General features: G+C 40.6%; 1 protein-coding gene across 5 annotated transcripts; it reads right to left on the reverse strand.

The window, feature by feature from the left end:
* Positions 1–12,153: 12,153 nt before the first annotated feature.
* Positions 12,154–53,521, reverse strand: MAPK10 (mitogen-activated protein kinase 10; the record flags this gene model as incomplete). 5 transcript variants are annotated; one of them, XM_079534616.1, is made up of 12 exons in its annotated part: positions 12,154–12,296; positions 13,201–13,278; positions 14,008–14,071; positions 15,064–15,188; positions 16,348–16,530; positions 23,063–23,134; positions 30,842–31,007; positions 32,003–32,141; positions 33,272–33,330; positions 34,125–34,254; positions 41,049–41,218; positions 53,456–53,521. In XM_079534616.1, 12 exons carry the CDS (start codon positions 53,519–53,521, stop codon positions 12,154–12,156), a joined length of 1,395 nt encoding a protein of 464 aa, XP_079390742.1. The 5 variants fall into 5 exon arrangements, with proteins under 5 accessions (XP_079390742.1, XP_079390741.1, XP_079390740.1 ...); XM_079534615.1 differs by lacking the exon at positions 23,063–23,134 and adding an exon at positions 28,140–28,211; XM_079534614.1 differs by lacking the exon at positions 23,063–23,134 and adding an exon at positions 28,140–28,211 and having other exon boundaries at positions 41,049–41,266.
* Between the last annotated feature and the right edge of the window lie 18,568 nt (positions 53,522–72,089).

A 72,089-nucleotide genomic window follows, 5' to 3' on the forward strand; every position in this document is an offset into this window, starting at 1 on the left:
ATTCTGCTTTATTAAAAAAAGAAAGAAAAAAAATTGGTTAGGAAATCTATTTAACTTGATAAATGAATTGCAACTGCAAATTAATTGCAATTTTTTGCTTAGTTACACAGATACTCCTCTGACTGCTCTTCCACTTTATTTTATTTTGTGGGGAAAAATAAAAAAAAAGCTCAGGTGCATTTACTGTGTTATGTAGCTGTTGTTTGCATATTAACACTATATCTTCTGCTCCATAAAATCAGTTAAAATACTCATTCCCACATGCCCTTCACCATGAATTATGAAGCCATTACCTCTTCGTAGTGAGTACACAATGCAAATGCAGTACCATTTTACTTCTTGACTTGTAATACACCACTCACAGGCAAAATAACTGGAATTGCGATGTAAACATAATTTTAAGCAGCTTCTCTGACATAGTGAAATGAGGGATGTGTTAATTGCTGAATGCCATTATCTGCAGGAGAGCTCATTTCCTGATCTGACAGAGTTAGTCCCTAATAAATAAATGCACTAAATCTTAAAACCAGATGATGCTAACTCTATCATTGGGCAAGATTGATGTTTTCTGGAATGTTAAGTTCGCTTTGTATGGGATCAAGATTCAACTATATAGATCTGAAGGAAATCTTAGCTGAAATCAGCATTACTCTTGGGAGACAAGTCTAAGTTCTTTGAATTTCAGTCAGCCATTGTGACTGTTTACACTACTAGAAGAAATTTTTACGGAGACAAGGAATGATGAACAGTATGATAGCAGTGACCTCTGTATACTTTGATGGCACTAGGAGCAGTCGGCACACGCTGCTCCTGAATAATGAGACAAATGTTACTATATGACACATTGCGTTGGAACTAATACTAGTTGGTCTCCAAAACCACTAACACAGGGAACGTGGACTCAAAGGCAGATTCCTCTACCATAGCATTTTATTATTATTATTATTTTTAATAAAAATCAAGCAATGATGCTATCTCTTAAGTACAGCTGGAATGGCTGGAGATGGTCCATATGCCACCAGGGCAAAGCTCTCAAAGAAGACTCCTCGAATTCAGCAAACTGAATTTAGCAACATTTCCTGTTTGGGAATTTCACTATGCTAAACACAGTACAATTTATCCGTAAAAGAAGGAATTGGAGGAAGGCGTATTTAAGGTAGCTTCAGAGAATCCCTTTCTGTTAAACTGGTTGGAAAAAGAAGAAAAAAAAAAGCAAACAACAGCACTAAGCCAACAACCAACAAAAAAATGGAGCAGGAACTTGCGTTGGAAGTATCTTAACCCAAAGCCATTCTCTGCATGATGGTGTTTGTCTGATAACTCTGCTGCCTGATGGCTGAGCTAACTGAAGGGAAGAGGCGCTTGCTTGCTTAGCACGTCTATGGAGATGCAGCTCTGTATGTTGTCCTGGAAGAAGTTTTCATCTCTAATCTCAGTTTGAAGAGAGAGCAGGGAGTTTAAAATGCGTAGAAAGTAATTTCCAATTTTTTCTTCTTCTTTCTTTCTTTCTTTCTTTCTTTCTTTCTTTCTTTCTTTCTTTCTTTCTTTCTTTCTTTCTTTCTTTCTTTCTTTCTTTCTTTCTTTCTTTCTTTCTTTCTTTCTTTCTTTCTTTCTTTCTTTCTTTCTTTCTTTCTTTCTTTCTTTCTTTCTTTCTTTCTTTCTTTCTTTCTTTCTTTCTTTCTTTCTTTCTTTCTTTCTTTCTTTCTTTCTTTCTTTCTTTCTTTTTTAATTATATATATATATAATAATTAATTATTATATATTATTATTATTATTATTGTCCTTTCATTTGCAGGACTACCAATTGACCGATGATGGCAAAATCTGCACACAGCCTCACTTGTCTCAGTGTTATAACCATTGGCCACTTGCTCATATGAGGACTTTCTTGTCATCTCCTGCACCATGGGGAGGGACATGAATGTATCCATACACAAATTTTACTGGAAAACAAAACAAGGCAATGAAAACTTACTGAAAATGTCGAATTGCCCAAGAACTGTTCCAGACCACCGAGAACACGATGAACTCCCCAGCGTCAGTCTGGCTGGAGACGAACTGCAACAAGCAGATGGCTGATGCGCTGAAGGGCTCTCTGATTTTGGCTCTCGGTGGAACCGTCAGCACATTTTTTGCCTTTAGGTGGCACTCTCTGCCCATATCAAGCATCTTCCTCCAGCAATGGAACAGCTGTGCCCATACAGCCCTGCAAATACCACATTCAGAGGAGTAAAATGAGTGCAGCATTAAGTTGATATAAAGGATCTCCTCCAATGATGCAGAAGGTGGAATAACTACGGTTGCCATCCTTTGTCAGCTTAGAAAAACCTGTTTGCACTGCACAAACACAAAATTTCTTTCTTTTTTTTTTTCCCCAGCTGTAGGATGTTCCAGTGAACTGATTGCAGCAGAGTGCAAATCTGAAGTGGAGTTACAGTCCCTCCCAATTCAGTGTTGTACAATGATGACAGGGAATTTTTGCAGTAAAGTGAGCACTTAAATTAATCCCTGCCCTAACTGCTCAAAAACCCAGTGCTAATATTGATGGACAAGCTATTCTATCACTCTGTTAATGCCAGTAATTATGTCCAGAAAGAGTGACTGAAACTTATTTTAGTATATATTTAGTGTATAAATACATATTTATGTATTTCAGAAATGGCCCACGACTGTTGACAAATGAACTATTTGACAATACATACTGTAATTTCTACTCTTTCCACTAATAGTGTCTTAATCTTGTGAGCAAAGGAGGTCAGAAAAATAAAATGAATGATTCCAACTCTGCTGAAGCCTGGCCAACATGCTCCCAATCGTCTACCCACAGTCAGCAGTGTGATGCTATGCTGTTTCAAAGATGTTTCTTCCCTCCTTTCTGGCAAAAAAAAAAAAGCTGATGAGACATCTCACATTGCCAAAAATGAATGTTTTTTCTTTTTGTAGAGAACACAGTAATCCTTTAGCCACTATGTACTAACAATGCAGAAATGCATATATTAAAAATCATAAAGGACTCATGCTCAGCAGGCATGGCTTTGTACCATATGTTTAATCTGACATGTGGCATTAGGCTTCTGAAAAAGAATTTGGACAGTGCTGCTTCAAGTGCCTGCTTGAAACATGAACATTCAGTTAAATTCAGCCATGAAGTTTCCTTACTGGACTCTTTATCCTACTGGTCTGGTTACTTGCTGAGCCCTATAGCACTTCTAATTTTACTGATGAGAACTTCTGTGCATATGGTGAATTTTCTATATTCAAACCCTGTTCTGGATTGAGGCTGACATTAAGCAATGCAGAATCTCCAGTTTATCTGGAACACCCATATCCCAAAATTTGCATCTGAAAGGCAGGCCCCTTTCCGAATGCCAGGTGTGAGCCAGCATATTTAGCAGAACCCCGAAGGCAGGTACCACCACACCAGAATTTTTACTTTAGTTATGGAAATACTTAAGATAATTACCTCAAATATTAATAAATATTAAATGAGTTTGCAGGAATCAAGGAGAATTCCCCTTCTTCTCCAGTGTTAGATTGGAATTAGAGGCGTGAGGGATTTACACTTCAGACTTAGCCACCAGAAACATTAAAGGCCCAATCATCAGCTCTGAGCTAATGATACTAGAAAGGCTAAAATCTACATTAAAAAGACCAAAATTACACTTCCTGTAATGAGCCTTTCTTAACAAAAGCCTCAGTCTGTCCATTAAGCAGATACATTAAGAAAGCCAGCTGTTTTCTGCTGCACCTAATTACTATTCCACGTATGTGCTCCTGGAAGGTGGAAAGGACATCACAGAGAAGCATCAGGAGACAAACAACACTTCTTCCTACCCAGTAGTTCATTTTAAACTGAGATAGATACTTTCTTAAATCAGTATTAATTTAAACAGCTGTACTTCCTTGCCGTGTGATATGCATGGTGATGTTTTCTTGGAGGCACAGTGGATTGACAATTTAGGCTCCACACTGTGCAATGGTGGGCACTTGGGAGAGCATACTGGAAAGTGAGATAAGCTTGGGCTTCATTTGTATGTGCTCAGGGAGAGCCTCAGCCACAGGGCAGCAAGTGGAACCAGTGATAATGCTACTTGCTAAACATTAGCGCATAGATAGAAACAAAGCCAACACCAAGCTGTCCCAGCAAAGGGTATCACAGGAGAAGTAAAACTCCAGCTCTACCACTGACTTAGAAAGCGACTCCAGTGCACAGCTCCCAGCAGCCGTACTGTGAGGGGACTGAGAATAGTTCCATGTGTTTAAATGGACATCACAACACCATAGTTAATATTCACCAGTTTAAATGTAAAGTTTGTTCACTCACCTTCATCCCGTTCATCTGTCCCATGCAGAGGAAGTGGCAGGCTTGTAGAGATTGTCCCATCTCCATCCTTCAGCTCTGATTCATTGATCCCTTGCGGCTCACCGGCACATAACATACCCTAACCCTCACCAACCAGAGGGTGTTTGGGCCAGCACACCAGCTGATAAAAGTAGAACAATCCCAAAGCTGGTCTGCCTCTATAAAGGTACTGCTAAGTAATAGCAAGGAGTATTCTATCAGATTGTCATATTCAAATACAACTTCAGATTTTGTAGAATTTTGGGCTCGGGATTTATTTGAAGAGAAATCACACTCACAGCTTCAGATAGGGATTCAATGACGTGTAAATCACTGAAACCAGAAAAGTTCTAAAAGTCCTAGAAAGGGCAAAACTTCTCAAGAAAAGATGGATCTTCAAGATTCTCCAATGTTGGCCAGTGGCTCCCCACCCCTCCCATTTGGCAGCAAGAATCACAAATCCAAATTTCCTTTGCCAAATGAAGTCAGAGGTTTGTGCTGCATTTTAGCATAGGCAATCTCTGCATACACAAAGTGCGAGAAAAATAAGCTTTGAAAGTTCTCCTGTTCTAGCAAGTCAGAGCAAAAGCACCATTTCTGTCTTTTAATTTGAAAGATCTCTTAATTATGGACCTATAAGAATTTCCCCCTTGGTATTACTTACAAGGTACTTAAACCCATTTTTGTTCCATAGCCCTTCCTCAACCCCTTTGTTGTGGTTGTTTTTTAAATCTCGTGATAAATCCAAACATAAAAATGTGCATTGCGTATGATGGTTAGACTCAGTTGGACGAAGCAGAGATACTTGTGCAAGAAGGGAGGAAAAGCCTTTTCCTAAAAGTCAGCACTTCTCTCATCTTTCTGCTTTTTTTTTTTTACTTGAAACAGAGTGAAATGCCTACACCTGTGTGAAAATTCAGCCACAAGCAGTGACTGCAAATGGTGCTTGTTTCTTTTCATTCTTTGCTTGGTTTAGTTTTATACATATGTTTATAATGGGGGATAGAGATGGGAGAAGGAATAACTGTTAGATGGCAGCTTTCCTTCCTTCTGTCCCGTCACCTTACAAATTTTTCAGTATTTTTAGTCTGTGAACCAGAGCAATAAACTTAAGCTATGTAAAACGAGAGAGTCTGACTGATGCTGAGGTGCCCTTACACACCCTTAGCCTTCTAAATGCCTTTTAAAATGAATGGTTGCTGGCAGAGTTAATCCTATGGAATGCATCAACCAGAGAACTAACTGGATTTTGCAAACTTGGCAGTTGCCACGTGTTTACAGCTGAGTCCCCTAGCAAGAACTACAGCAACAGGACAGCAGATGAGCATACTTTGCCTCTTTGTCATTGACACCCCTCATGCCATTCACATAGGACTCCAGAATACACTATTTTAATTAGCAAAGCTTGTTGTAAAGTAAACAACACAAACACTCCTTATAGAACAGCCACGGTCTCCCCTGCTTGACTTACATACAGGCTTTTTGGCAAGGAAACATTCAGACAGCATGAGGTTCACCTCTGTGCATGGCCCCTGGGCAGCCCACACACCGCCTCAGCTACCATGAGCTGCTCTGGGCAGGAGCATGCAGTGTGTGGCATAGGGATTCATACACCTTTGCTCCAGAATAAAACAGTCCGAACCCACATCTGAAAAGACCAGCAGTTTTCCCCCTATAAGGTCATAAAGGTGTAATATAGGCGTCATGCATAGAGTACATACCATGTTTAACCGAGTCCTGTCCCCGCGTGACTTTGAGCCCCAGTGAGTACAGATGCACAGCACATTTAATGAAGCCCTCAATCAATATGGTTTGCTGCATTGTGCTGTTTATTGGGAGTGCTGCAAAGTCATTCAGCCGACAGGAGCCAGGGCAGCAGTAAGAAGTGTCCTCAAGAATAGCTCTGACGGGATTCCTTCCAACACACGAGGAAAATGAAGTTCCCATTGTGGTTTGGTAATTGCCAAATGAATAGAAATCAGAAATAATTGATGCAATATTGACCCATAAAACAGGGATGACAGAGGCAAAGTTCTCCCCTGTACTCTGCACAGGGAACAACAGACAATCAAAAACAACAGGGTAAGAACAGAACAATACAGAAATAAAGTTGGATCTTTACAGGCGTCACTACTGCAGTCCATTGGTGCTGACACTGCTTTCAGCCATCACCATTTAACACAATGTGACACATCTCCACTTCCAGTCTAGGTTCTCAACTGTTGATTTTCTTTTGTTGGATGAGTTCTTTTAGTTAGTTTTTTTTTTTTTTTCTTCTTCTTCTTTTCTTTTTAAAACTATGTTTATCAACACCAATACATTACAGACCGTGTTGGTTATACTCTGAAGTCTGATCATGCAGAACTACAGGCGGGTGCAGCTTAGGTCTTGCTACAGGACGGACATGGCAAGGTGAACAGTTGGTTTGCTCATTAAAATCTGGAGCTCTGTTACTGTTGTGGCTTTAACGCATACTGGCCAGAAGTCCCACTTACTCCATTTACTAACTATACATGTTTCTATATGTACAATGAACCCTCCAGCACCCTCCTTTGCAGCATGTGGCTGACTCAGGAAAAGCTCAGAGGTCAACCGTGTTGAGGCATACAGTGGCCTTATTGTAAAAGGTCAAACAGAAGTCATGTGTTGATTACATATTAGTTACAGAAGAAAAAAAATGTCCATACAGCTATATACATCATAAATACCTTGCTTTCCAGAAGACAGGAATGGCCCCATTCAGTGAAAATTGGTAAAGAGACAGGTGTACCTGTCCAAAATGACAAGCATGGGAGGGATACACTTACTTCCCAAAATGACTGTCCTCCTTCAGTATGTGCTTTTCAGCTTTTCACTCTCAGCTAAGAAGGCACCAATAGCCTCAGGTGGAGTTTTTCAACATTCTTTTGTCGAATCAAACCCTCTTTAGAACTCAAACTTGCTATGGGTCAAAGAGCCTGAACAAAAATGAAGTCAAACCATTCATTTCTTGCAATCAATAGTTAATTTAAAAAATTAAAAAAAAAAAAAATCACAAGGAAGAAAAAAAAATGGCTGCACTGGCAAAGTTGCGAATATGTTCAGCACTCAGTTCCATGGACAACTCTATTTTCCAGCTCATCAGTGAAGGTGACACACTCACTAATTGCCCTGCGCCCCCAAACATCTAAGTGAGACATTACTGACTTGTGGAATATTCAGACCTTGTGCACAATGATTTTCTTTCAGCATGCATGTGTATGTGAACAAGGTCACTGTGAGCTCGCAGTCAGCGAACCTTCATGCCCTTGTGAAGGTGGTGGAAGTTCAATAAGCACAGACCTCAGCCCCTTGAAGATGTGCTGCTATGTCACAACTACAGTCTTTATCCACAATGAGAATTTGGGTCAAATATGAGTACAACACTGGTGTTCTAAAAATCACACCTGCATGCACTTCTCTTTCTTTCACACACATACACAACTTACAGGTCAAGTAAAACCCGCCCTACCTGCCTTTTTTTTTTTTTTTTTTTCAGATTACTAAAAGGAAAGGCTGATTCTCCCCTGCAGGTTTCCTTCCAAAGTGCTCTCCCTGGAAGCACACGGAGTTTGCTGGGAAATGCATTGTTTCCATCTCACAAACTTTAGGGGAAAGAGATTTTCATTATTCTGTACGCTTGAATTCACACAAAAATTTGAAACGATGGTAAGCATAAAAAGAAACACATCTGAAATTAGAATTGTTCATTTTGATAACATAAAATCCTGCAACATTCATCATATAAGTGGCTTTTAAAGGTTATTTCAAATTAAAATATTTCTATTCTGTAGCGATGAAATGTGCTCAGCCTGACTCCCTTTGGCAGTTCTAACATGGACTACTGGCATATTTCCGTGAGCCAATAAGTTGGGGGGAAAGAAGAACACAATCCATATCAGTGTCGTGGCAGCGTTTTGAAAAAATTCCTAAAGGCACACTGACAGATTTAATCTCTTCAGGATTATTAGCCCAAATCTTAAAAGTAAAACTATGCAAATGAATGCAAATACCTATGATCAGTTTCTGTTATAAAAGTACAAGAATGGTGTAGTGACATTACCACTTGGCTCGCATGACCTCCTGAGGTCAGCCAGCATCAGGCAGGAACTGATCATTGCCAGAGGATAAACAGTAGTGCTGTAGGGAAGCACTCACCAGGCTTTATGTTTCTTTCTTTCTTTTTCTTTTTTTTTTTTTTTTCTTTTTCTTCTTCTTTTTTTTTTTTTTTTACAAGTTATAATGCTTGCACTCCAATCTGAGCTCTGTGCTACAAAAGCCTGTATGTATCCATGCCATGGAAATCTGAATAGTGTGGGTGGGTTCCCAGCATTAGCATCATTCAAATATTTCAGTCTGTAACCAATCCAAATAAACACCTGAAATCACTGAAGACACGTTATATACTGATGGAATATGTATACACTATTCTGGCTGACGAGTGAGCATCTGAAGAATGATGTCAAAATTTACCGCTGGACTGAAAACACATGCAACCTTCCATCAACTCAAAGTAAATCAATGCTCAGTTAAACTCATCAGTAAAAAGAAAAGGGAAGGAAGGACGTCTTTCAGGAGCAACTCTTACTGAAAAACAAGTGCTGCCATTGCTGCACTTCTGCCAAGAGTCTGATGGCCGTTTCAGTCCCTCAATGCTTTGAAAAAACTGCCATTACACCTCTGTGTTACCAATTCTTTACATCTCTTTACCTACAGCTGCAAACTTGAGAATGAGATGAAAATTGTTCCTGAAGTCATATGTACTGACCATATAATGGAAGAGGTAGCTTTGGAAGGTCACTGTGAAGGAGGAAAAAAATACTTCTGCTATGGTCACATTGCACAGAGCTTTGGGATAGTAAGAAAAGGACCTGAAGAGAAGGGTCTCCAAATTCCAGGATCTGTAAGGAATATCCTGTCTGCACCTTAGGATAGCTACAGATTCCACCAGTGTCATCCATATTGGAGGGTACACACTCTCCTGTAGGATAAAGTTGGCAGCAACAACCTACAGACACAGAGGAAACACCCTATGTGGCAGCCACCACGCAGCGTGGCCAGGTCACATGAGGACCAAGACCGAAAGAGACTATTGCTTTGTGTTATCAATGGCTTTTTTTTCTGGTGTCCAATGTGGACAGCCCTAAGTCTCCTCCTGCAAACAGAGCTTCTTAAAGAGGAGATGAACTCATTTACTGCCAAAACCAAAGGCAGCCATTGTTATGGGCCCATTTCAGCAAGGCACTTCAACATGTGCTTGTGTTGAGCACTACTGAACACAAGACAGAAGCACGTGCTAGTTGTGAAACTTGATAGGCATCCCTATGGTAGCCACCAAACATTTGTGCAGCACTGCTGTTAGAAGAATTGGCTGCTGGGAACACAGCAGTATACATTCTGTGCTATAGGCTCATTCATTGCCCATCTGCAGAATATATTCTGTGCTTCCCAGGTTGCTGCCCAGCAGTCCTGAACCCAAACCAGACCAAATTATGCTATGGGACTCACTGTAAAACATGGGACATCTGCAAGCACCTGTCCACTGTAAGTGGCTCTTCTGCTACCGCATCTGTCACATCTCCATAACATGGCTGGTGATGAACAGCACATTCCTCATGCTAACATTCTGCATCTGTTCAATTTTTGCCCTTTCTCTTACATGCAGCTCTGCCTCTTAGAGATTTCTTTGGGGTGAGGGGTCAAATAACACACTAGAATGGTGCGAACTAAGGAATGGGGAAAAGATACTGGGTTATCTAAGTACTATTTATAGGTATGATGATTAAAAATCTGGAGGTGAGACATTTCATTATTGCTAGGAAGTCACCGTGGTGTTATTGCCTTCACGCTTACAAAGCATTGCTGTTTGCTTTGATTACTTTTACGATCACTGGCACTGAAGTGAGCATCACATCGCCGAACAACAACTTGATGCTTCATGGCTTAAGAAAGAATATTGCTAACTCTTTTAGCAGTGGTAAATTATTGCTTTCACAGTTACTGTTATGAGTTTTTAGAAAATCATAGACCTAATTGTATTTTCTTTTTTTCCCCAAAAAATCAACCAAAAACATCCCTGGAGGAAAAAAAAAAAAAAAACCACATCATGTCCTACTACAGCACAGATCTGCTTCCAGGTCTGAAATGACTTTATATGCATTTATATCTTCCCTCCTCAGCACCCTGGAGAGAAGATTCATTTCTTGTTTTTTTTTCCCTTTGAAGAAAATCTGACCTGCTACTCCAATTGTTTTCTGGTCCTACAGCAGAACAGCAGGTGTGTGAGCCACCCAACAGAGCAGCTATATTCCAGGAGAACGGAAGAGAATTTGGAATACTTTATAACTGGTAAATTTAAAGTATCCAGTAAAATATTCTAAACAGTTTTTCTTGTTGACTTTCGGAAAAACATTTCACTTCTGTGGACCCACTCTGTGTATCTTTTCCATGTAACACAGCTGGTAACACTTCCAAGGAGCTGGATGGTTTGTCACAAGCAAAGGAATGGCCAAAGATACCCAGGGAAGGGTGGTCTTTGCTCAGTGATGGAGATCCCTGCAAAGGAATGACGTAAAGGAGAAACCATCTCTTGGCCACAAACATGCTGAGGAGGGCTGCAGATATCCCAATGCTGAACTCAGTAAAAACAAACAAAAAAAAAAAATACAAAAATAAACATCAAATGTCCTTTTGACTGTGGTCTGTCTGTTCCCCAAACTTATAATGTTCCCTAACACACAAATATATCTGGAACTCACAGTAGTGAGTCCCTCTATAAATAAAGAGAATTCACTGAATATGGACAGAAGAAGTTTGCTTCATGATACAAACCTTTCTGGGCATACACATGCACAAAGAATCTCCATTCTTGCTCCCCATGCCTTGCAAAAACACATGACGTGCTTCCTTCAACCTGCTCTTAGCTGAGCGTATCTTCTCTAAAAATTGGGAACTCTTCCCAGTATTCATAGACATTGTGTGAAGCTCTGCAGCACCATCCTCCAGCACAAACTAACTTTAAGTATACATACAGCTATCAGCAAAAACATTGGTGTTACATCTTCAAGGTTCTGAGGGAGCCACAGCTCAGTGTGGTTATTTTCACTTCCACAAATCACTGCACAAGCTGCGCAGCCTCATCCATGACCAAGGACACGACATAAACATGGGTAACAGCACCCCTGTATGTATGCTGCTCATCTGAAATGGGCCATGTAGTTGCGTGGTGCACTGAGTATGAGTACAGATTGATGTGTGCCTACAGGCACACAGCTGCACACACAGCCAGAACTCTACTGGCGTGTGTGTGTGATCTTCATGCGTGGGGAAAAAATGTGTGTGTATCCCTATCTGCAAATCCCTAACCGTATATCCATACCTGCCCCAGGGAGCAGGAGACAACAGAGCAGAGTGAGGGCAGATCCGCACTGGTGTGTTGTGGAGTGGCACTGCGCACCTTGTCATGCCAGCGTTACAGGACAGCTGTGGGTTGCTGGTTTTGCAGCCATTAATTTTGCATCTTGTAAGGGTGGGAAAAAAAAGGATCCGAAGAATCCTTTTCCTCCCCCACCCCAGAAAGCATCATCAGAAGACCAAAGCAGAGCAACTATGAGTTACATACACACTTGAGCTGAGCTGCATTACATAGCTCTGTAGGAGAAGCAGGCGGAAAAGATTTGTTTGTTTCGTTTCAATGTGTGCATTTTATTTCCCTCCGTCCCTTAGCTCTGTTGCTTTCCCTCTGGACGCCGTCACCCCCTGAAGAAGGCGGGGTTCCGCAGGCAGGCGGCTAGTCACCTGCAGCACCCCAGTGGCCCCGCCGACGCTTCCAGGCTGCTGTCCGTGTCGGACGCCAGCGTCTGATCCGTGGACATGGAGGAGATGTCGTTGGCCGATGAGGATGGGGGGAGGCTCTCGCTGCTGTTCACTGCTGCACCTGTGCTACGAAAATGAACACCACCGTGATTCAACCCGAAACCCCAGAACCTCTCACAGGTCAAAGAGCAGAGAACGCAACCCTGTGGCGATGTTCAGAGCGTTCTGAACAACACAAGCAGAAAATGGGCCCTACAGGCTTCAGACATTGGGTAATATCAGATATCTTACCCAGAAACTCTCCCTCTCTGCAGTCTCTTTGGAAGAGTTACAGTTCATGCCATGTCCTATCCCTCGGTTTCTTACCATGCCATCTTATTTTGCTTTACATACCATCCTTATCACTCCTCATCAGTCTCCTTAGCATTACCAACACCCAATAATCAGATGACAGCTACAGCCATGTGAGCACCAGCATGAGGACTCAATGAGCAAACAAACAACCTGACCAACCAAACACAACAGCTCTCCAATACATGGGCTGGTATGAGATCATCTGGTGGCAGTGCAGACACAGGTGTGGGGAGGCAAAGCCATTTTCTCTCTCAGTTAAGGACTTGGTGCCCAGGCCCAGGATTTTGGTTGTAACAGCATTTTTGTGCATCACAGTTCACTTGTCCTCTGTAAAATGACAGCATTAACCTTCACAATCATTTTGACTCTGCAAAATGAGGAACCTCTATGAAGTTATCAGTAACACAACTAAACATCAATCACATCCATAAATATTATTTACCATTATTACCAGGGCAGCTCAGTCCCAAATTCCAAGCAGACCTCATTTCAGGCATTAATATGGCGCTGCAGTTCCATTAATAAAGCTCAGCCCACTAAAACACCAAGTTGCCCTGAAACCTCTGAAATTAGTCTGTATAACTTCTGGTGCACCCAAATGCTTCAGCTATTTCTGTTTTCTTTCTGTCAGCACAGAAAACACATCCGTGCTATTCACTGGGGCTGAGTACCTGAAGGAGACGGCTGTCCTTTTACTACGCCATTTTTCGTTTTTTCTTCAGAATTCATTACTTCTTTGTAGATGAGTTCTGGAACAGAGAATTGCAACAGTTACAGACAAGAACTGTGCCTGTGATCAGCAACAACAAAATCCTCTGATGAAACAGTGCCCCCCATAGGCCAACACTACGTTGTCCTCATAAGTCTTCGCAGCTCTTCTCATGTAAAACCTATCTCTCTTTCATCCCCTCCTCTACTGCAAGCTCTTCTTGGAGCTGAATTGAGACAAACAGGGCTACAGTAGAACACATTCATTGTTTCACGCTGCTTTACCTAGAAACGGAGCAGTACAACTTTGTCTGCTGTAAGAAAAATGATGGCGAACCCTCCTGTTTTCTAGGAGGAAACTTAACATTTCAATGAAACAATGTAATCCGCACTGATAATGAAAGTACTTAGGGTATTTGTATCTGTGAGGGCTGCTCCAAGAGTAAGGTCATGCAGATTCACAAAAGCTGCATGCAGGCTGACCTCATCACTTGTGAAAATGCAGAAGTAATGGTAGTGATTATGCGGAAAAACAGCATTTTTTTGGCTGAGAATTTGCTCTAGAAAATAGTGTTACTGTGCTCTTTGTATCTGCTGTTGTTTCCAAGGGAAAGGCAAGGAAGCATTACTTTCAGAGTGACCTATACAATATTTTCATTATCAAGCAGGAGTTCGTAGGGCTGGGTTTGGTTCTTGCTGCCAGAGGAGTTACACTGATGCATGTGGGGTGGGACCTCTGACTTCTCCACCTAACTCTGAGCTGTGCGCACCTTTCCACTCCTCAATGGTGTGCTCCCGCTCATCCAGCTGCTTGTCATAGATCTGGGGGGGTGGCTGCAGAAGAGAAACAAAACTACTCAGTACATTTTTCACTATATCATAAATAATTAGCACTACTTAAGTAAAGATAAATTCTCCTCTCCCACTTTGTTCATCATCCCATATGTGCAACAACCCAGAAACATGAATATTAAAAGTGTCATCATCTCTGGAAATCAGCTCTTAAAGCGGACAGTGGTTCTCCCTCATCCTCTTTGGAACATGAGGCACAGCTGTGCTGCAATGGAATTTGGTCAGTGCTACCATCATTCTGCTTGTGCTGAGCCCGGAAATCCCATACACCGAACTTTCACACAGGCAAAGGAAAATCAGAGCACCAAACAGACATCAGACCAAAATAATTTGCACTGACTGTGTATTAAATACCATAGCTGAAAAGTAAGCAATCTTTTGGTTTGCCTGGGCCGCACTGAGTGAAGAGGAATTGTTTTGGGCCACATATAGAACACAGACTATAGTTAACGTATATAAGAAACAAAACATGAAACTAGGGGCATATCTGACCTTGCTTTTGTGAAACTAATACATCTGTATGGTTGTATGGAAGTGGCTGCAGTTCTTAGTTCGCATTTCAGACTGATGAAACTTCATGTTTTTTAAAGAAAAATGAGTCACCATCACTGGATGTGTTTAAAAACCATTTGGATGTGGTGCTCAGAGACATGATTTAATACAGGGTTGTTAGGGTAGTATGATTAGGTTGTGGTTGGACTCGACGATCTTTAAGGTCTTTTCCAACCCAAGTGATTCTATGAAAAGAAGTGCTCTTTCCATAAACCGCTTTCAAACACCTCAGAGTTTATACCCATGTTATACTATGTCCCATAGCCCAGGAACACACTTTAGCCCATCCATCGTTGTAGGAACTTATGTTCCACTACAATTTGCCTAATTCTGGGCTTCAGCATTTTGCTGTAAAGCAGCAGGAACCCAAGCACCATCCCCGCATTTGTCCAGCCTACAGCACAGAGCTGCACCCCACTCACCGCCTCCACCTCGGCGGGGTCATACCAGACATTGATGTATGGGTGCTGCAGGGCCTCGTCCACCGATATGCGCTTGGCTGGATCGATGACCAGCATTTTGGACAGCAGGTCCCGAGCTTGGCTGGCTGCAGCATGGACAGCATGAAAACACTGTGATTGGCAACCACACTTATTGCCCTCACCTGGGTCATAGGAAAATCAGAGCCCTATATGCATGGTGAGCTCTGTGATTTGCCACGATGGATTTTACCTGAAGATAACAGGTGCCTATCAGAACAGGCTCAGCTTTCCATAATCTTTTCTTCACTTTTTTTTTTCCTTCTTTTTTAAAATCATTATTGTTTTCTGGAGTTTTTAATAAAGACTGCCTAAACTCATGTGAAAAACACCAGCAATTCTTACTCCTAGCACCATGTTTCAAGGAATCCCACACTCAGAATTATTTACTCTGTAGCACACTACAGAAAACATGAAAGAAAAAACAAACATAAAGAAGAACATCGTATCAAGTGTAACTTATCAGTTCTCTCATCTGATAGTAAAAGCAGTATCAAAGGGAACTGCCAATATTATTCAGAGAATTACTGAAGCAAGACATGGGTTGATATAGTGATGCAGAAGCAGAATTTTTTTAAGGCACTGTTTCTTGTTCTGACACTGCATCCTGAAAGTGGCACTAACTGGCTCAAATGAATGCACTTCCTGCATCCAAAATATCACAACATGGTTTGACAATCATTTCTTTCATTAGTTCCAAATCCAATTCATTATCCAAATTTGTTGGAGGAGGAGTACAGAATTCTGCATGTCCCAAGGTGTTTTCTCAGACCTTTTTCTTTGCCCTCACAGTAGCCATTGTATGAAGCAGCTGTTAACTGAAGAGTAATAATTCTGGGTAATGTGCTGGCATGCACCTTGCAAGCAGCTGAGAGCCATTAAGGGTCACCCCTGTAAGCACCCAGCAGAACTGAGGAGATGCAAGACAGATGCTCAGCACATGTTTGTTCCAGTTTTGCAATGAGAAGTTCTTTTGATACCAAACATACATTAATCACTCTTTCTAGCTGAAAATCTAAGTCCTGCTGAGCTAAACAGTGGCTTCAATACATGATTGAAGTCATTGCTAAACATGTCACTGTATGTACCATGGAGCAGTATATCCAGTAACATCATCATCAAGTCTTCTTGACTGAACGTATTAAATAGGCATGCAACAACAGAGAAGAAAAAGTGGAAGAAACCTCCCTTGCATAATGGCTGATGACAAGCAAATATGGTACATACCTTTGAGCTTGTTGTGTTCTGAGTCAGCTGGGAAGAGAGAATCAGGAAACAGTTTGGGGAAGGTGAGGCCAGCGTACTTGGGCCGGTTCTCCACGTAGTTTCGTACAGTTGGCTGCAGCTTCTTCATGAACTCTGGGCAGGGCGTTCCCAACTGCTCTATGACTTTATTCCACTGGTCAATATCTGGACATTGGGAGTTAAGGAAAACCCAACACAAGCCCCAGACCCCAGTCTTCCTGTATGACCATTACCTGGAAATCCCCAGAGGTTCCCATTCCCTCCAGCCTCTGCAGATGCACTCTTTTCCATTATTATGCCCCTGGGTCCTCCTGCCCACCAAGGACACAGATCTCTCACATGTCTGTATTATCTATAAGCATTGCACACACCCAAACCCAACCACAGGTGTGGGAGTGACAGGTAGGAAACAGGTTTTTGTGCTTAAAAAGAAATCTTATTACAAGCAATTTGTATTGAACTCTTCGCTTTTCTCCTTCAGATTTTGTTTCCTTGAGCCAATCACTACACATGAGATAGATGACCTGTGGTTCTTGCAGCCATGCTCAGAACAGTATTTACTGTGCCTAAAAAAAAGTTAAGTGTATGACCAGAAAAACAGCACAATTTCTACATCACACTAATTCATAGTGCTAAGAATTTGATGACAGGATAAAAAAGAAAGTGTGGGGGGAGAAGCACATGCAGACGTGGGAACATTTACACTACGAAATGTGGTGATCGGTGCTTTGGAAGCACCTACAGGGAATAAGCTTTTATGAGATAACATCCACAGCTTTTCAGCACAGGAATGGTATTTGTATTGCTCGTGTATGTTACTGTTGTCATAACAGTGGAGGAGTCAGACAAATACAAAACACACTTCCTCACAGTCCAGGAGAAAAAGTGGGCCCACAGAATGAGAGTAACAGAAAACACATACCAGTGGGCAAAAAGCAGACTGCTGGTGCAGCAGCTGTTCAGATCTTCATGGAAATGGAAATGGAAACCAGGAATTCTCATGTAATTTGAAAACTCATCGGAGACTTAGTCGGCCTCCCCTGACATGTCTTTTTTGAGCACTAAATAAATAAATAGATAAATCAATAAAATAACACGTTTAAAATTACAGCCTAATAAAAAATATTTAAAAGAATAAAACATATTTTAAACACCTTTTCCTAAACAAAAATCTGAAGATTTTGGGGCTGTAGCTGATCAAGGAGTACCCTGAGCTTTTCATAAAGAATGTGAATAGAAGATCAAGGGTGACAGTGTGGTTTGTGGATGGAGGTCTTTCTGGGGAACACTCAGCTTTGGCAGACTGAAAAAGACAAGTTTTGGTCACAGTAACTGGTTCTGTGTAACCGAGTGATCTATGGGTACCATTGAGCCTTTTCACCATGGTCTATATATCAGTCACCTCAGATGTCCCCTACCCAAACACAGGACTGAGGAGAACACACCAGCTATGTGCATAGCAACTGTACTGAGGAGGGAGGGTGGTCCAGGTTTATTGGCTGATGGCAACACCAACCAACAAAGTTACTAATGGAAAAAAATAGTATTCTGAATGCACAGTAAAGAATTTGTATTAAAAGAACCCACAACACTCTGTTTTTACAGTGAAGCCAACTATTGAGATGTACAGGCTAAAAGTTCATCACTTCTGCTCCTGTTCCCACTGATGCAATTGTAAATTGCAATTTACAAGAACCATATTTTGTTCCTTCAGCTGCACTGAAGCCTTGAGTTCCATTATATTCCTGCAATTATGCAAAAAATAAGGAAATAGAGCTTGGCTATGAGAGAAAATTTACAGTACTTCACCATAAAAAAAAAATAATAAATTCTACAGAAAGAACTTCTGCAGTTGCACCAAAAAAAAAAGAAAAAAAAAAATTAAAGAAAGAAACGTAGAAATCATTGCCCTTGTGCTTAAGCTAGCTAGGATCAAAATAGAAATATTTTTTTCTCTTCCAATATTTTGACTACATGAATGACAGTTTTTTAGTCAATAATTCTATTTTCTTAAGTTCAACGAGACTGTGCAGGAGATACTGCTTGCAACAGGATGATGATGCTCTATAATACACTAACATTTAGCCCCTCATTCTTCCATGAGAGTGCTCAGCTGTTTAACCGTCAGCAGTTAATTAGCATTTGTTTATTCTCCTGAAAAAGGTGAGAAGAGGGAGGAATAAAAGTCTCCTGCTGCAAATCCAATGGCCAAGCTGTGCCCAGAGACCAAGCACTGCTATTCCACATTACTTCAAAGTGTAACTCTGATAACAGTGTCTCTTTTCCAAATCCTGCTCAAACAGCAGCTGAAGACTGTATGTGTGAACCCTATTATTTGGTTATTTCACCAAAACGCCTGCATTTATCAGGGCTTTGAAGCCATGCTGGATGGCAGAACATCATGTTTTCCTGACCAACAGACTGGAATCTTCACCTATTATGCACACACCCCACTGGTCTCACAGCATCAGAGCAGGATTTGCACCTTCTGTCTTAACACATATCTTCTGGAGTCGGGTAGAACAGGAGAATGTCAAATCTCACTTTTATATTTAAATGTAAGCACCACGAACATGACCTGGTCGTGGCGTTCTTCCCTCATAACAGAAAGAGAGGGTGAATTGATCTTATCATCACCTCAGGACCTTAAAGGATGACCCTTCTGGGAGTTTTCTCCTTAAAAGTGTATTTTCCATCAATGAAAACTGACTGCATTTTTTAATCCCAATTTTTGATGTACCCAACTTGTTGAATTACTGTGAGCAGCTCTGCATTCCTCACCCCAACACCAAACTGTACAAACTGCTACATGGTTGGCCCAAACCAAGTCCAGTTTTGACATTAGATCTCTCTTTCTCTCTCCCCCCCACTCAGAAAAACACCCAACCCACACTGCTGCAGGAGTCATCTGTGCAAGACAAGTTTATTTTTCCTCATGGTACCATAGTTTACATACTGATGTCAGCACAATTTACAATAAACACAGAAGAAATACAAAATGGTAACATTTGACAAGACGAAAATGTAGGATATTTTCTGTGACAAGGGGATTGCTTTGAGAAGAAGGGGGCATTTGGAAAAACTAAACCACAAAAATATTTTGCCACATAAGCAGTGACAATATATGTGGTATTGTAGAATGTGTGAATATAAAAACCACACTTAGCACATACAAAAACAATTTCAAAAAATGACCACTGATCATCTGTTAGAAGACAGTGGTGATGGCTGTGCGGCTGCCACCAACCCTTAAGATGGAGATGTACGACAATGCCTTAATTAAAATTTTCTACTGTACTTTTATTTTTTAGCTAGCAACTTCGTTCAGTTGCAGAGCATCTTTGCTTATGCAGCAGAAAGCTGCAATGCTGAGTGGACAGACCAGATGTTACAGCATAGGACTGAATCTTTCTCTTGGATAAATCTTACCACTTCCCTCATGGACTTCTCATCACTGCAGCATCTACTTGTACTTATCCAGGCCGTGCCCAAGTTCCTATCATGGATGTGACACACTTCTGTTCTTGTGATGGATGCATGGTGATGGTGTCCCTCACTGAGAAGGAGCAGTACGAACACTGTGAAAATCAATATGATGTGCAACAAACAGACTGCAGTTGTAGCATGAGACTCTGTAAGTGACATCTGGCATGGCTACCTCTGGCATTAGTTCATCACATCACATGAATTTTACATCTCTTTACTGAGTGGTTTGTATCTCCCCGTAAACATTCCCAACTATTCAATTTAAAGCACATTCTTCCTTACGTGCCCCATATGCATTCAGCAGCTAAAAAAAAACACACGCACCTCACTGTGCCTCACCAGATACACAGCTCACCAGACACAAAGAACCCAAGACAACTCCTTAACTCCCTCTTCAGGTAATTCATGTAGTGCTGAGGGAAGAAAAACACACAGCTTTGAGCAAAACGTATGGAATAGGTGTCCACTTTCAGGCCCAGCAGCTTCCCATGCTGCTCCCAAGGCAACACAATCAATCATGCTGCCCTTCTCTCCTTGCTTGAGGCAAAAGCATGATCTAGCTTCCTGAGAACAGTTTGTCTGTAAGCAAAACTACTGCTCTCAATCTTGAAATATCATGAAAGAAGGGAGAAAGGAGCTTTAAGTCATGTTAAACTCCATCATGTCCTGCAGCAGAAGTAGTGGAGAAATCTTACATTTCCAGGGTTCAGGCAAGGCCTAAGGGACTTCTGGCATTGCAAAGCATTTCCTCAGAACTGGAGTTTTAAAGAAGAACAGCAACTGAGTTCTGCTCTCAGCCCCACCATCCAAATTGAATTCAGGGAATTCAAAGATACTCCATGAGTGGAGCAGAGCCATACCTGAACCAAGCACTCCATTCTGCTTTAACACCATAACATTTTCTGCTTGTGAATCTTCCACAACCACCTGAGATCACTGCATGTCATTATGTGTTTTCATTCAGCTGCATGGACCATTTTGATCAGGAAACAGAAATGATGTGGAATGCTCTATAACACTTAACCACTGGGAAAAGGCAAACAATTTCGCTGTCAGCATTTGTAACCACACTACTGCAGAGATGCCAGTGATGTTGCATGCAGTCATGACGCACCATGGCCCTGGCACCCTGCTGGCTGACTGGTGGTGGCAGCAGCCCTCTTCCTATGGTGCTGAACAGATGCTGGTGGAACACAGAGAAAAGCAGAGCAAAGCATAAAGCACAGTGCGAATTCAGCAGCGTGTTCTAAGTACAAATGAAGAACATCAGCCCATTTACAGAACAATCCCAAATGTATCAGCAGCTGCTTGTGCTGATTTCAGATGGGTTGCTTCAATAAGAAACACTCCGTAATGGTTTAATTATGGAGGCTTTTTGTGAGTTCTTTTGAATAATTCTGCAGCTGCATGAAAGCAAGCAATTTTAAAGCACTGTGTAAGACACAGTCAATTTGCCAACATTGTGAAGTTCAACGAGGCCACAGGCACAAGGTCCTACACCTGGGTTGGGGCAATCCCAAGCACAGGTACAGGTCAGGTGGAGAATAGCTTGACACCAGCCTTCAAGAGAAGGATTTGGGAGTGTCAGTTGATGAAAGACTTAACATGAGCCAGCAGTGAATGCTTGCAGCCCAGAATGCCAACCATATCCTCATTGATAGCAGTGACTCAAAACGTGTGACCAGCAGATCAATGGAGGTGATTCTGCCCCGCTACTCTGCTGTCATGAAAGAGAGAGCACTGGAGTACACTGTTCCCAGTTCTGGGGTTCCCAATACAAGAAGGACATAGAGCTGTTTGAGCAGGTCCAGAGGAGGGCTACGAAGGTGATCAGAGGGCTGGAGAACCTCCCCTGTGAGGACAGGCTGAGAGCGCTGGGGCTCTTCAGCCTAGAGAACAGAAGGCTCTGGGGGGACCTTAAATCAGCCTTCTACTACCTGAAGGAGGCCTACAGGAAAGCTGGAGAGGGACTTTTTATAAGGGCAGATAGGGACAGGACAAGGGGAAATGGTTTTAAACTGGAAGAGGGTGGATTTAGACTAGATGTTAGCAAGAAATTATTTGCTGTGAGGATGGTGAGGCACTGAAACATGTTGCCCAATGTGGTTGTGGATGCACACTCCCTAGAAGCATTCAAGGCCAGGCTGGATGGGGCTGTGAGCAACCTGGTCTAAGAGGGATGCGTCCCTGCCTATAGCAGGAGGTTGGAACAAGATGATCTTAAAGGTCCCTTCCAACCCAAACCATTCCATGATTCAATGAATTTCTGTTGTGTTTATTTGCAGATTTCTCACATGGAATCCTACAACACTTCAGTCCAAAGCTCTAAAGTAGTTCAAACTGCAGCACTGAGCTGCACTCAACGCGTACTGCAATTATTACCCCTCCAGTCACAGAAAACACAGTGGCACAACCTGGGCAAGACCCTCCTGGAACACTAATAGTGCTAACAAGTTCCAAGGGCACTGGGAAGTGAGAGGTGTTCTGACACACCTGTGAATGAGATGCACTTCTGATCACATGAAACTCACAGGAGTTCTGGCATTCCTTTCAGTCCAACAGTCCTTCCAGTTGCCAATTGGTGCAAAACTCAAAGCAGAACATTATTAGATGAGGTCACGAAAATATTACTGCCATTTCCTACTCTCAATGATTTTCTGCTCCTCAGATATTCCTTTTTCACATTTTAATGAAAATATTGTACCCTTTAAAGCATGAGTGAGGCCACAAATGGAGTGCTACGTTGAATTAGTATGTGTGTAACACTATGCACATATACTCTGTCAGTGAAAATCCCTAACCTGTGGCCATTTCCTTCTCTGCTACCCCAGCACCACTTACACAATGCCAGAAATCAGGCCTGAGTTACTCCTGTCTGTCTACTGACTGCAGAGCTTCTCTCCCATCATCCTGGGATAAGCAGCAACTTATGCCTACTGCATCACAGCCTGAACTTAAGGACTCTCAGTTACAGGGCCAGGAAAAACTCATGACATCCAGCCATTGATAACACAGCACAACCAGAAACAAGCTTGCTGTGTGTAAGGCTGTGAGGTGATGGCTTACAGACATTTGGGCTTCAAGGATTTGGATGTGAGACTGAGCCTCGCTGCTTGAATGCAGCATAGTGTGTGTTACAGCAGCCCTGTATGTGGGACTGGAGGGGAAGCGTTGGGTGCCCAATAAGCCAAGTGGCCGTGAGGAAGGATACGATCGGTGCCAGGAAACAACACTGCACCTTTAACCATTTCTCCCATGATGCACCCTACTGACCACATGTCGACTGAAAACAGAAATGAAATGAAGGTAAACAAGCAAACAGGAACACAACAACAAATCAATGAGAGACGTATCTGACTGCATGTGGCATAGGAGCTGCCCTACGGAGATGTTCCACTCACGCACGCGTGGGCTGTAGCAGCACAGCAGGTCCAGGAGAGATCCACTCAAACAGCTTTCCTTACCCCAATATGGTAGAAATACAATAATATTAAATACAAAAACCAAACCAAACGAAACCAACAAAAAAACCCCAACAACCTGAATGAGATCTACAGCTGCTTACTGTGTCATAGGAACCCTTTATAATTCAAATTCACCAATTGGTATATTTTTTCTCTTCTAACACTTCCATTTGCATACGTTATCCAGGTTCATTCCGCTTCTCACCGCAGGTGAATGCTGCTCTTTGCATTCAGCGAGGAGATGCAATCTGCTTTTCCTTTCTCATTTCAGCTACAGAGATATGTTCATGTTTCCTGAAGCTGAACAGACAGAAGCCACAAAAGCAGCCTGGATCCCATGAAGACACATTCACCTATTACTCAGGGGTGTGAAAAGAAGTTGTGGAGAGCACTGGACTTCCACAGTGCTCCCTTGCAGCCTGCTGGCCCCCTCCCATCAGCACTCTATGATGCCAGCAGTGCACAGGAGGCTCAGGAATCTCCCGATTTTTGTTCTATGTGACAGGGAACACCCATTTCTCAATGGCGCAGTGGAGACACAACAGCACTGAGCTGTACCTTCTGCACTGAATTCCAGAGCAAATCAGGGAACTATTCACCTGTTACAAAGAAAAGCAGTTCAGCTGGGTTAAACACAGCTTGCCACCATCTAAACTGGAACACGGTATGGAAATAACACTTCACATCCAGCATGGAACTAAGGTGGTGCTTTTCCCAGTACTGACGCCATAAAACCACATTACCTCTGCTGTCCTTGCTCTATGATTAACCATAGGGCATGGAAGCATGAAAAGAGACAGCCTGCTCTCTCAGGACCAGAAGCTGGGGGAGAAAAAGGAAAGCATCATGCTGCTGGGTTATATGTATTCCTGCAACGTTACACCAAGCAACAGCTAAAAAAGGATTGGGTTCTGAATGCTAACGTTCAAACCTGAGGAAAATGTTCCATGCCGAGTCTAAAGGTTATCTGCTGCTTTGTTTAGCATATGAGAAGCTGAATCTCTCCAAAACAAATAAACAGTTAAATAGAGAAATGAACAGAAGGCTACTTGTTGGGAAGCAATAAGCAAACCCAGAGATGCAAATTGTTGTTGCTTTCATCACAAGCTGGATAGCATGCAAAGTATTAGGGGAAGATTGAGCAAGCAGTTGTTTGTTCAGCTGTTGTTAACCCCCTTTCTATTGCCAGAGGTTGCCTTGGGACATCACTGCTCTATGCTGTGGCCAAGAAGTTCCACTGGCTGCCTACTGAACTGAAAATGCTGTGAGGCAGAGATTATTCTTCCAACTCTGCTCCTCAGGTTTTGGCAAGGAAACTTTCTAAAACTGCCAAATAAGAAGCAGTGAAGATAAACATCTGAATGTATCTGATGACTGAAGAGAATGATTGGTGCCTTCTTCCTTGCCTTCCCCCCGCTGCCCTTCTGAGCCAACAAATCAGATCAGAATTGAAGTTATCACTGCATGCTCAAGAGAAGCAGTGAGCTGAAGGTCAGGGGCTCATTACAGCCCATGTCCAGCAGCAGTGGTCAGAAACCTGTGAAGGATTTGAGAGCACTGTAATGTGCTCCTTTAGTTTCAGTCCTCTGTTCCACTAAGTCCAACACAAACTCAGATGGAGCATAAGATATTTCAGTAGTGCAAACATCAGAAAAACAAACACCCGAAGAGCATTTTCACACAATTCCATTAGAATTTACCTTGGTTTAAATTATTTTTTTTTTTCCAAATGCAAGATATTCTCAAAGATTGGTAATGGTTCACCAAAACTGTGGAATATCCTTAAATATCCTTTAATATCCTTAAAATACAAAGAAATGCACACTGATGTTTGCTGTCACATGGATATGTGCACAGCTCTAGGCACAGTCTCAGCAATTCTTTGCCTTGATGCTTTAGGAACATCCAAAATCGAGTGGCAATGAGTTAAATCTACCCAAGTCTTTGAAGTGAAATGATTTAGATTTGGGCAGCTCTTGGTGAGAGGTCCCTTCTGCATCAGAACACCTGTGACATGGATTACCAAGAGTGGGAGATTTTTAATTATTACTATAATCTTTTTAAAAATCTCTGTGAGTCAGCTCACTGCACAAAGCTCTCTTGAAATTAGTGCCCAAATACAATCTTTTTTAATCAGTCCACCTGAGTGTGTATGTATGCTTCACAACAGAAGCAAATATTCCAAGGACACCACATGCCTCCCTGGCACAGCCAGCTCAAAGGAAGTGCACACCACAAAGCGCGTGGAAATATTTCCACTGTATGGAACCTCTTGGCCACTCCCTGGTTCTGATCCCACATCAAACAGATCATAAACCAAGCCAAACTTAAGACACTGGGATGCTATTGCAATGTATTTCTATGGCCAAAGAAGTATTTCAGATTTGATTTCATTAAGCACTCTCATATAAACTTACTGGAGCATGAACCTTTCCATGCCTCTTTGCTACTGAAAATAAATGCTATTACCCTGGTTTCTTTCCCACTGAGTTACATGGGGAACTGGAACATTGCTGTGGCTTCAGCAGCTTTGATCCTAATACAATTATCTCACACAAAAGTATTCAGACTGTTTTGAGTTCTGTCTTATCTTTTAAAAAAATACATAAATACATTTCCAATCCATAACATGCAATTCTCTGAGATTTGGAAGTTATTATCAATGAGAGCTGGATACAGCTGTCAGCCAAGTCCTGAAGCTTTCAAAACCTCATACTTCTGTAGCACTCAGAGCTGGGCAGCTTTCAGTTATTCCCACTAATACCCAAGTAACTGCAGCAAGAATGGAGGAAGTATCCAGCGAACAGCTGACTACAAAGGCTTACTAGGATTTGCCAGCAACTCTTTGATCTGTAAATCCATCTAGAAACCAACTGAAAGCGGCATTTTTGACAGCGTCAGACAAAGAAACCTCCCTGACTTGGGCAACTAAAAAGAAATATAGGGATTTTCTGTGTGATTTCCTGCTGCTACACTCCACATGGATGGGATATTCTGATCTTTTGAACAGCAGTGGGCTCAGTGCAAACTGACAGAATTAGAATGGCCAATCCTCTGCCCTGCTCTGGCTCAAGTGTCCTACCAGATTCTGTAGATAAAGAACCTCAGATTCCTTTTATTTCTTATCCCCCCCATTCTTTTTATTCCAAATCACCTGAAAAAAAAAAGCCACTGATAACACAAGTAGCAGCTGTGGCCTAGCCCAGACACACAACATTTCCAAGGATGGAATTTCAGTGATATACAATGTTGTTCTGACACCAAATTCACACAACGCTTTCTGGATTTGTTCAAGAGCTCCGTCAATATTCTGATGCTATCCCCAAATAAGGCATTGTCATAACAGATTTCTCTCAGAGTCAGAAAGAAATATAACAATTCTCATGTTCTCATGATCTTTTTCAAAACTACGTGGTTTGAATTACATGGCTTATTATATTTTGCCTCTAAAAATGGGCAGGACCCAGTATCTTTTCTTGTTGTAAAGGAGAGCCATCCGCTAACCATGGTGCTACATTTTAAACTGAAATACCTTTTCTTTTTCCCCTGTAATTTGGTTGCTTACTTAATAAACTAAAAAATGATCAAAACATCTCCAAATACCTCAAACAGAAGTGTCCTCAGTGTTGAAAGCTGAAACTCACATCTATTACACCATGCAGTTTCTCACTGAATGTTTAAAACAAAAAAATAGAGGAAAAGAACATGGCGTTTAGAGTTCTGAATTTTTTCAGAGCCAAGCAGCACCTCATTGTCCAACACTACAGAAATCAATGGAGAACCAGCAATAAATAAATAATTAATTAAATATCTCCATGACTGTATTTGTACAAAGTGGGATTTTCTCCATCCCAATTGCTAGTCTCTGTGAGCACAGATCTTTAGAAAGTCTTTCTGTCAGTTTGCTGAAAGGAATTGCTTTGGTTTTGAATGTGTAAAAAATACGTCATGTTGGTGGATGTTATTCTGATGGGCCAGCTGTGCACTCCCTGCCTTTCCAGCCATACAGGTGGGTTGCCTGGCTGAACTTGTGCTAAACTGAAGCCTCAGTACGCACCTCGTCTTTGTGTTCATTTCCTAATATTGCTTTCACCACCCTAAAAGTGGCAAAAATAATATTGCCCCAGATGAGAAGAACAAGATGGGAAGGAAATGCAGTTTAATCTACAAGACAGACATCATGCGAGTAAGGGAAAATTCATTTTCACACTGAGCACCTTATTTCTTTTCCACTTGGAAACCACACTGGAGATACAGACACTTAAACTGTGTGATTCAAATTTTTCTTCTTGTTTTAAGGAAAAAAATGTTGTATTGACCCAACTGGGAGCCCATACAGCATTGATATGAACCCAAATCCATGATGCATTAGCAAGCAAAAGATCATGATGTCACCACAAATGCTACAGTGTCACTGTTTCCAAATCACTGAAGCAGAAAGACAGAATTATAGGAACCAGAAGGGACAAAATAGGATCTTTTTTTCCATATTTTTCCTTTGAAGAATAACAAGCAAAGCTATCCAATTTGCAATCATAATGCTTGTTTCCTATGTTGCTTATAAGTATCACATAAGAATTACATAAAGTGGAACGATTACAGCCATTAAAATAATTTATTTGGCTGAAATAATTCTGTGCATTTGTTTTTCATTTTTTATGTTGTCCATATCAGCAGTGCGTTATTTCTGTTCACTCATACCGCTGGGATTCAATTTCTTGCTGCTATCTTTGTAATCCTGGTACATTTGTTACATAGCAAAGGGGGTGGGTGAAGGAGAGGAACAAATGATGGGTGAAGCTGCAGCACATAGCACAAGGATACAATCCCTTCCTGGAAAGAGGATTTTGTGGCGAACCATTTCTCCCATAATGCATCCCACAGACCATATATCCACTAGGACAGCAGAGACAGGAGGTGGAGAAGGAGGAAAAAAAGCAAAGTTAACTATGACTTTTCACTCCTAAAGCAGGGGACAAAGAGCAGGGTGAGCAGAGTAGTACCAGTCATTTTGTCTTTAGTTTTTTCTTTCCCCACATCTCACAGAGGCTCAAACAAACACGTAAGTACAAGCTGTGTCAGTTGGCTCGGTGGTAGTGAGCAACAATGGTGCAAGAAAATCAAAAGCATTACTGTTGGAAAAAGGCTCAATATTAGCCAGTAACAACTGCACCAAATCACGGCATATGCTGAGTTTACGGTGAAAAAAACTCAATTTGTTTTGAAATGAAAAAGCAAAGCCAACAGCCCAGGCAGTGATTGTCCGAGCAAAGGCCATGTGCAGCTGCAGAGTCTGTGGACTCCATCCTGTGGCAGCTCATAGGAGGTTTCCAATGGAACTACTCCTGGAAGCAAAGGCCATGTGGATAAGTATCACACTTAGGGGCTATCTACAACTGTTGCTTGAGGATCTGAACCCACATTCTATCCATATCAGCATGTGCCTGTCAGTGCCTACATAACAACTGGAAAGAACCAGAGCACAAGACTGGTCTGCAACCTTCCTTTACTCCATTGGTACTCAAAATAAATGCTAAAATAGATCATTGTTTCGTGAGTCAAGCACCCACAAGACTGTTTCTTCTCCTCCTGATCCTACATTCAGGCATTAGGGTAATGAACACAGTCACATTATATGCTTGAATTGAGTGTTTTTTTTCTCCCCTTCAAGTCTTGTAAGAAAAAATATGTCAACTACAGGATGGTACAGTGTGCTTAGAAAGAGAAGATCCAGATTCAGCATTAGGGGGAAAAGCTGCCTTAAAAACTGTTTTACATTCTCACTTTGTGGCCATTTTTTATATCCATGGTCACTTTCTCTTATTTTTTTTCTCCCTTTTTAACCTTCAAAAGTAGTCCAAAGCAAACCAAGGAAACAAACAACTCATCTCTTGGTCAAACAAAATAAAGGTGAAACGTTCCATTTGGGAAGGAGGGTACAGGGTATGGGGCACAGGACAGCAGGAGCATGCCTGAGGCTGCAGCAGTTTTCTTCACAGTGATGGCTCCGGGAGCTTCTCCGGGAAGCATAGCAAACCAGTGTTAATGGTACATCTCTAGCCAACCCAGTGCAGAAAGAAAATGAAAGCAGTGAAGAGTCCTTATACAGGCAATGGGCATAGAAAGGGGAAAAAAGGAGGGGAGCTTCAGTAATGTGGCAGCACAGGAGCAGGGAGCAGAGAGCAGCCCTTCTGTTCCTTCCCTGGGAGATACGGCAACAACTCACGGAATTTTCCCAGCTCTACACTTCATCACAAAAATGTCCCTAAGATTTTCTTATTGTCATTTTGAGAACTGAGTGCATTCTCTGCCCTCTCAGGGATGATTACAACAACAAAGACTTATTTACTACGTTTTGAAAGAAAAAACAAGTGAGTATTTGGCATAAGGAGCTGTAAAGCATGCCGAGCCCAGGTCAAGTCAACAGTGATGCTCATAAAAGTCCTTCAAGAAATATTTCTCTCTTTATAAATATTTTTCTGTACTGTTAGAATCTACTCAACAGCTGTCTACTTTCTTGATTTTCACATTAAAATCTTCACTGTGAACTCACAGTCATCACAAACAATTAATGCAAAGACCTCTGTCTCTGATAAGTCTCTGTCAAACAGAGGAGTGGCAGCTTCTGAGGACAGAACCTGAGACCGGGCACTTTTCTCCACTGCATGCTTTATTCCTTGCTTCCCTGCTCAGTCTATCTGGCACTCTGAGTTTAGGTGTAAAATGAGAATAATGTTTAAAGTCTCCCCTTCATTCCTTGCAAAATGTACATTGTCCATACTTGTTCCTCCATAGCATGTGCACCCTCCCTGCTCTTCCCAATGTTTCCAGGGACCAAGAGTTCCCTAATTCCCTCTTGGACTCTTCAGAGCAAAACACCACTCACATCTGGATAGAAATTACATCTGGATGCAAATATAGATGAATGATTTCTTTTTATTTTAAACTTCAGTTTTTTTTTTTTTTCCCTTTCTCCTCTCCAACTCTATTTTCTGTTAAGAGACTCAAACTACAGAATTTACACCTAGATCTCAGCCACATTAATTCAGTCAGCAAAATCTGCAACTTTAGTTAAATCTATCATAAAGATAGAAATTGGTTTTCAAATTTAGATATACTCCCAGGTTTGGAGGAATGAGAGAAGGGCCAGGATTCTCTACTTCAGCTTCTTCCTTCCTCAAACAATGCAGAGACCCAGCCCCAAATCCCTTGCGCATTAGTCCCAGCAGTTTGCACCTTCATAGCCACAGAAGCAAAACACCTGGTGCTTGGAAAGGGCTCTTTGTGTTTGATTAGCTCAACAATAACTAAGAACGTTTCCCATTATTCCCACACTGATAACTCCATCCACTATTACACCCCCAAAACAGTAGATTCCTGCAGCACCCAAGAGTGAGAACCTCCTCCCCATCACCTGCCTTTTATATTCATGATGTCTTTTCCTGATACATTTTCTGTTTCTCCTCCTGGTGCCCCTACAGCCACAGATCCACCTCACACCTGTGTGCTCCGACATGCAGCCCTACCGTTCTCCTTGTAGCCCATTCCCAGGATGACCTCCGGAGCTCTGTAGTACCGTGTCACCACGTACGGAGTCATCATGAAGCTGGTGCCCGCGGTCCTGGCCAGCCCGAAATCCAAAATCTTCAGCGTGCAGTCAGATTTTACCACAATGTTACTTGGTTTTAAATCCTGCAAAAGATTGTAAAAGAGTGAAAAGAGTGCATAAAGCCATAGCCACGGCAGGGATTGACACTGATTTTTCAGGCCACCCTTAAAATACTCTTGCACTCATCAGTGGTTTCGATCAGAAATCACTCACAAGCATGTATCAAAAACTCTGTGCCTGTTTCTCTGCAATATCTTGCAAAAAGTGTTGTCCATTTGGCATACCCTGGGGCTGTACTGGTGTGAAATAACTTCATTGGGCTGCTTGAGAAGTTCAGATGAGTATTAAAGTATTATTTTGTGGGTTTTTTTTTTTTTTTTTAATGCTGTCAGCCTCACAGAGATATTCCATCTGTCTTATGTGGAGGTGGTTTACTGCTTCATTTGTTTTAATAAGAATTCAACTCATCCTTTCTCAGAAATTATCTTGAAACCATATCCACATCTTCTTACGTACATACAACATAGCAAGAAATAAAACCTTTGCTTACTATAAGGCAACATTCCTCTTGTGAACCATTTCAGTAGCCCTGTGCTCTTCCATTCATAAGGAAAGGGACATATTTTATTTTTTTTCATCTGGAAATACAAAATTAGTACCAGACCACTGTGATAAAGAATAGGGATGTTTTGAATCCATTCAGCACTGCCTCATATACTCCCAGTCACACAAACTGATCTTCTGTTGTTAAGGATCACAGTGCTACCTCCCGCACTCACAGCCACATTTTAAGGAGCAATAACATTTCTGTAAACATTTCAGAATCATAATCGCTTTGGTGATTTCCAGTGCATATTGGTGATTATTATCATTATTTTTGGTAAGCACATTACCTAAGGACAGTTCTAAAGCAGACATGAAGCAACTCTGTGAATGGGATGGGATGTGATTGGTAAATGCACAGTGATTTTACTGGGGTAGGGCTTAGACCCACAGCACACAAGAAACTCAACAGGTTTCCAAAGTCTCCACAAGGATGGCATTTGCCACCCTGAGTTCCAAACTGGAGTCTCCTTACCCTGTGAATAATTCCTGCAGAGTGCAGGTGCTTGATGCCGCAGAGCATTTGGTACAGCAGGTAGGACATTCGCTCATGGTCTAGCTCCATCTGAATCACCTGGCACAGGTTGGCATCCATCAGCTCCATCACCAGGTAACTGAATGGAATAGCAAAGCCAGGAAGGTTATCAGCTGTGTTGAGAAGAACCACAGCATTGCCTCCAGTAACTAACAATGTCAGAAAAGTCACAAGCGTCCCATGCCATGGCCGCTTGGCCTTCAGTAATGGCTCCCACAGCACATGCAGAAACCCAAGTGCAGTCTGAGCAGCTCCAACATGCATTCACATATGAAATATCTCCAGACTCCTCCTAAGACTACATGGCTTAACTCAGTTATTGGTCCTGAGCTTCTTGCAAATAAACTTCATTGACAACCTCAGCAAAACCTGAACCCAATCCCCTTCAGAAGGAAGTTATAAGGTTCAACACATCGGCAGACATCTCAGAAGCACAGCTTATGTGATCACAAATTGCTCAACTTCTGTGCGCCACTTAATTACATCCTCATTGCAACATGACAGCAAACTTTGGGGAGAACATCAGTTTTCTGTTTCTACGTGAAATGCACGCCTCATCTTCTCTCCAGCACTGGTTACCTCCTGTGCTCTGCATATGTCTGCAGGAACAATACAATGCAGAACATTCATATACTAATACTAAAACCATCCTTGCCCAACTCTGACAACTATTTGTCTCATCACAACTGAATATCCGAGTACAGAATAGGAATATGTTTCCATACCATGCATACAAGATATGGGTAAGACTGAATGCTAAAAGGAATAGAGCTACACTGCACTGTTTGTAGTTCCATTTGGTGCAGCTTCATACTCTGCACAGCAGAGCTTTTGCAATTGGAGTATGCCCAGCAGAGATGCAGTTGTCCTCTCCACTGAATATGAGTTACCCAGGCAAGCAATTAAAGGCAGTCAGAGGCTATTACAACGCAAACATGAAGGATGTTCCGCATCCATCTCTCTTACAGGAAATTATTTCAGAGTAAATTGCTGCACACTTCTAGCACATCAGAAACCCAGTATTGGCACCTTATAGATGCTTTGAACACAGGAATGCAGATAGCTGTCCGATCACAGTGCAGACTACTCATGGACATTTTTCAGAGAGGCTCATAACCTGCTAAGTGTTCTGCTGAGTTATTGCATTCATGGTACACTAGAACACTGCATCTCAAAAGCTTTGGTTTAATTACTTCCCATATTACTTACACATCCTGGAACTCCTCCAGAGATTTCTGTGGCGTGAAGACATTTAATAAACTGATAATCTGAAAGAGCAAAGCAAAAGGAGGAATAGAAGTGATAAAGATAAAGCAGTCAAACTCATTTTGAAGCACATACTGAAAGATAAAATCTATTTTTCACTGCTCAATTAATACCAACACCTGAGCACATTATGACTCAGTAAGAAGTCAGTAGTATTCAAAATAAAATGCCTCAGATCTCCAAGATGTCTTCAAGGTGCAATTGTTATTTGTTTCTAAGAGAAGGATTAGTGATGATGGATAACTAGCCACATGCTCAGGGTGAAGGAGTCCTCTGAATGTTGAGGGCTCAATTCAAAAACTGACTGAGGATCCATCCACAATAACAGCCCACATGGACACACTGAGAGCAGAGGGATAAATCAATGCCTAGAGATGGGGGAGAGGGTGCTAAAGTGACAAGTGAAGTCCTGATCAAGGTGTGATACCTGAGCATGGGTATCCCAACTCAAGAGACACTTCTTTGAGTCTCATACTCAGTGACAAGTGGTTCGAGACAGAACACCAACAAACACTTCCCTATTTCCAGAGAAACTGTAGAGAAAAACATGCTCTGCTCTCTCTCCTTCCATCATCCCTACTCTCCTATCAGGGCTCCCATTCGGCACAGTCTTCACAGATGTACATGATAGAAAACCACTCACCTATGTGAAAAAGCAGCCCTTATTCAGTTTACTTTTCATTTCTCTCTTTCTCTCTTTTTTAATTTTAAATTTTAAATTAAAAAAGACCCCCAAAATAAGAGTTTTCTTCTGAACAAACCAAAACACCAGTCTGACTCCCTGCATAAAACTTACATTTTTGTGATTCACACACTTCATGAGGACCAGCTCTCTGTAAGCACGCTTGGCATGGGTTTGGTTCTGGAATGGTCTGCTGAGCTTCTTAATGGCCACATTTCTATCAAGGATGGCATCATATGCAGCACTGCAATCATGACAAACACAGGGGTTATACACTGTAAAGGAAATCTTTCATTTCCTACGGCAAATTCCTGAGCCTCAAGACTGCTATTTCTATTTTTCCTTTCCTTGAAGAAAATTCTGGGACAAGCAGAGATTGTCTAGTGAGAGGAAAGAAACCAGTGAAAGGAACCACATCAGCAAGGAAGAGCATGCACCCGTACTTCTGACATCCAGTTTCTTAGGAGTCTAACCTTTATTTTTAAGGGATAGAAATAAAAGATTAATTAACTCTAAGTAAAAGTACAGTGAGAACTGGAGGAGAAAGCAAAGCAGCTCAGTGTAGTGGGAACATCAGAAAGGCTTCTAAAACTCCTGATTAAGGACATGTTCACCAAGTGTCTCAATGAACAATTCTCCATTTTTATTTGGAATTCATTTAGTCTTTTCCTTATCACATTTTCTAATGGAATCAAATAATTTAATCGTTCCTTTAGACCATATCATCCAGTTCCAATTACATGCCTGGAAACAGGACTATTTCTCAAAATTTCTTTCTCTTTTCCTTTTCATAAAGAAAATAAATTGTTATGTATGCTTAATTAAAAAAATTGAGTACATGAAGAAATTCAGCTTTGGTTTGCAAAGTGGTCTCTTAAAAATAGGCTTTTCAAATTCTCCTTTTAAGTTTCAAAATATTTTGCACAACTTTCACGTATTTTGATAATTTTTACCTCTTATGAGTTTGAACCAATTATTTTGGTTGCCCAAATATGATGACACAAATTCCAGCTTCTGCATTTTATAAATGCAAGTTCAAAATATTCTCAGACTAAAACAGTCCTCAGATCCCATTAATGATTATTCCTTTTCCCAAGAATGTGGAAAGGTTTACTGAATGTTTTTGCTGCAGCAAGAAAAGCAGCATTGCATTCCCCACAGGGTAACTGTACTAAATCACTTCTTGTTGTTCAAGAAACGACAACCTGAAGCACCAGAGCAACTCTCCAAAATCACGTTTTTTCCTATTAATCCTTGTGTATTGTAGATATTTACTCACATTATCCTACTGACTGTATACAAAGCAGAAAGCACACAAGTATCAGAAGCTGAGTAACAAAGCCAACAGAAATTTACAAGCACACCAAAAAGTGTTGGCAGTGTCTACTTTGAAATGTCTTCTCCTTCTCCACTCTGTGATTCCCAGTAACACTACTCCTACGTCAGAAGCACACCAAATATGTACCCAAAAAGGAACAATAGATTAACAGAGATAGTGAGAAATGTGAGACATGATGGTGGATCGGTGGCTTTCATTCTCTTTTGGGTTCATCACAATGGGACATCATAAAAGCAAAGACAAAAATATCCTTATTCTATTCATAAAATATTATGTTTTATGGAAACAGAAAGTCAGAGGAGTTTAAAAACAGTATCTTTGAATAGCTAACTGTTCCACATCCATCATTTAAGGACATTTATTGAAAATATATCTCAACAGACAAATGTCTGAGCTAATTCACACTGCTTAATCACCCAGCATCTTTAAAAAAGACAATCATAGAACCAGAGAATCACTCGAGTAGGAAGGGACCCTTAAAGGTCATCTAACTGAACTCCTTTGCAGTAAACAAGAACATCTGCAGCTAGATTGGGTTGCTCATAGCCCCATCCAGCCTGACCTTGAGTGTCTCCAAGGACAGGGCATCCACCACCTCTCTGGTCAACTGTGCCAGTGCTTCACCATCCTTTGCGTAAAAAACATCTTCCTTGCATCCAATCTGCTTCTGTCCTGTTTGTTCACTTTTTCTGTGTTTTTCTCTCTCATTCAAGGCAGGAGATACAAAAGCACCAATTTAAAATCTGCAACGCCTTTGTAAGCTCTTGGGAACAATCCATTCCCAGTCCACCATGTAACACAACAGCTTCTTCCTCAACTACAGAAGAAGGAAAAACAACCCCAATAATCCTTTGTACAGTGGTATTCACTTTGAGACACTGGGATCTCAACTGCAGTTCTCTCCTCGCCTTCCATCAAACAGGTGTCCAACTACCTTAAGAAATAAATATGGGACTTCATTGCACTGAGTCAATTAATAACACTGATGCCTTTTCCTACTCACTGGAGAGAAGCTTTTGTTCACCAACAGCTAGTGCTGCATCTTAGCACAATGAAATCACAGGTCCTACATGTGGGCCTTCTCTCTGGTGCTTGTAGAGGAAGTCCTTCCTTTGAAACACCAAGGTTAGCACCAATAACCTACCAGCCTTCCTAAGAAAATCTTCAATCATGGGCATAAGTGTGTTATCTAAACAGGTGGCTTAGGGGAGCAGGAGCAAGAGAGAATAACGAGTGCCTGAGAACTACTCTGAGAAAGCTGCTTGTGAAAGGCAAGGCCAAGATCTCCAATGATGGGCAGGACACACATCACAAAGTCTGGGTTCCTTTCTCTATGAACTGTATTAAAACACTCTGCCCACCTACAAAATTATTTATGAATTTATAGAGCTGATTTATTTTGGTAACGAGGACCATAATTCAACCCTGTGTCCTGCTATAAAATGTTATTTCACAATAAGCTCAAAAATTTTTTTCCAAGTTTACCATTGTATCTCTGGCAGCTGTGCAGAAGTAAAACATAATAAATAAACTCTTCCCCAGCAACTGTTTATAACATTTTAAACTGTCATTTAAGGTAAATCCCTTATTTTTAAGGTAAAAGTGAGTGTTAAAACATCTTTTAAATAATGTGAAACAAAACAATTTAGCGGAGAAAAAATTTAGCCAGATGTGACAATAAATTTATCAAGACTCATGAGTAATTTCAGCTACTTAATGAGTCTTTGCGGCTCCATTAAAAAAAAGAAAAAAGAAACAGCAAATCAAACTCATTTCAGGCTCATGAATTTATACAGATAACCATAAATTGGATCACTCTTTACCAGTGATTTTGTGTGAGAGTTCAGTCATTTGAAGGAGCAAGCAATCACTTGTCTACATACATTAAAAAGAAAAGAACACTCTAGATTAATGTCCAAGATGCTTTTTGAAGACACTTATAAATACTTCAAAAGTGCTCTTCCCCTGCAGTGCTAACACTTTTGATCACTAATATTTGTAACTCTTATTTCAGTCTCCCCCAGAATGAAATACCAGCATGTACAAAGACAAATTGTTGAAACTTTTCTGAAAATCTCTTCCTACTATGAAAACAACATTCTGGCTCACAAAACACTGCAAACTGGCAATATTACACCACCACTCCCTTTGGGGCCAGGTTGATTCTAGGTATATCTCGATACGCTGTTCACTTAATTTCTCCTCTGAATAGCACCTACTTTTTCTTCTAGGAAAATCACAGATCTGTGTTGTGGTGAGGCCTCATATGGAGTACTGTGTCCGTATCTGGTATCCTCAGTACAGAAGAGACATGGACCTGTTAGAGAGTGTCCAGAGGAGGGCAACAAAAATGATCCAAGGGACAGAACACCTCTCCTATGAGAACAGTCTGAGAGAACTGGGCTGTTCAGCCTGGAGAAGGCTCTGGGTAGACCTGACAGTTGCCTTTCAATATCTACATGGGGGCTATACGAAAAAGGGGACAGACTCTTTAACAGAGTCTGTTGTGAAAGAATAAGGGATAGTGGTTTCAAACTAAAAGGGAGAAGGATTTACACTGGATGTAAGGAAGAAGTTTTTTACATTAAGTAAGTACATTAAGAGTGATGAGGCACTGGCACAGGTTGTCCAGAGAGGTGCTGGAAGCCCCATACCTGATGACATTCAAGGTCAGGGAGAACTGGGCTCTGAGCAATCTGATCAAGCTATGGGCATCCCTGTTGATTGCAGGGGAGTTGGACTAGATGGCCTCTAAGGGTCCTCTCCAACTCAATTCTATAATACCGTGATTCAGTTTATTAGGCAGCTTGTGATCTGAACAGCTACCAGATCTCTTAAAAACCATCCTCAAAGCATCCTTCATGCTCAAAAGCATTTTTCCAAGACACACAAACTTCTCACACAACCTATGAAGCATAAACCATGTTCCAGCTGACACTGCACTACGCTGTATTCCAACAATCTATAGTACAAAAGCCTATTTTCACTCTTCACTAAAATCCAAAAATAAAACATTCTGGATCTCAAGTAAAAGACATCATCTGGCTCACCTTGCCCAGACAACACTGTCTGGTGATAATAGAAACATCTGTAAGCACCCACATGGTCCTAGCCAGACCAAGTTTCTTCACAAGAAACCACTGTGTTCTTAATTGCTTGCATCCTCAAGTGTGTAAGTGATGTCTGTTGGAAGACTGAGGCTTTTCCTTGATTCCACCATAAATTCAAGAGCCCTCCTAGCTCCTTCAAATTGTTTTTGAAATATTCCAGTATAGCATAACTTTTCTACAAACCAGAGGCAGTGTGAAAAATATCAGACAGTTTCAAAACGGTTAACTGAAAGCCAATGCAGATATTCTACATACAACTTGCATCCAGAAAACCAGCATTCATTCAAATGAAAATACACGAAATATACATGAAAATACACTGACTCCAACATCAGTCTATTTCTGATGATTTTATGCAAATGAGAATACCTCTCCTTTGTCTAAATGTCCATATCCACAGGCACAAGGTGATCTGTCTCTTGCTCTCTCTTAAAATAAGGCAGTTGCTACCTCTCCTCCTCCAGCACTGCAGAAAGGTATCAGTTCCCTGTTTTCTCAGTCACTAAGATAGGACATAATTAAAACCAGAAAAACATGCTCAACTCATTTTATCTTTGAAGTTTTTTTTTGTTTCTACTGCAGACCTAAAACTCATGGCCAAAAGTCAAAGTACGTTGACAACGCTTAGCCAATAAATTATAAACTCTGCTTCGTCCAAGTCTCATTGTCATCACATCTACAATACCGCAACAATTTTACGAAAGCACACCACTCTTCCTCAAAGACATCTGGGAGATTTACAGTAAGCAGTCTGTACTGTCATCAATAGTAGGAATATCTCTGCTCAGAATCCAGGCTGTTTTCTTTTCTCCTTCTGGCAAAAAAACATTTTGTGAACATGGCTAGTGCAAATCCCAGTGAAAGTTCCCACACCAATTTCACAAGATACCAAGCACAGGATGTCCAAAGCCACACTTGCTCACCAAGTTTTTAGTTATTTCACACGGGCACAATGACATTTATAACAAACACGTCACATGGCTTGCTCTTTTTCACAGATCTTTAGTAAATTATCAGCTCCTGAAGAACTCTATACCTTTACTGTAATGTTTCCACAACAGGAAAATGGATTTGTCCTTGATGTAAATTTCAGGATAATGAATTAAGACCAAGTCCCTGCTTCTTTTATAGCCACATTCCCTGCTTCCTATGCCCACTACTGTTCCATGAGAGGTATTACTGTCCATGCAAATTCTCTTGCTGAAATCTACCTATAGAATCATGTAAGACAAGCTAGAGGCACTGGGGACATCACCTCCAGGTTAGTAAAAGCGATGCTGCTGCTAGCAGGTGGAATCTGGTCCTGAAGTGAGTGGTGAGGCAGTCCCTGACACAGAAGATGAATGTGCATTGTGTAGCTAATCAGTACTGAAGGGTTTGAAACCAAATTATTGACCAACTACTACAAGAAAGGTTCCTGTTTCTGAGGATGTGGGCACTGCCATTCTGAGATCAAGTGCCAGGCAAAGCAGAAAACCATTCTCAGCAATCAACTCTCCCAGCACAAGCAAAGCTTCTTATGAGCTTTGAAGATTTGGACAAGACCAAAAGCTGGACAACTGCTGTTACTGCTGGCAGCAGTTTTGTCCTGAACGTGGACCTGGCATTTAGCAGTAATAATCTACCTTTTTCACTCAATAATTAACAACTCCTGACATACACTAAGCAGTCTCTAACAGCTGGGTAAGCCCTCATTGCACCCAGCAAGCTGGCAGTTCCCACCAAATTCTTGCTTTACCATAGGTTCTTAATGTGCTACTCTCAGCTTGTTCATGCCTTTCTGGTAAATTATGACTCACAACAGGTAGACTGCAACATGGCACATGCTAAACAAAAATGATGATCTACCCTATCAGTCACATAACTCTTCTCCATCTGTCCCATGAAACTGTACAGCCTTTTATGGCCTCAAAGTATTGATCAGCCATTTAGGGAAATTGGCAGTACTTTCCACGTCAGCTTTCTTGTTTTCTCATTTGATTTTCTGTCCTTGGGCATTCCTAACATCTCCTGTCAACTATTAGTATAGAAGACAAATTCACGCTATGTTACAGATCTTACTTAGCTTAACTGCCTTTTTTTTTTTTTTTTTAAAGAAAAAGACTTCATTTTTATTTTATTTTTGCTGTTTTTAGTTGACCCATTTTAAGCTATATTTAGCCCTTTCCTGTTTGAGAACTTATTAGCAGCTACCTTGCTGCAAAAGGTTTCCAATGCAGATGCTGCAGAATGCTCTAGACGTGACCAGTTTCTACACAGTGCTCTCTGATTTTTTCTGCGTGAATACTGAAATTACAGGGTTTACCCAGGATGTAATTTGCACTGCCTCTGGAAATAGTGTCACAGTTGTCAAGTGCAGTCAGGTTCTTTCTCTTTCTCCCTTGCTAGTTGCGTTTTGCTATGTGGAGAAACAAATTCCATGCTAACATCATCACCAGCAGCAGAATTTATCAGACTTCTTTTGCCTCAGGATGTTTGTTGCCCAATGCTCATTTTTGCAATTGTAGACAATATCTGTGACTAGCAAAGTGTGAAGAAATGCAAAAGGCAAATCCTACTGAAAAGCAAAGAGAAAGTGCTGATACTCACCAAACTATTCCCTGAGCCCCAGAGCCAATTGGTTTCAAGTTCTGGTAGCGCTTGAGAACAGTGAAGGTCGAGTCACCCACTTCCACACTGTAGAACTGGTTGTCAACTTTGCTTTTGCTCATGTTGTAATGCTTGGCAATGTATGACACATCCACTTGTTTCCCAAATCCCTGTTGTGCAGAAGGGAAGGGGGTTGGGAAGGAAGACAGAAACCCAAGCTGTAAAACATCAGAATATTGAGGAAACACAGTCAGTTCCACTTTAAAATATGAATTCTTGCCATTTTAGGCTACAGAGTTCAATAGCTGAGGAGAGTTTACCAGTTCTGTATTTTTGGGAACCAGAAATGCTGTTTCTGTGATTCTAGCATTTTAGTGTTAGTCCCCACAAAATAAATTATTTTCATGAAAGAAAAATAATACAGGTTACTACAAACCTGTTGTGCTTGCACAGAAGATAGCACTACAGAGCTGTAACCTTGCCCATATACGCAGGCATTACCAGACATAAAGTTCCATTATGGCCATTTGAGGTCTGCTGGTATCCTTTGTTCACCAAAGAATACAGAGTAAAATACGTACTGACTACGAGATAAACATTGTGATTTCATGTCTGTAACTGAGGATTCCATCCTATGTCACACTGAGCACAGGACACAGAAGTTCAGTATGCCACAGAGCTGTCCTGGAGCAGTGGATGATTCAGCCAGGGAATCCACGTTCCCCAGATGCACTCTGAAGAGGAGAAATAGAGCCCAAATGTACACCTGCTGCCGCACTTGCATCTCTCTTCCTCTGCATTCATTTCCAGTGCTCACAACGTTTGAATACTTTGAATGCAACGTTTGAATTTCCCTGATATATATATATATATAGATAGATAGATACATAAAACGTTTGAAGTTTATCTGATACAAATTGCTTTTTCAATAAATCTGAATAATCAATAATGCTACGTGACTGAACAATAATACTAAGACGAATTTTGATGGGGAAAGGAAAAACAAAAACTTTCCTTGAAGGATACGATTTTTTCATTTAAAAAATACGCAATTCCAGTGTTCCATAAAGCTGGCATTAAAAATAGAGAACTGATCCTGCCAATAACTGGGGTTCTCTGGTTTGCCCTGGGATGAATGAATGCCCTTTTTCTGTCAGTTATCCTGCCAGAGTGCTGGTGGTCATTGATAGGGTGGTTAATCCCAGCTGCCTCATTCGGAGGCTTTGAAGTGCCCTAGCTGCAGCCATGCATTCAAACAGAAAATCTCATTTCAGAAGAACAATTAGAAACACTGCACTTACTCATGAATCAGACACAGGGCAAGGAATCCCCCCTCTCCCCAAATGATGAAAGAAAGAAACATACCCATACTGACACAAGTGCTAAATCTAAGGTTAAAGAGTAGAATAACTCTGAAAGAGGTATGGATTTTTCCCATCTAAAGAAAGAAAATTAGCATCTGATTTGCACTGTGCAGCCTTAGTCTCAAAGCTCCTACTGCTATGAGCAGACAGATGAATAAATCCAGCTTGCTCAGCTACTCCTACCAGACCTGGAACTGAGCAGCTTTATTTGAATAATGTGCTCCTGAATGACAGGAAATAATTCCAGTTCCCTCTGGCTACACTAACACATTTGCATCATGTTTTATCCTGATGTCATTATCAGAACAATGCAGACTATATTCAGCATTAACATCCGTTACTGTAAAACCAATGTTAGGGAAGTGTCAGCATAATCACTGCACTGCTTAGAGAGCCCAAATCACAGCCAGCTTCTCTGGAAGAGTCAGAGAAAGTACCTTGCTCAGGCCTGAGGAACCATTGCCTGTCAGCATCACCAGTACTGACCTCCCCACCTGTAATGTACGTGGTACAGATGTAAGTGGGATAAGTTATTTTTGTCACTTTGAGTTCAGAATCCTAAACACATCAACATTATTTCTTTTGAAGTCAGGCAGAGCCTGTGAATGACTGGACTTAGGAACCTCACAATGCCACAGATTTTTTTCTGAAGTGCTGCAGCTCCAGCAGGTAGGTATTTGTAATCCAAGAAAGTCTTAATTAATTGAACAATTATTGTTTGCAGTTCTTCAGTCATTCCAACAGTAACTGAAGAAACATCAACCAACAGGAGCCTGTAGGGTCTGATCAGAGCACAATGGAAACAAGCAGCTTTCCCCTCAGTAACACACACTTTTAGAATGATAGAATCAAAGAATCATTGAAATTGGAAAAGATCTCTAAGACCATCTTGTACGAGCATTAACTCATCACCACTACTAACCCATGTTCACAGTTCCACATCTCCACAGTTCTTGAACACCTCCAGGGATGGTTATTCCACCTCCTTCCTGGGCAGCCTTTGCCACTCATCACCACTCTGAGAAGAAATGCTTCCTAATTCACAGATTCATAGAATCATTCAGGTTGGAAAAGACCTCTAAGATTATCTAGATTAACCATCAGCCCATCAGCACAATGTTCACTTTCCTACAACAACCCCTCTATTGTTCACATGCAACCAGAAAAGGTAAAGACAGCTTCATTATTTATGGAAGCTTATGAAAAGTAACACTTTCTTAAAATCTACTTAACATGTGAGCAATGAGCTCACATCACTTCTGCTTTGATAGAAAAGACACCCAGAATTACTCTCAAATATCAGGAACGCTAATGTGGCTGGAAGTTGACTCTAAGCAAAACGCCTCCTGCAAGTAACGTGCACTTTGGCTGCTGGAGACAGGCAAACCAGGCTTCCAATCAGCTACCCATCTGCCCCCTCTCTTTAAAACTACACTGGTAATAAAATGCAGAAAAATACTCCGCTGATTTTCAGCAGAAAATCAGCAAAATTAAAGCACAACAGGCCTACTGCTTAAGCCCAAAGTAATACTCCCATAAGAATTATGGGGCAAACAATGTAATTTTCCTTGTCTGATCAATATTTAAATCAAATCTCCAAAGCAATGAATTAACAGTGTTATTAATCACATTTGATCAGATCTCCATATCAGAGTGACAAATAAGCAAATCACAAATGATTTCGAAATCAACTCAAAAGTCACTTCTGAAACAAGGACAAAGAAACGGTCTCTTAAAATTCAGCTACAAAGGCTTTACCCTAAGCAAGGAAATGCATGCCCTCAATAGAGCATGCACACACCCAGAAGACAACTTTCTTTCATATTTGGTGGATACCACAACCTCAAGAACAGAGAAACCCTCATCAAGAAGAAACTAGAAGCTCTTCATTCACTACTAACTGGAGAAAAAAAATGGTGCTCACACTTATGTTTACTTGGGAAGTCGTACTGAAAGTCTGTAGATCTTGCCAAGATCTTCTAGAATTTCACTACAGTTCATAAATTTTCAAGTGAGCTCCAAATGAACCTGGCATGTTATGCTACTTGGACTCCAACATAGCAGTAAACATTGCAAGAACAAAAATATTTAGACACAAAATTCTCTATCCTTTTTGTCTGGGACAGTTTCACAGGTCTTTGTGTTAGGTGAAAGATGATTGCTGAAACACAAACAATGCATCTGAATGTCATTATTTCATGGCTTCTATAAATATTTGGACAACAGAATCAAACTTTCAACACTAACTAGAACTTAACCATCCACGTACAGGAATTTTCTTTGGCCATAACACATTCAAAACTTACAGCATGTACCAAATGTCATTCTTCTTCTGTACTGGGAAACTTCAGATTAAAAGAGGTTAAGCTTTCGGAACTGAACGTACATCTATCCAAATGGGGTTGGCAGCCATAGCTGCACAGTTATTTGCCCAATATCCCAATGGCTTGGGAGGAAAGGAAAGGAAATGAACTGCCAAGCCTCAGGGGATGGAGGTGAAGGGAAATGCTAGTCCTAACATTACTATATGCCTTAGAAACACGTTATTTGTTTTCAAAGAACAGCTATTGAAAAACAGAGTGAAACTCCACTTATTGCCTTGCTCATAGTCACAAGCTGCATTCTTTTCCTTTTTTTTTTTTCTTCTTTTTTTTCCTGTTTTACAGTGTAAGCAGTGATAGAGATAAGAAAGCACAACAGAATAACAACACTATTTTTTGTAGTTTGAGGTGAATTGTTTCCTGATATTTTCCCCCCTTATTTACCTACTTCTGCTTCATGAAAGGAGGATATTGACTACTTTTCACTGGTGAACATCTGTTTCTGAACACTGTTCCCCCTGTTATTGATAAACTCACAATAGAAAGACTTCTTACAGCTCAGCACTTCACATCCATCTTTTAGCTTCTATTAAATCCACTAATGGCAGTTTAAGTTCAATTGCTCTCATCTACATCTCCAGGACAAGCAGAGCTGTCTCAGAGCATGTTAACAAGTATCAGCTGAGGAGGAGCTTTCCCTAAATATCAGCATCCATCTTTGCATGTGCACAGAAATGCCTACAGGAAAAGATAAATATTTAAGTGTGCCATGATTCAAGGCTATTGAAAAAAAAAAGCAAAACGACTCCGCATGCGTGAAACAAGTGAGGAAGAGAATTAGATGAAAGACTGAAAGACTGAAAAACTGTTTCCTCATTTGCAGTTGGCACCATGCCCAAGGGTGTGCAGAATGCAACAGAGCCATCGTTCTGTGCTAGAAGTGACAATGGCTCCCCAGGGCTCCTCTGTCTCCAATTCATCCCAGACAAAAGGCTGGAAAGGAGGAGAGCATGTCGTGGGTAGCAGACAGACAGTGTTCTGTCAGGGTCCAAAATACAAATATCTTCAAGCTACCATTTGACCAAAAGATCAGATGATGAGATTATACAAATGCAAATTCTGAAAGATTGTAAAATCCTGAGGGCGTTCTTGTCAGCTCTGAAAGTGTGTCCCTGTACAGCTGGCAGCCCCATTTAGCTCCTATCCTCCCGACTGAATGGCTGCAATTCACTCAGAAGATCCAAGTGCCACAGTTGCGGCATTTACCAAACCTCTGCTTTGGATTTAATAGGCACGGGTTTTGCTGTGTACGTTTGGAGAGTCACGGAAGCCTACATTTAAGAAATAGACAGTATCTTTGCATAGAAAGATCTGTAGCACAGTTAGAGATTAAATCTCCCACACAGAACACCAAATGTGTGCACTTACACACAATTTTGTAAATTCTTAATCTTATTTTATCAGCCCCGTTGCACCACATCTCCCCCACTATCGTATCTCATTCATAACCTATAAGGACTGTATTCATCACACAGTATTCCTTATTACAGTGCTTTCTATGCTGTCATGGGTTAATTTTCTGTCTTTCGTTAGTGCTTCTTCACTGGTTTTCTCCTAGATCCCAGACACAGGCTGCACTCCTAAGAACTCAGCAACTCAGTAGCCAGGTGAAGTTCTGCAAACAGCTCAGCTCTCACAGACCATTCTTTGTCTCATTGCATTTGCTTTGCACATTCTCTTTTAAAGCAGAAATTATTGTAAGAAGCATAATACTCTTACCTTTTTTTTAATTTTTATTTTTTTTAAATTAAACTCTTTTTGTTTAACCTATTCTGAGATGACAAAACTCCAATGACTTCAGAACTGGCTTTTTTTGGTTCTGAGCACCGTGAAGTGCTCCTTCTCTTTCTTGTTCATTTATTTCTCCAAAGCAAAACTCCAATTGGATATTCTTCACTTGTCTCCCATGTGGTGTTCACTGAGATTTCACTGCTTTCAATTGCTCCTTTTGTACAGGCTCAACATGGTTGTAACTCATTTCTAACTATGGTCGCACATGTTGCTTAGCAGTTATCACAGCCCAAAGGCATCTACTTCATTCTGGTGCACACATGTAAGAGATCAGCTATATGTGAGCATTTCCTCAGCAGAAGAACAAGTTCAGAATGATTCCTCATTCACATATTGTCTGAAGAATCCAACACAGACAGTAAACTCTTGCCCCAGCCATCACACCAAGGACGGTAAGAAGAAGGTGGTTTATCCAGAAATGCCAAGAATTCCCATTCTTGGGAATGAGGTTTCTTTATGGACAGGGACTTGAGTACAATGTAGGGAAAATACAGGAAAGTGACATGTAAGAGAGCGGATGGAAGTGGAGGTAAAAATGTTTGGGAACCTCTTACTTATTTAGTGACTGGGATGGGATGTTGGCAAAGGCATGGGTTGGAGCTGCCTCTGAAACAGAGGGCAGCAACAAGAGCAGCCACAACCAAACTGTAAGAGCAAGGAGGAGAGGAAACTGCTGTTTGTACTCATCAGCTCATTCTGAGTCATTTGGTTTGAAAAAGAAGAGACAATATGGGAGGATGCAAGATACAGTTAAGATTAAGAGAGAGAAATGGACACTGAAAGTTGGCCAAAGCACTGCACCACTGGGAAATGAAAAGGATGGCTGATTTTTCAACAGCAGTAGGGGAGACCTGAAGTCCAGCGTGCTTTGAGCACAGGAGAACTAAGATGGAATTGAGTTCTCATACTGATAGTACAATATTTTACAAATAGATTGAGTTTCTCACTAAATTGAGACCACAGTGAGATATCAGGTGTTGGCTGAGAAGCTTTCTTCTGTTACGTATGTAAGGCAGCAAGGAAGAAGTCATGAGATGCTGTGTCCCAGTGCACATCATGGCATCATTTAAAAAGAAGGGTGAAAAGGCAGCACATAACAGCGCAGGTATAACTACTTAAACTAAATTTCTGAGTACAATCGTATAATTACAGTATTCATTGTGAAAGTGGCTAATGAAAAGACTCTTCTTTTCTTAATAAGAGGCTGAAAGGAGCTGAATAATTCAAGTGCATTGTTTGCTAGAAAGAGACAGTTCTTTATCTTAAACAATAACATTTTAGTCCCAGGAATCTGCAGTAAAGGATACTTACAGAATGGTTTATGAACATCAATCAATCTCCCATTGGGTAGAAACCATAATTATAGGACTTTTCCTGATCAAGACAGCTTATGTAATGGTTAAAGCAGTAATTCTGTCCAATGTGATTAAGGCATTAATTTTAACTAAAGTGGTTTATCAAATTTAGGAAATAATTCAGAAACAAACCTTATGAATGAATAACTGAGAGCAATGCAATCAATAATGCTGGTCTCTTCTGTTGGTAACAAATGAAAAGTTTTCTAAAATAATCTGAGTTTTGAGTGTTCATTGATGCAAGTATTTCACAGAGGAAGTGTTTTGTTCAAGACCGGTGGAAAATAAAGCAAGTTGTCAGAATATAGGTGAAAAAAACATCTAAAGATAAAGGTGTTTTTTGTTTTTTTTTTTGTTTTTTGGGTTTTTTTTTTTTGTATCTTTTTATTTGAGACTTATTTAAAGATCAATCTGAGTAGAAGCTTGCAAAATACTCTCTACATGCAAAGTGAAAATGTATTCTGAAGGTTTCTTTAAGTGGTATCAGTAAAGCACCAATTCCAATTTCATTATGCAGAAACACTGATGTATTCCATCCGGGGCATCAAATTGTTCAGACTGTCCAGTAAGGACTAATGATGGTGCCATACCAAAGGATTAGCATGCTATGTTGCAGTGGTGATTCATATTAAGCATTTTCTTAGTATGTATGGCTGGGTCCCAGATATCTTATCTCAAAATGCCACTGTGCCTGCTTTTTGGAAGAAAATTAAATATATTATTGCAGCATTATGGAAGTGCTGTGAGGCACAAAACTGAATATTACAAAGGTGTTTTTCGAAGACAAGATTATTTATGACTTCAAGTCAAAAATCATGGAATAGTATTATGCTGCAATTACCAAACCCTGGCAGAAGCCACCCAGAGGCACAGTCACAGACTGCAGAACTGCTCTTGAGTCCTGCAAAAAAATGTGTGTAGGGGTGTGCAAATGAAGTGTAAATAAATGCATCCTATACAGCTAACGTTTAGGAAATGTGAAAATTCTGCCAGGCACAATTCTTCATGTTGGTTGGCAGCATCCATTGTTAGTTATTATTCAGCACTTGAACATCTTATTCTACTCAAAATCCAGGGGTCTGTGTCACGTTGTGCTTCAGTAGGAATGTCCAGAACCCTAAAGATGTGGCCTGTTGTCAAGAGCAGCCTTACTAACGATCGATGAAGTTCTATAAGTCTAAGTACCTTTGTCCCATCTTTCTGTTTTTCAAAAGCAGATGTCATTTTTCTCAGCTCTTCCAGAAAAACATCAGCCTACCAAATTGCAGTTAACGACAGACTTAATTGCAAATAAGTAGAAGTCATATTTCCCCGATCATGATTTGTTTCTCAAGAAGGGCTTTGCTCTTTTCTTAAGTTGGAAATTCTTCATATTCTCACTGTGCTGAGTTAGCACTGTGCCATATAAAACCAGCAGACCCAATGCCATATGCTGTATGCTAAAACAAGCAGCCTATAGGTGGATGTCTTTTCCTGCCACAGCGCACAAAGCTGTGCACTTTAGGAGATGAGAGAGAAGTCCCCACACAACAGTTACTATACAAAGTATATGCCCTCAGTGGTAACTATCATTGGGGTATTTTTCAACACGTCACCTCTAAAAGAACACTTTAGAGCAATTCAGTATTTGGTGGGAAGTCCACAGTGATGCATGCATTCCAACAGGAGCAGGACTACTCATGCATCTTCCACATCGGCTATTCTATTCCACATGGTCAACATATTAGACATAGACCTGGGATAATCAGAGATTTTTCCAGTGAAAAAAAATCTTATGTTACAGCACATGACCACCAGAAGCTCTCATCTTGACAGATAGGCAGGTCAGCATCCAACTGCATAACGCTGACTTGTGCTGGTACCTGCTGGACACTTGTACAGCAGAAGAAATTTTGGCATCTGTTAAACCAGACCAAAAAAAAAAAAAAATTAACGAGCTGAATTAAGTTCACCAAAAACAGCATTTTTGAGGTCTCTTATCTGTGTGCTGGCTGGCTCCCACTCACCACAAGAACTGAGTGGCAGTGCCCACATCTTGCTGCTGGGGAGCTCTAAGGCTTTCTGATTCAATAAATTTTCCAAAAGGTACAAAGAAGCTTCTTTATATTCGGACCACAGTAAATCATGGAGTATTTTGACTTCCCCATTAGCATTGTGAATAAATATGGAATAAAAATTACTATGTGGAGACTGTTGAATGCTCTCTAAAATTATACCAAATGATTAACCAAACGTTACCAGGTTGCACCTATATCCCACATCCTGCCCTCTGCAGTACACATGAACAGCATCCACAAGAGCTGAGATTTTAATGCAATAAAATATGTAATTCTAAGGGGCTGCTCTTGTACTTAAAGCTGAGTATGTGGTTGAGTGTGATTTGGATCAGGGCCTATCTTTTTGGAGAAAATAAATTAAGAAGCAGCCTAAACTAGCTTTAATCCTCAGGGTATACATCTGAAGATATGAGGATCATGAAGAGCTGTTTGTGCAGCAAGTGCTGGAAGGACAAAATCCTGTTTCCTGTAATGACAGAGTAGTATCTCATGCACTCTTGAATGACTCCTCTTCGGATACTGCCATGGTTATTTACCTTGGATTGGCTTCACCCATTGTGGGAATCAAATGTTGTTTCTGCATTAGAACAAGATTTTTTATTTCATGGTCTCCACCACCATAGTTCTTTTGGGGAGTCTTTTTACTTTACGTGGGGAGAGGTCTCTGATAGTTTGCATTCCCTATCCTCTTGATGAATCTTCCCCAGGAATGCATGTTCAGTATATACATGAAGTAATTTAAAATCATAGAGATTAGGTAGTAGGTTATGGGCACAAAGACTGCAGGTCCTGTCTGTCCAGCCTTCTGAAATACCTCTGAGCCTTACTGATATTTGGTACTGGCAGGCAGGACCCGAGTAATGGAGAATTTAAGAAAGAGAAGATAAATAATTAGCAATAAACTTGTATAGCTAGGAACAATTTATGTCTAGTCAGCATGAATATATATGTAATTTTTTGTCACACACATTGCAAGAAAATCCTGCACAAGATTGATCAAACCAGAGAACAAGTCATGATGTGCCCAAGGAAGCCCTGAAGAGGCATTGGGAAGGCCTGGCGTCACTCTCCTTGGTGCTCTTTGTTTAACAGAGAAAGCGGCCTTTGGACAGAATGGAAGAAACTTTGGAGAGGACCACCATATCAGTGTGATAAGGAGAGTACTGAGACGTCTTGGAAACAGGATGGCGACTGACTGGCACAAGATAGTACATGAATCAACAAGTGTTAGAATGTAATTAACAAATGTAAGTCTTTGGTAAGATTGTGAATCTGGAGTACCCAGCCAATGGGAAAACAGGGGAGGCATGGGGAGCATGGGGGCACAAGGCACAAAAGCTGTACTACTGCGCCCACAGGTGTGCTCCAGCTTGTGAGATGCCTGCCATTGCAATTGCAAATAAAATCTGTTTTATCAGAGATTCTGCCCTGACAAAATTATTTGGATATTCCCAACACCAGTTACAATAATTCATCCAAAATGCTGTTGATTTCATTGGATATTCTTTAACAAAAACACTAATATGACGTTAAGTACTGTTGGTGGCTATGACAGCTGGACTAGATGATCTTAGCTGTCTTTTCCAACCTTACTCTATGATTCTATGAACACTTCTTATTAAACTGGAGTATCAGCAGAAGATTAATTATAGCAGCATGTTTTGATTGACTAAATCAAGAACTGGGTACTGTTTGACAGAAAGCATTCACTATACATTGTTGGGAATTGACTGATATCCAGGCTGAAGTAGCACTGAATGTAAGGAGGAAACGATAGAAGTATCTTTCCTTGCACATGTAAAATAGAACTGTTTCTGTACAGCTCTTCTTTAATTTACGTAAAAGGAAGAGGATAGTTAGCTGTGCAAAACACTGTATTCTGTACACTGAAAAGAACTTTTCAGTGTAGAATAGTGAAAATTCCACTCTTTTTTTTTTTTTTTTTCAATTTCTGCAAAACATTGTGGTTGTTTTGTTTTTTTTTTTCTGTTTTTCTTTTTTTTTTTTTTTCCTCAAGTAAGCTCTGTCTAAAAAATTACCTAAGCACTGTTTTGTGGGGGAAAAAAAAAATTAAAAAAAAAAAATCCTTTCTTCATCCGAAATTCTTTCTCCCTGGTCTGAAAGATATGTATTGTATAAGTTATATATAAAAATTTTTCAGTGAGGAGAGTACTTCAGGCTGTTTGTGAAGTCCACAGATCCAATTATCCAAACTGAGCCAAAAAAAAGTGGAAGAATTAAACAAGTTAGAAAATCACATGCACACAGAGAATAGGAGGTAAGAAAGGACATAGAAGGCTGTTAAGCAGTTTTCCAAAGCAAATAGCCTAGATCAACTGAGTGCTGAAGATTTTGAAAGTTCAGAGGTAGCCTTCCCAGCAGAACCAATATTTGGCACCACTGAGTTATAAAAACAGACAGCAAAATTTCCGATACATGTCACTGTTTCACATTAACTGCTTACATACAGCTCACAGCCGTCAGCTCTTCACTGTCTTTGACACTAGGATATAAGTAACATAAAAGGGAGTACTGGCGTTTACCACAATTCCATTTTCAGGAACACAACACTGTTCTCACCTCTCAAAAAAATGAAGACTGTTCCCTAATCTCCCTCAAGAAGTCCAATAATGGGTTCCATCTCAAAGCAACAACATCACCACCAAAAACAAAAAACAAGAAATAATTCAAACACAAAATGTTTCATAAGAAGTCAACTAAAAAGTCACCTTGAATTCATACTGGAAAAAACACATTCAGTGATTTGACATCTATGTATGTTAACTAACTTGATCTAACCATCAGAACCCAAAATTGGGCATAAAAATACACAGTTTTCTTCAGCTCAAAGTTAGTTTGAGCTCTGTAGATTTTAAAGCACTGTAACTGAACAATTTCAAGGCTGATATCAAGTGCAGAATTGGCTATAGCACAGTCTCATGACCCCACAACCTGCACAGTATATTTTGTTCAACTGAGGACAGTACAAATCTCGCACCAATTCAATTACTTTTTCCATACTCCCAGCAAATGCAGACTAATGGACAGAAAATTGTATTCATTGATTACAATGTAAAAACCTCTGTCTCACATAAAGAGATGGTAAGATAAAATAAATCTAATTCACATATTTCCGTGAAAGCATTTATATAGGTGCAGTTATTTTGGATGAAGAATGTCTCATCATTAAGTTTATGGGAAGAACAGCCAAGACTTTTTTGTTCTCATCACATCAAAAGATATTTGGGCAAGCAAAAATCATTAAGAGCAAACAATGACAATCAAATTAAATAGAAATTTTCTGTGATGCATTTTTCTGGTTTTTATGTTTACTCTAATTCTTACAGCTAGTTACTCTCAATTTGCTACAGACATTAACTTTTTTTTTCTATTAGCATAAATGTAAAAATAAAGTACAAGTGTATACTGTACCTTGTTTTACCTGTAAGGAACACACACCTGACAAAAGGCAATCTTCACATCCAGGGTAGGTTCACCACAATAGTACAACAAATGGCGGCTCATAAATACCTACAATTAAAAAGAAAATAAACATATAAATTTGTATGCTTGCTAACATACCAGTACAGAACAGTTAGATGTGCATTTGGGTCATGAAGCCACCCTCAGTTACTACCCAGCTCTCGAAAAGAACAAATTGCTTAGAACATTGCTGGGAATGAGCTTTAACGTCATTCTAACACTCACCAATGCAACAGCTTCCAACGGGGCTTGCTTACGTCAGGAAGAGTTTTAGAGTAACAGAAACCGTTAGCCCAAATTTTCTCTTGTCACTTGTATGTTCCTATAGTCTCACCAAATTCAAGTCAGCAGGTTGTATACAGTACAGGAGTGAGAAATAGTGTTGTGGGGAAGAAAGGAACAATCTCTAAGTTGCCAGTTACTAGGAAAATCAGAGAAGACAGAGAAACTAATTATTTCTCTGAGTAAGTTCACGGCCTACCACTTCATGAACGTAGCAGAACACGTAGTTCTGCTCCTCATCTTAACATCTTACAACTCGGAAAGATGCAGAAAAGAGCAGGAACAATGCTCCAAAGCAGACACGAAACAATGGCACGGACAGATCTTTTTTAGTAAGAGAACTAACAGAGCCTATGCTCGAGATCCACCAAACAAGTGGCACAGCAGCAGCAAGAAGCAGATCATTTCTTTTTCATTTTAAAGTAGACACAGTCTGGCATCAAATTAAGTTGTCAAGTACCAGCTTAGTATTACTATAAGGAAATAGTTCTTCACCTTCTGTTTCTTGAGACTGTAAAGCTTCCTGCCTCAAAGTGCTGTGGATGTCTGAATCAACTTCAGTTTTTATACACTGAGACAAATTCACACAATATGCCTTCTGAATCTATTTACCTCAAAACTATCACCTCAAATTCAAGGCAATCCCTGTCTACTGTCTGCCACTGTGTGCTCAGCCCACTGTTGTACACTATCACAGCACCTGATAGTGGCCAACGAGGCCATATACTGGCCTAGACAAAACTATGTAACACATTATAGCTCTTCAAACATTTTAAATTCTATAGCATCACACTCAGCTCTGACCAATCAAAGCTTTCAGTGTTGCATTCTCACATGGGAAATAATGTACAGAGATGTTATCAGGGAGCTACATCACAAGCCATTGGAGCATATTGATTTTCCACTTCAAAAAATAAAAAACAACCCCACTTTAAAATCACAATTGGAAACCAGCAACTTCTAGTGAAAAAGAGATGAATAATATAGAAGTCACAATTTTCTTACAAATATAAACTCATTACAGTAGCTAAAAATGCATCCATTACTCCATTAAGACATAATTCTGAAACTGAATCCCCATCTGTAGGGCCCCTCTGACATACCCTGCTCTGTTATAGGAATTATAGCTAACTGTAACAGTAGATACTCCCAAATAAAACAAAACAAAGATCAAAACCACTGGAGCAACTTCAACTCTCAAAAAGTTAAGAAACAACAAGAAAGTATTCACCGATATCTGCAAACTTGAAAACATCATGTATCCTGTGTGTTTAATTTTTAATGAATGAATGAATAACACTGTTATGAAAGCAAGCACAAGACCTTTCTGCTTCACATTACAGTGTCTGAGACTGCTGCCTCATTGCCCAGTGAGTCACTGCTGGAGCCTCACATCCCACAGAGGGTTTGTGTTAGAGCAAGAGGAAGAAACATACTTTTTTTTTTTTTTAATAAGAAAGAAATAATTAAGAAAAAAGCTTTTAACACGAGTCATATGCTCAGTGGCTTGTGGAAAGCCAGTAGATAATCACAGTCCCACACTATAGATATATGCTCTATGAAATCCTGTTGGCTGGATGTACAATACTGCTCCAATAATCAATAACTGAGATGTCATTAGTCAAAACACACCATATTCCACACAGTCTAACAACGGAAAGTGAAGAAAATAAGGGAGGGAAATCCAGTTCCTCACTGAATCTACTGTAAAGTTCTACTGAGAGGATGAATTCTGCCCTGCATATGCATTATGACTCACACGTGGCCCCTCTGCTTCCCACCAGAATGACAATAGTAATCCAGAACAGAGTAATAAACTGGTAACATTTATGAGCTGGAAGACGTTTAACTATTTATTATGTTGTCCCTGCATGCAGCTACTGCTGTAAAAATAATAGAAGTATGATACGTTTCATTGGCATGGATCGATAATCACGTTCCTCTGTACACAAGGTAGATCTAATGGCTCACATGGCCAAGAATGAGAATAACTCATGTTTGGGTTGTAAGACTGCACACCCAGAGCAAAAGAGACTTGAGTTCTCCACAGTGAATGTCTTTGTACATGGAACTTCAAGGAAATTTCCTTTGATGTTTTGTATGTATTCACATGTAACTTCTAGCTTCTTAACACAAAAATACATTCACATTTTAACTACCCTCGATCATACCTTGCCCACATATCAGATGAGGCAAAGTAAAGCAAATCAAGGTGTGATGCCGGGATAAGCACAGCACAAAGCAAATATCACGCAAGAAGCTACTTAGAAACAACTGCATGTGCTGCATGCTGGGATCTGAGTGTTGTTTGGTGAGAGCATGAGTACCCAGTATCTCTACAGCCCTACTTTTGACTCTTTATGTTTTCTGCCTTGAGCAAAATTATCCAAGGGGGTTGAACTGAACAATGTTGATGCTACAAGAAATCTTGAGACAACCACAGCTGGAATGAAGCTGAGTAGCTAGAGATCACAGCAGCAGAACAGGGAGAAAATATGTCTGTGAATCATCAACAACACCATAATATCTCACATTTTCATTGGGATCAAATTAGTTATATGTCAGAACCTATAAGGGCATTCAGCTCTCAGCAGAAAAAGTACCATGATCTAGTTTCAAAAAAAATCCAAAGGAGGCACTAAAAATGTAGGATGGAAGTTGAAGAGGGCACATTTAAGGAAGTGACTGCCTGTACTTGAAACATGAGATAGGTTGGTTTTGTGAATTTGCCAGCTCAGAAGTTTACTTTGATCTTACTTCCCTATACTTTAGCTTACACAGACGAAGGATAAAAAAAATAGGTTGGAGGTGACTACCTACTAATAACAAAAAACCAAACTTTTATTTTACTTAATTTTACTTCTTTTAGATATACATAGACAAAACATATCACATGACAACAGCAGAGGCTTGCTGAAAGACCTGTTTTCTCCTAAAATCCAAAGAGAAGTTCTCATAGAATAAAGGCAGCATCTTTGCTTTCTGAGTCACATATCTTCCCCTCACCAAAGGCAAGCATCTTCATCTTTCTTCACAACGAACACACACACATGCCAGTAGAATGTGTCTTCTGACTGCTCCTGCCAACAGCTCCTCTTCCAAAGCAAGTGGGCCTGTGATATGCCCAACATTCAGCCAGAAACTTTCCCTTTTCATTTTTCTACCACACCCATCTCTCTGGAGAAGGACTGCTTCTTTCTAAAGAGGAATAACTCACTATTATTCCAAAACTCTTGGAAAAGTGATGGGATTAAATCAATAATATTAGTATAATAGCTGAGAGCAGAGAGGAAGCAGGGTGATGACAGCAGACAAAGCAAAGTAGAAGGACAACAGCAGTTCCAGCTCTCCCACGTGTCCTCCCTGAGCTGAACCTTCCTGCTGCTCCCTGAGCTCCTTCCTCTTCTGACAGCTATGTGATGTTGATGAATGGTTTTGGGCAGTCTGGCTCCTAGCCTTTTGGCCTTGTCAGCATTTTTTCATCCCCACGCTGGATTTAGTTGACATTAACTAGCTTCTGGATCATACAAGATCTTCTGCTTGCTGTAGGTCTGTGAGGTGCTGACTTTGCTATATGGTCCTAGGAGCATCTCAGCACATGCTGTGTTGTCTATCAGCTTCTCTTCTCATCCATCCTTCACAAGAACTTGGGTCTCAAAAAAGCATCACAGGTACTCTTCAGGGAGTCTCCCTCCATGGCTACTTCATGTCTCCTCATTAAGAGGCAACTTCCTTCTTCCCAGTGGACATCAACCTTGACCTGTCAAAGCATATTTAAGTCTTCCTGCGACAAATCTGAAAAACCCACTTGGAGCCTTATGACATTTCCATACAGTTTCTTAATTCAGAGAGACCAAGGAGCCAATTCATGGTGGTACCACTTGCCTCAGAACAGCCATGTGGACAGGGTTCTCACTGCACAAAAAGTCAAAGCCTTTGGGTCAAACACAGCAACCAGAGATGTAACTGGGACCTTGAAGTAAGATGCTGCAGCTGTTGGATGCATTTAAACTAGTGCTGATAGTGTTCACAAATAAAGTGCTCATCCCAGCCCGGTGCTTTCCTTACCGACTTCCACTTCCCTAAGGCTGTTCTGTTAGAAATGTTCATGTCCTACAGTACAGGGAAGGTAACAATTCCCTCACACTGCAATTTTGTAAACATCCTCATGTGGAAAAATAATTACTAATATCCAATTTAAACATAAATCAACTCCAGCTGAAGAGATAATCCACAGAATTGCTTGCATAAAACATGGCTGGACTAACACATGGCAAGGCATAGCTGCAAGCAGAAAGACTTCAACAGAATTACAGAACAACTCCAACCAATAAGCTAGAAATCATTTCCAGCCCCATCCAATGTGATAATCTTAACAATACATGGAAATGATATATTCATATAAAGAACCAAGCCCATCATTTTCTCATTATTTGGCATTACCAAACGGATAGACCATGGGTGTCATGGGCACATTGACTGCTCCCTACCTTCACAGGGACATGGCTTTATACTCATACTACAATAGACTGGATTTATTTGCTGTGATCTCATTGAATATCATTCATGAAGAGAAAGAGAACAAGCTAAAAATTAATGAAATTTCATCAACATTTAATATGATTTAAATATATCCATACGTATCTCGTTCCACATCAGCTAAAGGGGGCAATGCATCATCGCAGCCATCACAGAAAACCTTGCTGAAAAATAGTGATGTTCAAAACTGAACACCGATGAATAATTAATGTTTCCTGTTTTGAAAATGGAGTTTGACTCATTTCATCCATTTCCAGCATTGGAATCCCCCTCTCCCTCATTTGAAAATAGACAGTCTCATCACTGGTTGATCAGTGAGGAATGCCCTTGGGATCCCACTCCCTAAACTATGGTTTTAACTTCCCTGAAATTTGGCAGTTCACTTCTGTAAAAATAACACAGAAAACAGTAAAAAAGTGACAGAATGTTGTCAGTACACTACAGCTTTCTACTTAGCATCTAGGTGCCCTGAACCTATGAAATACTGGAGACTTGACCAAAGTCCTACAGTATCATGATTTATATAAGGAGAGAGCAGCAATTTCTGATCCCCATTGCCATCACATTTTGGACATGTTTCTGTTGCGCTGGTGTGCTGTGTCAAGGAGGAAAGGCTGCATGCTGTTTAACCATTTCTTATCATTGCTGCCAGTTATGACTGGGATGCAGCTGCCTGAATATCCTATCAAATTAGTTTTCAACACAAATTCTGCAGGGTCATCAGCAACTTTTACAGAACTTAATTTTTTGCTCATATGTAATTTCAAGCACAGCAACAGAGAGCTTTCAATATCAGTTTGAATTGCACCAACTGCTTGGCAAAAAGCTTCAGGACCTGACACAACAAGAACTGAAATTTCCAAGTGGATCCGTAACAGAGAACAAGCCTGCATCTAGTAAGAAATGTTTAGTTTTTTTCTGTTGTCTGTGATCTCTTTTAATTATTCTTGAAGTAACAGGGGAAAGCAATGCAATGGTGTGAATAAAGTAATTATTAAGGCTAAATACCAGCAGAAACAGTTTGCTAAAACAGCATCTGAAAATTCACAAGAATCATGCAAGCATTTCTACAACTGAACTCCTAGAAGAGAAAGCAAACGGGTACAGAATTTAAAAATAGCACTGAGAGGACTGCTGGAGGAGATATTTATGGGGAAAAAAAAAGTGAGAAAGAGAGAAAATAAAAAGAGCATTCAAACTGCAAAGATAGGGAACTGATAAGCTGCATTCTTTAGTGATCATGGCCAATAGGCAGAGGACAGAAACAGCTGAGCTTTGTCTGCCCTCTCTGCCAGTTCCTTAGTTGCTCTCTTGCCAATGTTTACAAGTTAAATTCCTACACTTGACAATAGCTGGTGTAAATACCCATGCAGTAGCTTTCAATGCCAGGACAACCACCTAAGCACTTAGTTTTATCATTTAACCTGCTGCTGTAAGGTCTTACAGCAGGTTAAACGGTCTTGCAGTCTCTTGTACTGTCTTTTCATTCAGAGACGAATGTCTCCATTCTGTGAGACAAATTCAAATAGAAAAAAAATCTAGCCACTTTCAGAGGCATGAAATTGGACTTTGGTATTGGAAGCAGCTCTGAACTAGCACAAGATGAACCTCCAGCAATCATTGTGCAGGAGCACAGCTACTATTATCAGCAAAAAATGAAGAAAATCTAATCAGAAAGAGATGAGCACAATGAAATGCTCATTACTTGCCCACCAGGAAGTAAAAACAAACAAACAAACCAGCTTTGCCATAATGGTAAAAGCAAGTTTGTTAGCTGCAAATTCCACCTTCCCCCCCCCCCACCCAATACTGGCACTTTGATCTGTTCTTTTCTTACTGAAAAAATTACAGAAAACAACTGAAGTATCCACTACACCACAGCTGAATAAATAATTCCTCCCTCTCAGAAACCTGTTTTCCTCTATTTCGGTCCAAAAATCAATATAAGGTTCTTCCTTGGATAAATGTCAGTGGTAAAATGTGTGAAGGTATATAACAAATCACATCAAAGCTATTTTTAATACATTCCCAAGTCAGAGCACAACGACCAAACCTAATTCAAATTCAGTTAAATTTGTCTCCAGTGACAGCCTTGGCACAGTGCAACTTAACAACGCCATACATTTGATGGAATAGGCAAAGAAAAATACTTCAGTACTCTCTATCTTAAGCAGTATGAATAAAATTAATATATTTTAAGTTACATACACCAAGCTCTAGTAGCTGGGAATAAGTTTTTAATACTTCAAATTGTAGGCAACTGGATCTCCATCTTACCATGTTGCTTTGTTACACGAGTCAACTACTCCATCAGTGAAGAGTATGAATAAAACAAGTATATACTCCAGGCAAAACTGGAACTGTAACTCAGGAAGAAATGGCATGAAAGGCCACGGTACTTTGATCCAGCCATTAGTCCTGTTTCAGAGCACCTTCATTTGGTGGCATTATGGTACAGGGAACTGCAATTTCCATGAAAGTTTCATTTAGAGAAAACAATTAATAGCATTGTTGATTTAAGAGAAAAAAAATTACAAAAACAAAACAGTATTGTGCAACACTTTTACTTATTTGATGTTAAGCTCTATTAGACTCCGTCCATGTTCATAATTTCATAGCAAAGTTGGTATGATTAGGATTATGGATAACTTGGTGAACTGCAGCAGCAGTGTTTATAATCATAACATAAAAAGCATAGTTTAACTGGCCATTAAACCCATCTGCCCAATCTGCACCTCACAGTTACTCAGAGAAGCAGCATAGAATCGCTCTCCATTGAAAGAGACCTTGGTATACCCCTTGGTCAACCTCTCTGCTGAAAGCATGAGATGTTGTTTCAATTGTCTGCAAAGTCAGAAGGGCTTAGTGCCCTCCTTGGTTTGCATTTAAATATTAATACAGCAGCTACACAACTAAAAATATTATCATCTCTCACCTCTTCCCCCCAGAAAGCTTAGTTTCTATGACTCTGTGATTTGCATCACACATGAGGAATTACGCAGCTGAGAGTCTGCTTACTGTTGCATCTTAAATCATTGAATGGCTTGGGTTGGAAGGGACCCAAAGATCAAGTTCCAGTCACCCCACCACAGGCAGAGCCACCAATCTCCAGATCTGGTACTAGACCACTTCTCCATTCCAAAGTAGCAGCAGCTACAGCAAAACACCATGCCACAAAGCGGCTACAACGCAAAAACAATTCACTGTGCAGGAAAATCATTTGAATTTAGAGTATGAATTTACTTTGCATGGTTTCCAGCTTCTAGCACACTGGAGCACATTTTCCATACCTCACATTAAATAAACCCTTTGTAATAACGTGCACAGTTCATCCACCTCCAAGGCTATTGTCTGCTTTCTCCTCCTACAGCAAGAATTACAGATTATCTTTGGTATAATTTACATTTATAAAAAAATGTGAATAGAAAGAGGTTGGGTTGCTGTGCAATCAAATGGATGCACGAATTACGTTAGATTCCATGCTCTTCTGGGGAGTCTTTTGTCCTCTGGGATGACTACTGTGCCCAACAAATGCACTGCAGCAGGCAGCTGGTGAGACGTGACATTATAAAAGCACTTCATCCCTCGTTTGCATTCAGCAGGTTCAGACAAAGGGAAGCATTCAGATCCCTTTATCAATTTCCCATAAGTACATAGAGTTACATACAGTAGCACAACAGAAGTGAAATGATTCTGCCATTTTCCTAAGCTGAAATTTAATCTGCATAAACATCGGTTATTTAAGGACAAGAGGGAATGGCCCCAACTTATGCCAGGAGAGATTCACATTGGATGATAGGAAACATTTCTTCTCAGAAAGAGTGGTGATGCAGTGGCATGGGCTGTCCAGGGAGGTGGTGAAGTCACTGTCTCTGGGGTTTTCAGGAACTGTGGAGATGTGATACTGAGAGACATGGTCAGAGGACATAGTGGGGCTGGGTTGGTGGTTGGGCTTGGTGATCTTAGTGGTCTTTTCCAGCCTTAATGATTCCACAATTAAACAGAAAAACAGCAAGAAAAATGTCCTGATTTCCTTTCTGTGACTCCTTCCTGTTGCCTTGAGTCACAGGGTTCTGTCTTCAGTAAATAAGCATCAGAACAAATACTTCACATCAGCTGTCTCTGCTTTTGCTCACATACATAGATTGTGCCCCATGCTGCAGAATTTAAATTTAATTTATTCCCTGAAATAGAGAGAAACATTTCAACAGATTATTGAGACTTAAAATTCAGTAGAGTCAATGCCGCTCCAAAACTGTGGCTCATTTCAGTTCCCTCTCACAGTCTTGGGCTGTCTAATTTACAGCAACATTTGATCTGAAGGCAGCATGCCTTTGTAATTCACAGTTGAAGTTACAATCTTCCAACAAAAGAATATTCAGTGAGCAGCGTTAAGTTCTGCCCCAGTGATTTTACACCTCCAGAAGCACTGAAAAAATTAAACTCAAATGGAGCAAGCTTGGCAGAGCAGACATGTAAAATATACACACATTTGTGTTTGCCATGATTTCAGCACCCAGCATAAATGATTTGTGATGCTCCCCATACTGAAGCAAACTACTTATCCCCTTGTGTGAAGCATAAGGAATTTGAACCCATTCAGCACATTTTAAAATATTCTGAAATGTGTTTGGGGAGGGTTTTGAGCTTGTTTTTATACTGGCATGAGGCAAACCAACTTCATTGGAAATTTAAGTTCTGTATTCCTACCTGAGACTGCAGTCTCATGGAAGTGGAATATTTTGGATTTGTATCATGTTCATCTTTTCTACCAAAACCTCACACAAAAAGGTATGTCTGGGGGTGCATACAGCCTGCAAGTGCCAGCCTAGAGCCTCCCCTCCACCAGCCATAACATCCATCATTCCACTGACTCCTGCTGCTCGTTATTTGCTGCTGAAACTGTCAGAGAACTGTGATGCTGAGTGGTTTCATGAGACACAAAACGAAAATCTGACAAAGGCTTCATCGAGGCAAAGCAAAAACCTCTCAACAAGCACAGAATGAATCTGTCTTGCATTGTGGGCTGCCATCATCTCTTTTACAACGCAAATTGATTGAAAGTTGCATTGCTATTGATGTAGCATTTCAGTTACTGCACAGGGAGGGATAGGAGCAAACCTAAACATGATGACAACAGGGCTGTTCCCAACGTATCCAGTTCTGCATACAAGCTCTGCATCAGTCTTCCCAGGCTGACCTGGGAACAGTGCCCAGCAAAACATTTGGAACAGCAACACCACCTTCTCCACAGAATTACCAAAGCATTTATTTCATGCCAGAGCATCTTCAGATGATGTGTAGGGGACCACAGAATGGAAACATCTCAACTGGTCTCATTTCCAGGCATTCAAGTTTATGTGGAGCGTACAATTATAGCTCCAGCAGGGCCTACGAGGCTCACCTTATCTAGTCATATTATAACATTAATTTAATTTGCTACATTTAATTTTATCAAAGTTGGAAGAGGGGAAAAAAGTAGGCTACATAAGATACACAAATGGTTTCTGATTTTCTGCAGCTGTTCTCAACATTGCTTAGCAGATGAGTTTAACACAGAATGTCAGCCAGAACTATCTTTAGTCTTGGTTAGTGTGTTGGCATGTGAATATGATTAATCGTTCTTATCATGTTAATGTACGGGTACTTAAAGATGAGCTGAGAAGAGTCACACTGTAATCAGTACTGCTAAATCATCTTTTGTGTTATCACTTAAATCATCATTATATTCTATTTATATTACAATACTACACAATCTTGAAGAAAAGAATGTTGCAAGTGCACAGAGATCATAACTGAGAAAATTTAAATACAGGTCTAAAGGAAAAACAGACAGATGTAAAAATGTGCATGAGGCTTGGCAAGGGACCTGCAACTGTGTCCACAGAAGAGAAGCAACACTGGAATTAGATTTAGAGGTGAAACTGCACTGTAAGATAAGCAACAAAGCACATCAGGTCTAAGAAAACAACCAACACTGTCCAGGCTCACAGCTATTATGCAAGATGACATATTAACTCACAAACCAGGATTTATATGGCTCATGGACTACTCAGACCAGCAGTAATCCTGTTTATAAGGCTCACACACCTCTTCTTCCCCCCCTTCCCCTCCCCCCCCTCAATGAATGAAGGTTTTGCACACAGTTCTCCCTCACAATTTACTCAAAACAAACTACAGCTGCAAAGAGAACTAACTACAAAACACAGAATGTTTCTTCTCTTGTCTGATTCTCCTCTGATTACTATATTTGCATTTTTAGAGTGTATTGACTGCAACCTGAATATTTCACAAATGTGTCTCACCTCTGTAGTAGCTCCTCTCTTCTGTGAGGATTTTCATTTTTACAAAATTTGTTTTTATCACTAATTGGCTGCCCCCATGAAGCCTTACTAGCATCGTGACATGCTGATGGTGAAGTCTTATATTTTGCAGAGGTAACTTGTAGCTGTTCCGAAGTTCTGAAGAGAACAGCCCATTTGGGGTCACTACTCAACAAACACTACTTGACCAAGTTCCACCTCTGAACCAATGGCAGTCAGAAAGAATCTTAAAGGTTGGAAAAGACCTCTGAGATCCCCAAGTCCATTCACCAACCCATCCCTGTCATGCCCACTAAATCACATACCCAAGTATCACATCCATACATTTCATAGAAACATAGAATCATTAGGATAGGGAAAGAGCTCTAAGGTCCCCAAGCTGTACTCCCCAGAATGCTGGTCTTACAAAGACAGAAAAGAATTCATAGAAAATAAATCTACTCTCAGCCAAATTAACCACAACTAGAAAGGTTAATTGGGGTTATGCCCACCTCTGTAACAAACCTGTCAATGCTATCTATAAAGTAGTTGGAGAGCTTTGTTAATGAAGAGCTGTATGTATCATATTCTCTAGCACCAGTTACCTTACACACGCCAAATAATATTTTGAACAGACGCTGCTGCACTCAAAATACTGCCGTGTGATAAAGCACAGGTCTCATCCACCAAACCAGGACAACTCCATATGTCACTTAGGTCAAAAAACTTTCTTATCCACTTTGAAATAAGAAGAGAAATCAATGCTGTAAAGATCTGACCTACTGGCTCCATAGCCTTCTTATATACCATATTTGCATGTGGTTTAACAACACAGTAAATACCTCTGCAAGATCATTTACCCTTCAGTTTTCATTGCCTGCAAGACACAGCTTACTAATCAATGCTTTTACCGGTTTGTTTGTTTAAATAAGTCATCAGTGATACTTCACAGTGAAGCACAGTAGTAATCAAGATGTGTTCCCTGTGAGATGGGTGCCTCTATGAGAGCTCAGAGGACATCTCGGGAGGACAAAGCTGACAGCAGAGAGTCCCTGACTGCAGCACATCCCTCTGTGTGAGGATGGCCCTAATATTCCCCACAGCATCTCAAGGCTCAGATGCCAGAAAGCAACTCCAATGCTGTCCAAATGTAGTAAACCTCACCAGGAACTTAAGAAAGCAATCTCTCTGGCATGGGTATGCCAGGGAAGAATGTCAGAACTGGAATGAGATGAGAGAAACTACCAAAGAGTGAAAATTCAGAGTGCTAATTCAGATCTGCCACAGCATACAGGGAGAAGAGACTTGAGGCTTACTTCAGACCATACAACAGTATCCAGGTAGGGCAGACTGCCCACAGAATAGCGTGATGCCCTACTCCAGGCCAGTCTCTCAAAGTAGCATTGTTTTGATCTCATGTTAATGCAAGGGATGTTCACACATCCTCTGTAACAAGCAAGCCTCTGTAACACAGACCATCTTTTTGGCTCTACACTTGTACTGTTGACTCCTGTAATAACTTTAATGAAATTCCACTCTTATGAAAGAGATGCAGGTGCACAGAAGGAGTCACTAGTCCTGCAAACATCTCTGATGATTCAGGGTGCCCATGCAGGGAGCAATGTAGTATGCTGCATTCAGCACCTGCTTGCAACACCTCTTTCCTCCAGAAGCAGAACGCTTTCATCAAAGCTGTGTTACTGTATATTTCACTTGTTGGCTACACCATACATTAATTCACAGACATTGCAGAGCAATCTCTCCCTTCCCCTTCTTTGAGGAATATTTCTCTTAATGGAGATTTCTCTAAACCAGAAATTGCCTTTTGAAACATGACAACTCATTGTATCGCTTGCCTCCATCTCCTTCAAATTCTCATTCAAATCATTTACTATCACAGTTCCAGCTCCTTTCCCTCTGCATACACCAGTTAATCTCTCCCAGTTGCTCAGAGAACATCAGCGTTTTATTTGTAATAGAAGCCCTCACCTCAAAGACACACTAGAAAAAAGAACTGAGCCCACATTGAGGATGCTGTTCCCACATGACTGTGGATTGATCCAGAGAGTCACAGAGGACACCCAATCCATTTGTGGAGCAGCTGGCACTCACTACTCCTCAACCCATCAGTCCCAAAGAACAGTCAGCAGCAGGGTACTGGAGAAATCTCCACCCCACCTTATGCAGGATGTGCTGTATTGTGCTGTGAGGAAAAGTGGTGTTGCACAAAGGAAATTCATCATATGCATCAGCAATAATGAGCAGAATCTATAAAATGCTCATGCAAGTGAGACCAACACCTCCAATTCCCAATCAGAAAAGTGCATTAAACCTCACTGAAAAACACTTCCATTTCCAAGACATATCTGTGGATTCCTGCCTAGCACCCTGGCTACATTTCAACGAGGATAAAAATAAAATGTCACATACACCAGCACAGCCTCACTGCAGGAGCATGGCTAGGGATGGGTTTCTGGAGCAGAACTTCTCACAGACACGCAGAGTCAATAGAGCACACTGCAGCTGTTGCTGCTGATAGGAGGGATACCACATTTACAAGAAGTAAACTTACAAGGGGAAGGGAGAAAAGCAGTAAAATGACTACTTAAAGTTCACCACATTCACCAGCAGCCTTCTCCTGACACATTTCAAGGTCATAATGGAAAGAATTTTAAAACTGACCACCGCCAGTTTCATCATGACTCTAAATAATCATCAGCAACAGCAATATTTTACTCATTTGCACTAACCCATGTATAGCGTAGCCCTTGCAGCCACTGCTGTGTGCTACTCTTAAGGAGCTGGGCTGCTGCCCAGTAGGACCAGCTCTGCTTCCTTTTCCTGTGGCTACCGCTGCTGGGGCTGGCAACTGGTATGCTACTCCAAGTACAGTGGGTCTGATGCTCTTCTCATAGCTTCAGATAAAGGTTTGCAGCTTTGAGAAATTTCTGTCCTTCACAGTCACGGGAGGAAAACTGAGAGCATGCTCAACAGCCACAGAAGATGAAAACCCAGACTTCTTTGCACAGCGATGCTCTCCATGATTTGTTGAGTATGGGAACTCCACAGGAGCTTCAAGGAAGATGAGATTTTATCAGCTCTTTCAGGAATCCAATCTCTCCCCTAGTGCAAATTTCCAGTGTCCACAGGAAGAGAAACTATTTCTAAATAGAAATGCTAAGAGACAAGAGGATCCCTTGATAATCAACTTATTTCTCATCAGACAAAGCATATGGGTAGAAAAACAAACCAGAGGAACAAACCATGCAGATTTTAACTATGAATGTACGTACAGTTTCAATACCATTGAGAGAAATTGCTGTTTTACAGTTTTATGGCTTAATTATGAATCATTTTCGTTATTACATTACAGGTATGAATCCATGCTGCCATATTTAAATGTGTTTTCTCTCACTTGTGCAATAACAAACCTTCTGCACAAAGTTATTGCTAATGAATCCCCATTACTGCAAGTGAGCTCTTGCTGAGCAAACACCATGATAGTGATTTAAAATGAAGATTGGAAAGGTTTAAGCAGCTTGTAGCCTTCTAGAGAGGTAGAAATTCTCCACTTATTGTTTTATTTCTATTAAATTAAACAAACCAGCTTCTGATGAGACACACCAGCAAAAGTACTCAGGTACTGCTACCACTATGAAGACAGCCCTTTCACAGCAGAACCCAGAATCCTTTGTCAGAGGCATTAAATCCTGTAAAACTACTGTAAAAGGTGGGTTACCTGGTAACAGATGTTGAGAAGACACATGCTAGACACCTTCTTTGCTTCAGTCTCTACTTCTAAGACTGTCCCCCACAAATCCCAGACCCAGGAGATAAGAAAGAGGGTCTGCAGAGAGGAAGACTTGTCCTTGTTGAATGAGAATCTGATCAGAGATCATTTAGGCAATCTTAATGGACATAAACCCATGGTCCCTGATGAGGTACATCCACAAGTGCTGAGGGAGTTGGCAGAAGTGATTGCCAAATTGCTCTCTTTTGTCTTTGAAAGGGAACGAGAGAGGTCCTTGAAGACTGGAGGATAGCCAAAGTCACCCCAGTCTTCAGAAAGCAGGACCTGGAAAAGAACATGCCGGTCAGTCTAGTGTCCATCCCTGGAAAGATGATGGAGCAGTTTATTCCAAATGGCTACTCACGAGCAACTCTGTGGTCCCCAGAACCATCAGTGAACACTGATTATCTTGAAGTAACAAAGGTTACTTGTTTAGAAATGTAGAAATTCATCATAATATATGTTTAGCCAAACAATACTGTTCAAGTTTTGTTTCGTAAAATAAAGTGCCAACAATGCTCATAACCTGAAGAAGCGATAGTCCTGATATCAGTAACAGTGCTCAGAAAGCACCATAGTGGTGCGTCCACAAAAGCAGCACAGCCAAGGAACCCATCTAACAGTGGGAAAGGAACAGAAAGAATGAGTCTGAGCTGAACCTTGAACTACTCCTCCACCAAGATGCATAGCCACATCTGTGATGAGAACCTGAATCTGGTCTTATTGTGGAAGAAAATTTTACTTTTATCAAGATAGCATCATTTCTTCTAACACTTAATGAATGGTGAACAGAGAAATAACTCCCCTGTTCAGGCTCATGTTGGAAAAACATCCTAGAAAGTCTTTCCTCTTTGAGAAAGGTGATGACTAAATTGGAAGGGAGCCACCTGACGCAGAGCATTATTTAAGCATAAATGTAAAATTTTCTCTGTACATCATGCAAACACCACACTAGTACCCCGCCTTCTTCTCTCTTCTTGTCAGTTCTGGCTAAATGTCAAGCTGCTGTGACAGATTTCACTGGCTCAGCTTCTCAGCAGAGAGGATGAAGCTATTAGCCTCATATTATGATGGAACAAAATTCAGATTCTTGCATCAGCACATTTACTTTATGTTCCTGCTTACCATGTGGAAACCACAGATGGATTGCTATTTCACACTGCCTAACGCTTAAATGGCAAGCTCCGTCTATTCAAGTTCCTATCCTATTCAAGTGCATTTAAATGAAACTTACTGTCATAGGAAACTTACCGTCATAGGAATGCTTTCAGAAACACTGTTCAACTGCCTATGCAGTTTCACTGCAGAACAGATAAAAAACGTTACTACTGAGAGTGCCCAGAGTCCCCTGTGTCTTTCACCTGAAAAGCTTACAGTTCACAAGGGGCCACAGATTGATTACTTTTAATTCCTCAAGCCCACAGAGATACACTGAAGCTGCTTGTTGTAGGGTTACTCCCCAGGCCAACAGAAGATATACAAAATCTGTCCTTCAAAGAAATAGAGAATTAAACAAAAAATATTCACAAATGCATTGTCTGAAATAACTACCCAAAAGCAACCTGAAGGGAAACAGAAGTGTTCAGCAAAACCAGAAGGCAATTCTAGAAATAAAGCAGAAAACGGGAATGTATTCTGGGAAGTACTGGTGAACTTACCATGGAATATATAATAAAGCAGTTAAAAAAAAATTGAAGGAACAACCAATAAACTTGTTTCTTCATTAAGCATCAAATCATCTATTGTACACTATGCAATACGTACCACAAAGCATGATTTTAATTCATTTAAAGATTAGCTCAGATTAGCGGGAGTTTGTGAATAGAATTAACATGAAGAAGTCCTGTCGTATCTTTGTACAGTTTACAGACCTTTATAAGTTGTGGTAGCTGTGTACAATCAAACATTTTGTTTTATCGACATTCGGTGATGGGCTGTTCAGTGCTGGTTTTCAAGCAACCTATTCTCAAGTAGCTGGCAGAATGAATGCCAAGAGGTGCTAGTGTCTTTCCAAGAAACAGCATTACAAACCAGAAACATTTCAGTCATTGTCTTTGGAAACCACAAGTGTATACAACTTAACTGGACAAACTGAAGAGACACCACTGCCTTCCAAAGGACCACAGAAACATAAAGACCGTAAGTAGAACAATGTGTCTATCAGAAATATTTATTTATTTGCATGCTGTGCAAAATCAAATATGAGGAGGTACACAAGTAGAAATCAGTTATTTTTTTTGCTCACATTCAAAGGGATGACTATTTTGATATCTTTCATGGACGTAGTGTGGTTCCTCTCTCTGCATCCTGCTATGCTATTCACGCTAGAAGTGAATCTATAGCTTTTCCACTGCTAGAATGGAATGAATTACATCAAATGACACTATATTTTAAAAGTTCTCTGGCAGAGCAATCAGGAATCTTTGTCTCTCACATCTTTGTACTGTTGGACATGCTCATCCATTGATGTATTCAAGCTCATCAAAGATTCTCAACAAAATAAAAAGGATCCATTCATTAAAATTCTGCCTGCACACTGCTGTTCCTACAATGGTATAACAACACTGCAAAGTTTAGGGACAGATGAATAAGGACATCAAACCAACTTCCTTAGAAAATGGAAGGGTTTGGCAGCTTGAATCTTTCCTCTGATCTGTACTGGACCCAGACATAAATACAAATGCCTTCAAGTGTCAGGCAAAAACAAAGTCCTGTTTTAAGCCAATGACAGAAGGCACAACTCATATCCATTAAGAATATCCAATAAGAAATCATTTAACAGAGGAGCTTTCTCTAGACTGGTCTAGAGATTTGAACCCTAGGAATAGTTGTTCTGTGTCATTTCAATAACTTCCCTTCTGATAACACAACACAGACACTACCTCAGTAAAGGAGCACAGGTCATATTTTGTCTGATATTGAGACAGTAAACTCATATCTTTCTAATGATGTTTCTGTCCATTGCATAACTTCCTTAACTAGTGTTCTGGTTTGCTAGACAGACCTTGCATTTGCAGTGCCAAACCATTACCTGACAGTTAGGTTTTACCATCCAGATTCAATGGAGTAAGAGCTGCTCTGGGGTGTTCCATGTCACTGACGAATGTGTACAAAGATTTGGGAAAGCAAATCTAAAATTCAAACAGGCAATTTGGACTTAACTCACAAGCCCAATTTTTAGCTATATCATGCTTATTTTACCAGTTCTCATTACCCTTCCTAACAGAGTCACACGTGTAAAAAATGTAATTAAAAAAAAAGTTAACACCACTTAAATATTCTCCAATATCCTGGACCTACTGAATGTGGTTTAGTCTAAGCTGCCCAAAGCAGGCAGCCAATAATCACAATTTTATGTGAACTGTTTGTGACTTGGCAATTATTCAGGGCTGTTTGCTTTGTTTTTAAAGTCATGTAAGGAAAACAGTATTCAAGAAAAACAGCAGAACATTTAAAAGCCAGGATATCCAAGTGTAATCTCTGGCTCACCATTCACACAGCCTGAACTATAACTGTGTCTCCTTTGAGTCCATTTCACTGCCCTTATCCCATCTCCTCATCTCATTCTCACTCAAACAGGACATGAAGCCAGACAAGACAAGACATTAATGGCAGTTACCATCCTCACTTTGAACATTACCAAAGGTCAACCTCACCACATCAAACTGTGCCACCAGATACAAAACAGTGTCATTCA

The sequence above is a fragment of the Tetrao urogallus genome (genome assembly GCF_951394365.1).
Source record: "Tetrao urogallus genome assembly, chromosome: 4".
Classification (NCBI taxonomy): Eukaryota; Metazoa; Chordata; class Aves; order Galliformes; family Phasianidae; genus Tetrao; species Tetrao urogallus.